General features: G+C 38.9%; 1 protein-coding gene across 2 annotated transcripts; it reads left to right on the top strand.

Annotated features, from left to right (window-relative positions):
• The first annotated feature begins 5,521 nt into the window (after positions 1 to 5,521).
• On the top strand, positions 5,522 to 55,464 carry unc-119 (unc-119 lipid binding chaperone). 2 transcript variants are annotated; one of them, XM_067159092.2, is made up of 6 exons: positions 5,522 to 5,988; positions 6,127 to 6,250; positions 13,477 to 13,590; positions 30,864 to 30,978; positions 36,876 to 37,048; positions 50,705 to 55,464. In XM_067159092.2, the coding sequence occupies exons 2-6, from the start codon at positions 6,145 to 6,147 to the stop codon at positions 50,821 to 50,823; spliced, it is 627 nt and encodes a 208-aa protein (XP_067015193.1). In that variant the 5' UTR covers positions 5,522 to 5,988; positions 6,127 to 6,144; the 3' UTR covers positions 50,824 to 55,464. The 2 variants fall into 2 exon arrangements, with proteins under 2 accessions (XP_067015193.1, XP_067015192.1); XM_067159091.2 differs by having other exon boundaries at positions 5,523 to 5,988; positions 6,170 to 6,250.
• Positions 55,465 to 60,948: the final 5,484 nt, after the last annotated feature.

Below are 60,948 nucleotides of genomic sequence, written 5' to 3'. Positions count from 1 at the left end.
TGAAGGCGCAGCCCACTAGTGTTTCGCTGCTGGAAATGCGAGAACCATCTGTGTATATTGAATGGCTGTGATCCCTGGTACATGGGTGATAAAATACAGAGCTCATATAATCTGCTGGATGTCCGGCGGCAGTATGATGTACAGGCAGTTCAAGTTCCACTCCTTCCAAATCCTGGGGATGAATTCTGTTCTTCTTAAAGTTGACATGCTGACTCCTGTGAGATGCAGAGATTCTGTACCAGAAATAATAATAATAACAAAAATTAAGGTTATGATCATAATTTTTGCTATTACATACATACATTATCATTATAGACCGTTATGCCTTTCAGCATTCAGTCTGTAAGCCTCTATGAATTTACTAAACGTCGCCACAATCCGCTATGGCTTCATTTAGTTCTATACCGGTACCTCTTATCTTTAAATCATTAGAAACTCAGCCTAACCATAGTCGTCTTGGTCTCCCTCTACTCCTCTTACCCTCCATAATAGAGTCCATTATTCTGCTAGGTAATCTAACCTCCTCCATTCGTCTCACACGACCCCACCCAAAGCCGGTTTATGCAGACAACTTCATCCATCAAGTTCATTCCTAACTTAGCCTTTATCTCCTCGTTCTGAGTACCCTCCTGCCATTGTTCCCGCCTGTTTGTACCAACAATCATTCTTGCTACTTTCATGTCTGTTACTTCTAATTTATGAATAAGATATCCTGAGTACACCCAGTCTTTGCTCCTGAAAAGCAAAGTTGGTCTGAAAACATACGATGTAAAGATAGTTTCGTCCGGGAGCTGACTTCCTTCTTACAGAATACTGTTGATCGCAACTGCGAGCTCACTGCATTAGCTTTACTACACCTTGATTCAATCTCACTTACTACATTACCATCCTGGAAGAACACACAACGTAAATACTTTAAATTATCTACCTGTTTCAGCTACGTATCACCAATCTGACATTCAATTCTGTTGAATTTCTTACCTACTTACATCAATTTAGTCTTTGAGAGGCTAATTTTCATACCATATTCATTGCACCTATTTTCAAGTTCCAAGATTTAGACTGCTGCTGCCATTAAGACCAAGTCGTCAGCATAGGCCAAACTGCTTACTACATTTCCACCTAACTGAATCCCTCCCTGACACTTTCTACCTTTCAGCAGATGATCCATGTAAACTACAAACAACAAAGGTGAAAGATTACAGCCTTGTCTATCCACTGTAAGTACCCTGAACCAAGAACTCATTCTACCATCAATGCTCACTGCACCCCAATTGTCAACATAAATGCCTTTGATTGATTTTAATAACCTACCCTTAATTCCATAGTCCCCCAGTATGGCGAACATCTTTTCCCTCGGTAATCTGCATATGCTTTCTCTAGATCTATGAAACATAAATACAATTGTCTATTCCTCTCGTAGCATATTTCAATTACCTGACACATACTGAAAATCTGATCCTGACAGCCTCTCTGTGGTCTGAAACCACACTGGTTTTCATCCAGCCTCCTCTCAACGACTGATCGTACCCTCCCTTCCAAGATGCCAGTGAATACTTTGCCTGGTGCACTAATCAATGAGATACCTCGATAGTTGTTGCAATCCTTCCTGTTCCCTTGCTTATAGATAGGCGCAATTACTGCTTTTGTCCAATCTGAAGTTACCTTACCAACACTCCAGGCTAATTTTACTACTCTATGAAGCCATTTCGTCCCTGCCTTCCCACTATACTTCACCATTTCAGGTCTAATTTCATCTATTCCTGCTGCTTTATGACAATGGAGTTTATTTACCATCCTTTCCACTTCCTCTTCCACTACCTCAAGCATAATTTCACTAACATAATTTTCTTCCTCCCCATGAGTTTGGTTGTTCGCGACACCACCAGGAAGATTTTCTTTTACATTGAGAAGATGTTCAAAATATTCCCTCCACCTCTCCAGTGATTCCCTGGGATCTATTATGAGTTCACCTTAATTACCCAAAACACTGTTCATTTCCTTTTTCCCTCCATTTGTAAGATTCTTTATTACTGCCCAGGAAGGTTTGCTTGCTGCTTGACCTAGTCTTTCCAGGTTATTACCAAACTCTTCCCACGACTTCTTTTTGGATTCAACGACTATTTGTTTCACTCTGTTTCTTTCATGTATCTACACTTCGCTGTCTGCATCGGCCCTTGTTTAGAGCCATTTCTGATAACCCTTCTTTTTATGTTTACAACCTGCTCTCACTTCTTGATTCCACTATGATGTTCGTTTTTTCCCATCCTGAACCTGCTTCCTGTCCACTGTTCAAAACTTCCCACTAATCATATCCATGTACTTCTGTCTAATTTCCTCGACCTGGAGATTTTCTCCCTTATTCGTTTGCAGTAACTGCAATCACTTTCAACGCTTATACGAACCTCAGATGCAAACAAAAAAGTCGGAGTATACAACAGCAGCCATGCCAGGTATGATGGCTTATAGCCTGATGATAGGCCAAGCCTTGCGTTTGCTTGGTGTGAAAATAGGAAACCACGGAAAACCATCTTCAGGGCTGCCGACAGTGGGATACAAACCCACTATCTTCCGGATGCAACTCACAGCTGCACGCCCAATAAAGAGTTAGATGGTATTTAAGGAGATCCACTACATCAATGAGGGGATTATAAAGGCACCAGTTCACCTTGGGAAAGAGAAGCTGACACTGGTGCAAGTGTATGCCCGTTAGATGGGTTGCAGTCAAGATGAAAAGAACAAGTTTCTCGAAGACCTAGAAGAGACCATCAGTGAAGAGAGGGCAGTCATCATCGGGGACCTCAACGCACAGCTCAGGACAGGCAGGAATGGCTGTGAGAAGGTGATGGGACCGCATGGCTATGGGAGAAGGAATTCAGAAGGGGAACATCTCCTAAACTTCTGCATAAGAAACTTTGGTAGTAAAAAACAGTTTATTCAACAAAAGAGTCAGTTAAAAGATTACCAGTTACAGCTGGAATGGAAAAAGCAGGATGGTCATTGACTACTTCATTACAGATAAAGAAAGAAGTAGACTTGTGACTGATGTCAAGTGAGAACCTCAATAGCGACCACCTGTTATTAGTAGCAGATCTGAAAGACATTAATGTACCAAAGATAACAACCAGCAAATTACCTAAGATTAAGGTGTGGGAACTTCAACAGATTGGAAAAGGACCAACTATCAGGACCGTATAAGAGGACAACTGCCTACAGAAGAAGTATAAAGTGATTCAATCCAATCTCCTATTTCCATCCTTACTATTTCCTCTAGCAAATCTTCTGAGCTTAATACTATGTCAATCACGCTTCCTCCCTGCTCTGAAACGTCATTTTCCCAGTACTATCGCCCTCCATCCATCCATCCATCCATCCATTTAGAATATATAAATTCCCCGCTGCACACATTTCTAGGAGTTTCTCACCATAACCTTATCTTCACTTCTACTTTTCGTCATTAACGTTCCTTCTTCTCTACTATAAACTAGGCTCTGTTCCCCTATTCTCGCATTCCAGTCTCCAAAATAACAACATATCATCTTCTCTCTTATCAAGCTAATATCCACCAATAACTCTTCAAAATATAGAAAAACCCTAGATGTCCTCTGATGCTGCCTTTATTGTAAAGGTCACTGATACTTTCACAACAGGGAAAACTGATGGATGGATTTAGTGTATAAGACAATTTATGTTAAGTGTTGCAATGTTTTAAATACAATCGTTATTTTAACATTGTTATTTGTTGATTTCATTGTCTACTTTAAACTTAAATTACAGGAGCAACATTTGATAAAATTCACAGTTGTCCACCTCCACATTTTATTTCTAGCACTACCGTATAATATTCTCTTTTTTAAATTTCACTGAAATACGAACGAACTCCAGCCTTGGTGGGCCCGAAAACCTGCATATTACGAGGTGTCGCGTGGTCAGCGAGACGAATCCTATCAGCCACTATCTCACCGTCAGATAGCTCCTCTATTACAAGTACGACCTGGCCGGGAATTGAACTTGGGGCCTCTGGGTTAGAGGCAGGCAAGCTACTCCTAGACCACGGGCATTAATTCCCCCTGTTCTTTCAGAAATTTCGTAATAACTTACGGTACTAGTTTCAGCAAATTTTGATTGCAATTTTTTCAGAATAACAATAGCATGCTTTCAAGAGTAACTATGGGACTAAAGTTCTATAATTCAGACACACATAACACGGAACTTCACAGTAGCTTATCATTATCATCATCCAGTTATCAACCCGAAGACTGATTTGTAGAAACAAAAGTAGTCGCAGGAATGTCATCCTACATGCATTTCTGTCTTGAGCAAGACGTTTCATGCAGTGTAGCCTATAAGGCCTTACAAATCATTCAAAAGCGTCTCTAAATTGTTGAGTGCATTTACTTTGGTCAATATTTCCATGGCAACTGAGAAATATGTGAAGGCACACAATCTTTCCACGGCCGCTCTTTGAATTACTGTGACATTTTCTTCAGGCCCATCATACGGTATACGGTACTTGCAAACATTTCGAATACGTACCACTATGCAACGCACATTCTCTTTGACCCAATGTAGCTGGCAGTCGATGCATGCAAAAAAGACAAGTTGCATTCCAAAATCATTTTTGCAACTCTATGTATAATTGTAAAAATCATTAATATGATCCGTGTTTTCGATTCTAAGTTAGACCTTCAGAAATTAACTTTAAAATCCTAGGCCAGTTGTGTCACTGACTGAATAATTGAAACCATTATAGCAATATTGCTGAGATAACTTCCATCCTTCAGCGTTAAATAAACCGTAATATCGATATAAGATTACCTGCATATAATTCGCCGTCAAGCTAAGTACTGTAACGAAAGCATTATAGGTCTACCGAACGGAAAATTATTGTATCCGATGAGAAACCTCCTTTGAATGACAGTTGTTTTTGGCAAAAGGGGGCAGTATTACTGAATATAACGTCGTTCTACTACAACCTACGACTTATCAACCGCTTGTCAACTACAGCATTAGGCCCGTGTTCTTGTGTTGGTTCCGTGTCGGCTATTTGTCGCAGTATGTTGAAAATAATGTCATGGTACTCATTACCGGTACCATACTTTTCAATAATAACTCTAGGAATGCCCTTTCAGAATATTTTAGTCATATATTTGTTACTCCAAGCGCTTGTACGGGTAACCGAGAATATTTATTCTTTAGTTATAGCTTATTGATTTTATTACCCTCACCGCTTATGTCGTTGAACCGGTGACTATTCGGTACGGTACATACTGTACAGACTAGTACTGTAATCATGATTATTATGCCTAGGTTCAGAATACTACCACTGGGAAAAGACAGTGGTAGCCTCGAATTTATAATTACATTAAAAAGAAGATATTTGAAGATGTACCTTCCTTAAAAATAGCTCTTTCTTTGTAATTATGTTATACTTATTTTTCACATGAATACTCCTTGGTTGCTTTGCAATATGAGCCACTGCAATTTAAGGTAGGTATGACCAGGGATACGACTGGACATGCGTACATTTGTGAACGAGTTACCGAAACGTCACCAATGAAAACAAACGAATGTTTTGGAATTGTTATCGGTAGCTATTCTTCCAGCCCATTCTTGCGGAAATTTGCGCACACAGTAAAAACAACTGGAATTTAGGCATCAGTTGAAGTTCGGCTCATAAATTGCAAGTGATGGAAGGTGCAAAACATTTCGGCAGTTAAGAAGAGTGATTGATCTGCAGCGATAGTTCGGCCATTCTTGACATTTTTGTCGGTCAATTTATGTGTTCTTATCTATGGCATAGTGTAGTAAAGTGTCTTTTGGGAAATTAAAAATCTGAACTTTTGTAGGTATAGAATCTGTCGTAGATACTCCAGTGGAATATGAGTGTCGTTAGTAACCCACCGCACAAGAAAACTAGTAATGTAGTTACAAATGTTGGTGTTAGACAAGCCAAAATTCGGAAAGAACCCATTATTTTGGATCCAGGTAATACTTTGTGTTTTCTTCGAACATCATTAATGTTCTTGGGTAACTGGGTCATAGGCTGCACTATAGAATTGGGGTGTTATGTGACGTTATTTTAACAGTCTTAAATATTTATTTGAATGCAATGTTCTTTGGCAGAGTGTTTGATGCTGATTAATGCACCTAACAAATTTCCTGACAGATCCAGTTACAGAAGAAGCATTAATCAAGAAGGGCTTCATTTCACCAGAAGATGTTCTGAGATTACCGAAGATAACTGAAAGTGAGTTCACTTGATTCCACCTATATTTTGGCTAATATTTGTAACCAATTCTTTTAACAGGTTAAGTCACATTGCTATGAGTGAATGCTTAAAATGCTGAGAAAGAATGTAGAGGGACTGTGTATAAAGAGCAAAACGGTGAACTTTTGAATCCTGAAAAACAGATGGACATGATCCGTTATTGTAAAAAGTAAACAGAATATCTCAAAATTGCCCTTTTAAGCTATGCCAGGCAGAACCTAAATGGGTATTAAAGATATAACAAAGTATCTATAGGTGTCTGTGATATTAATCCAGCAATGTGAATGTATTATTATAAGCAGCAACATTGGGGGTTAGTGGTGGATTTATAGTATTTCTATAACCCGTAGAAGCTTGGTTTGCTCTCTCTACTGGTGGTGTCACGGCAAAGAAAGTAGAATTACCTTTTACCTAAATTTGAATTGGTTATTGAAGAACTTCACTCTTTTCCAAAATGATTTTGGCTTTGCTGCTTTCTTTGGTCCAAGCTAAACCGTTTTGCATTTATAGTATGCTGCTTGTTGCCATGTCTTGATGGATGCAATAGGCCTACTTTTGAATTTGTCTCTTGGCACAACCCAGAGCAAAGTGTACTTCCACCATAGTCCCAGTCTCGTCGAATTCTGTGACGGTATGGAAGCTGCTGGGGTATGGGTGGTGCTGAGTAACAACATTCGGAGCATGGCCAGTGTGTGTTGAGTGTTATGAAAGGTGTTTCTCATTGGGTCAGTTGTGCTGCAATAGCACTTTCGGTAAAACTTTACTTACCGAGCTCGATAGCTGCAGTCGCTTAATTGCGGCCAGTATCCAGTATTCGGGAGATAGTAGGTTCGAACCCCACTATCGGCAGCCCTGAAAATGGTTTTCTGTGGTTTCCCATTTTCACACCAGGCAAATGCTGGGGCTGTACCTTAATTAAGGCCACGGCCGATTCCTTCCCACTCCTAGCCCTATCCTGTCCCATCGTCGCCATAAGACCTATCTGAGTCGGTGCGACATAAAGCAACTAGCAAAAAAAAAAAAAAAAAAAAAAAAAACAACTTTACTTCCCGCAGCCCAACGTTTATAACATTATAGGGAAGTGAAAATAATGTAAATCTTACTTGGAATTCCTTTTAGAGGAGAGATGTGTTCATTGCCATGTCTAGGAACCCACCAGCCCGCCCCGAGAAATATATTTACTTTTATAACCTAATAAAGAGCGGTAGCCGTCATCGTCCATGGCTCAAGTAGTTTCTTGCATTCTCATTGGTCATGGTGAACGGAATGTGACGTCATTGCCATCAATGCTGATAAATACATTGCGTTACCAACCCCGGCTGAATAAAAGCACAAACAGAAAAACACCCTGTAAAATTACAATGTGGCTTTAACCGTCTGGACCAATGGTCTTGTCCAGGTCTTATCCTAACCGTCCGCACGGCAAGAACCAGTCCAGACCAATCGTGTTTCCACATGAAACTAGAGGCGTAGGGCCGCTTCGCGGCTTCTAACCGTCCAGACCAATGGCCTTGTCCACGGCAAGAATCCTAACCGCCCAGACCAATCGTCTTGTCCACGGCAAGAATCCTAACCGTCCAGACCAATCGTGTTTCCACATGAAACTAGGGGCCTAAGGCCGCTTCACGCCTTCTAACCGTCCAGACCAATGGTCTTGTCCACGGCAAGAATCCTAACCGTCCAGACCAATCGTGTTTTCACATGAAACTAGGGGCCTAAGGCCGCTTCGCGGCTTCTAACCGTCCAGACCAATGGTCTTGTCCACGGCAAGAATCCTAACCGTCCAGACCAATCGTCTTGTCCACGGCAAGAATCCTAACCGTCCAGACTAATCGTCTTGCCACCAGCTATCGAAGCACCTCACTCATTAGTTCCTCCGTACAGAGGTTGGCAGCTCTGAGCATAGCTTCACAACATCCTTCCCGAGAAGGCCGCGAGCGTGTAAACAAACGACAGTCGTTCCGCGCGCAGCTGAATGTAGTGAGTGCTGGGCTGCAAGAAGTAAAGCATTGATGCACTTTCTGGTCCATTGAGGAAAGTAATTGCAAACTACCTCACTCCTCATCTTGCCAAGTATGCCTACTTTTCCCACTGCCATTATTTTTTTTCCGTTTCCTTATAACTGCATAGCCTTTGGTGGTGCTATTTGAGGATCCAACCAGCCTCTGGGCTGGTGATGAAACAGATATCCCTCTCATTGTTATGTTAATTCTGCAGTTTCTCTCCTTGTGAATAGATTACAGCCTTATTTAAAAGTGACATCACGCCCTGTCCCTATTAGGGTTATCAGATTTTTCTAAATAAAGAATGAAGCAGCCTACATTACGTTTACTAATAGAGAATTTTAATGTAGAGTGAAAACTACATTTCTTAATTCTAAATTAACTCCACAGTCTAATACATACAGTTGCAGAGCTCCTCAGGGATGAAATGGGGTCCTGTTGACAGGCGGAACGGCACCAAAGCTCTACACAACACCTGATTGTACCTTCTCACGTAAATTATATATTGTAACCATGTGAACAGCTAAATTAATTGTAAACTTTAGAAAAATACGTTGATATACTAGACTACTTATTGCTACAGCATGGTAATAACATCAAAGGAAAATGACAATAGTTTACTTTCGAAGGAACAATGGATGGCATCACTGTAGGTAACATCGTAGCCATGTTCAGAGTCCTATTATTGAACTGAAAAATAGTTATGAAGTGCAAACAAATCAAATAATATCCAAGAGCTCGGCAACCTAAATGACTGAATTTTAGGTACCTTGTGTTTTTCTATCGCACTGAAAACTTTCATTGGAAATTTTGACAATGTAATGCAGACAGGGTGTACGGTCAGACTTTGAGGACACAATCCTCACACATAAAAGAAGAAAATATATTACAGTATATGGTTCGGTCCTACATAGTACGCACAGAAACAGAACGTAACCACATGAATTGTTCAAAATGCGTTGATACATGTCACGTTGAATCCTGGAATGTAATGGCTTATAGTGGTCCGTATTCACGACTTACTGGCCTTCTGATCCCAACTTGCTTCAGTCCGGTGCTCAAATACGTCAGCCTCGTGTCGGTAGATTTACTGGCATGTAAAAGAACTCCTGTGGGACTAAATTCCGCATCTCGGCGTCTCCAAAAAAAAACGTAAAAATAGTTTGTGAGACAGAAAGCAAATAGCATTGTTAATATCACTGCTTACAGTGATAATCTTACTGCACTGGAAAAACAGGAGATGATGAGTCCACCTTGTCAGTACTATTTAATATACATCATTTAATTGTACATGTTTCAAGAAGAGATAATTCTCTCCTTCAGCGAACTAATATTTCACAAATTCCAATGACTTGATTAAAACATTTGCAATTGATGAAAGAAGCTTATTTTTTTGACTTGATTAAAATTATAATTGAACACCTAATTATCTTATCGTGTCTCTTCCTCATAAGACACATTTATCCCCTCCGTGGGTGGTGGCAGTCTGCAGGGGCCGTTGCTTCCACATCAATACAGCTCTGCACGGAGTGTTTGTCTCTTGTTTACTTCTCCCTGCTTTCTTGCAGAGGATGTGGTTGACAAGTTTGCCAGCCTCTCCAGTTAAGAACTAAAACAAGCAGCGTTAGGCCTCTAGTTTCCTGTGTAAACACCCCTGGGCTGGATTGGTTAGGGTAGGAGTGAACAAAACCAGTGGTATGGGGACAAGCAAAGGGCTAGAACAGAGAGTACACTAATTCCTTATCACCGCTGCAGCGTTGTACCCTCCTCTGCGTTAAGGTAAGTGTGGTATAAAATCATTCCTATCCTGAATTCAGCATTGTGTCCTGTTTCTCTGCCGGGGTAGGTAATACAATATGAGTGACATTAGAATGCAAGTTTGGGGAGTGGCGAGTACTCCTCTTCCTTAGGTTATAAAAGTAAATGTAGTTTTTGGGGCGGGATGATGGGTTCCAGGACATTGCAATGAGCCCATCTTTCTTCTCAAAAGAATTCCAAGTAAGATTTGCTTAAATTCTACTTCCTAGTAACGCTACTATGGTCGGTGAACACGGGCAGTATTCCTACCACTTCCACTTTCTTTTGCCAGGCTCCTCGCTTTCATCAATCCTGTCCAACCTACCTTGGTCAACTCTCGTTCTTTTCCGACCCCAGTGGCATTAGGTTGCAAGGCCTAAGAAGTTTTTCATTGTCACGTCCTTAGTGGCCCTTGTCTTTCATTGTCAGATACCTTCATTTTTTGAAGTTTTGGAATTTTTCAATTTTTCTCAGCTGATCAGTGTTTATAGAGGATGGTCGACCTGTACTTCCTCTTAAACCAATTATCACCACCACCAACTCGCACATTTATTATGGAGTCTATAATCCTTTGAACTTCGCTATTTTACCCCGTCTGCGTCCAGGTCGACGTGAAGGATTCCCAGCCAGCTGCTTGGGGAAAATCATAATTTGGTTCAATTCAACGTGGGATCCGAAAAGGAACGACTTTCTGACGTATAGAATATCTCAGTCTTGCCGATGGACATCTCCATCCGACAAACATTGGCAATGATATCGAAAACCTTATTTCTAGCTATCTTATTCTACTCATAGTTAATCATTACTTCTACTTATTTATTAATGATTCAAGAAAAAATTTAGGAAGAGATAAATGTAGTTGTGTACCGGTACTAATAATTTTCTTTGATCAAATAAGCTACCACTGAAACGCTGACTCTTCATTTGCACAACTATCCTATGTATTTTACATTCCACTTGCTTCACCTTCATAATTGAAATAGGTTCATTTTGTCTTCAATGTGTGTTCCTATGAGTTAAACTGGTTAGTTATCGTCTAAACCTGACAATTTTCAACATTCTAAACCTACTTTCCTTATTCAATCTTGGTCTAGTCCTCTAACTGTAAATCGGAGTTTAGTATCATATTGAACTAGTATTATGTCCTTTAACATCATCAATACGTCCTACCTAAGGTATCACCTACTTAGATCGACTAATCTGAACCTAATCTCATCTACATTATTTTGATCTGAAGTTTCTGTCTGAATTTTTATTATTTGACATCTTTATTATGTGGAATTTTATCATCTGGAATCGCATCATTTGGAATCTTATTATGACCTCCGTTGATTTCTTGGGTTTCGGAATGCTCAACAAGTTTCTCATATACAGCCACTATTTGCTGTTATCAAGTTATCATTGCCAAATGAAATATATTTACACCTATCATTTATGTGTTAAATTTATGTCACATTAGCAAATTTCAACATGCCAAATCTATATTACATTAAGCATAAATTAGCCTTAGAATTCACATATGTGCCTATATGTATTGTGCTTTCTTCCTTGGTAATATTATAAACTGACCTCTACATGTATTCCGTTGTGCCATTTTACTGAATTGCTTCATGACCTCTGTCTTAACTTGGCTTAGGAAAGAGAAACTCTAAATGTGTCGATTAAATCTATTACAATCCTTCATATCAACATCTATTTCAAGCATGGAGGCTGTGATACATTACTACGAGTTTTTATTTAAGATGGGAATACGCTGTGGTCATACTTGTATTCTTCAAAATTACCGATGCATGCACCTTCATATCTTTTACATTTCCATTCAGTTCAACTCTATCGCTTCCTAGTTACTGTTTTTCTCGTTTCAAATCTTCTTAATAACCTCTCATTCATCATAACATTAAACTTCCCTCGATATTGCTTCTGCATTTGCCCATAATTTGCATAGGATCTATTCCTTCTTTGCATTGTATAGCCATTATCATGTCTAGCAATATTATCATCTCCTAGAATCCATCTAAATTTCATACAGCATGTATTCTTCACAATACTCTTTGAATTACAACAACTTAGCCCTTCCGTATGATTTGGGATCTTATATCTATATGTAACACACTCTCTTGTGGCATAAGCAAAACTATGGCTAAGGTTAGAATTCACTTATAACGATGTCACTTCCTACATCGATAGACATATTGACTAGCACAAATATCATTTGTCAGTTTACACGAAATAGGTTAGTTCTGTCGGTCATGTTTGGCACTTGGGTTATATGTGACTGGCAATTTAGCTAAAGTAATCATTCTCTACGGTGGGAATTTTGAAAACAAGGAACTTATCTTGCTTCCATCACCCCTCTGAGTTGGCCTCTTCTCAGCTGCTACGTGCGATTCTTGCGCCTGGTAACTGGTCCTCTCTACATCATCTCTGGTCACGATGAATCATCTTGAGCCAAATTATGCAATCTCAGGCAATCCACTCCCACGTCTTAGAAAGACTCCATGGTGTCAAGCTCGCTTGCAATTTACACGTTCCCTTTTTGTATTGTTAGTAATTTTTCGGCCTAATTCATTAATTTTTTGTTTTATTTTATACTGCATTTCCAAATTCCTTTGTTGAATAAATTATTTTATTTTAAATTTCTTTTCCACTAATTTGTACAGAAAGGATGATTACTTAGTTGTACTTACTCTTAAAACAAAAATCACCATCACCAGCCACTCCTAGTCCTTTCCTGTCCCATAGTCGCCATAAGACCTACCTGTGTTGATGCAACGTAAAACCAATTGTAAAAAGAAAAAGCTTTATTGGAAGATATAACAGTTATGAAATGACCCTCTTAGAATGGTCATGAAAATATACAATAGATCTTTCCAAGAAAGTATGTGTGTTACAGAAAAGAAACTTATTGAAAATGCTTGGATAAAACTTCCATTGGTGCAGGGTAGAAAAATATATTTTGTTTTCTACTCTTGTCATCAGATGGTACAAATTTTGTAGACTGGTTTTATTTTCAAGTGGCATTGTGTGTACCAGTTCAGTTGCAGATAACAGTACGAGCACATGCTGCACTCTTTCATCACTAGACTCTTGTTATCTCCTTTAACGCTATTTTACACATGGTATATTAGGGCTGTAGATAACAAAACTAGATTAACACATAAAATAAGAAGCAAAACTTAAAACTCCTTTATTATTTGCTATGTCAAAGAAGTATTTAGAAGGGAATGTTTTGAAATATACCTTACTTAAACTGATAATGATATGGTGAAACCAAAGCTAATGGTAAGTTGAAATTGTAATCTGCTATAAAGCTAATTGGCATGGCATAAGAATTGAGAAAGTGTTCAACTTGTATTGGCTTGGAGTTCTTGGTGTTCACTGACATCTGTGTATTCTGGTTTCAAGATTATCTCTGCTCTCCTGAAGCCAACGTGTACGACATAGACTTCACTCGTTTCAAGATCCGCGATCTGGAGACGGGAACGATTCTCTTCGAGATTGCCAAGCCGCCCCCTGCAGGTAATGTTAACCCTCATTTTCCTTATCTGGGCTACAGTGTTTTGTTTTTTATTTTCCGTCTTCACTCCCGATTTTGATAGTAAATCTTTTGAGCGACTGGCTCATTACAGACAATGTAGCCTACTGAAAATGGCACATGACAAGCTTATGCGGGATGAACTGTTTTCTGTCGTGATATCTTGAAACCTGTTCAGTCAAAAGCCTTTTCGTTGTCCTTAACTGAGCGTGAAGGAATCGTCCCATAAGAACCGAGGTCTTGATTTGTAACGCTAACCACGAGGTCCGGTCGGTGAGACCGTCGAAAGTGTTTTACATTTTAATACATGTATAAATTCCAACATTGTCTAAAAACGTTTCTGGTACTCAATTGTGGCCTTTCCTAATGGAATAATCTACCACTTGATGGCAAATCTTTTTAATTATGGCAAAAGGTAGCAACACAGAAAAATATTACAATGATAAAGGAACTAAAGACTAATACGATATATCACTAAGTAATATGCAAAATTATACTGCATTCGCTTACAACACAGTCATGACTAATCAGAAAGGGTGGAAATGAATGAAAAATGGAAAACTTCTACAAGGCAGAAACTTAGTCTTCATTTCTACTCGTGGTGAATGCATCGAGTACATACTTTACTAGAGTACCCCAAACAGATTGTTTTTTTGCACCCGTGGCATGAGTACGAGGTTTTCCTTTTCTTCTTTGCGTCACACAGGTAACACGTTTTCCTTTTTTTGCAAGTTTTCATTTGAGGGTTGTGGTTCTTCTGGCATTCATATAACTGTGCGGATGGGAGCTCTCAGCTCGAACGTGAAATGAAAATCGTTCACTCTTCTTTCCATCTGAGATTTCACAAGAGAGGAGGCGAGATCCAACACGAATTCTAACCTAGTTCTTGCAGGATTATCCTGGAAGGCATTGATAACATTCATGTCCAGGACCCTGTAGAAAATCGCCATGGGCCACCACCGTGTGTGCCATCCATTGCAATAAACCACACAGTTTTCATCCAAGACACCTTTGTTGCCGTTATAGTACATTGTAATTTCAGACTTATTAGTCTCATCACCAATTGCACTGTCATGGTGAATAGAAGATGCGAGAATCACAGCTTGCCTCTTCTTTGGGACTTATGATACCAAAGTAATGTCTCTGGTAAATCCAAATTGACATGATCCTACTTCTCTCGTCTTTGATGGCAAAAATGCCAGTGGAATTTCCAGTTTATTCTTTTTGAAAGTTCCTACGTATGTAAGTCTTTCAGACACTTCACAACTTCTATTGTACTAAACCAGTTGTCTGTAATAATACTTCTGTTAGATCCGTATAGGGGAGTACTGAGTCGAAGAACTGTTTGAGTAGGTTTTGAAAGATTATGTTTCTACACTAAGTGTTAACCCGTTCAAGTTCTTACCGCAGTAGATCTACCCATTGTAGAAATAATTGTTCCTAGCGTCAGTAAGGCACATCAGTTTTAGACCATACTTGCACGGGTTACTGGGCAGATACATCTTGAATCTACACCTCCCCCTGAAGCTGACCAGCATCTCATCAGTACACGCAGAGGATCCAACAGTTCCTGACAAATGTGTCAAATACCTGTCGTCAGGGTTGTCAAATCTAAGGTTTGAGAGAAGAGTTTCAAATCTGTTTTTACTCATCTATCAGCGGAATATTTTCCTCCTGGTACCATCTGTCGCGTTATGCTTTCATTATTGGATTTGAAAGCTGCAGAGTAAAATAACAAACCTATGAAGGCTTTCAACTCCATCATATCTACATTTCTCAAGTCTGTTTGTGATTTGCACTTGCTTTATTCTCTGGCGAGTTTTACATTCAACCCGAATGATACTTCCTCTTTGCTTATGCAATTCTACGATCTATTCCTAATAAACTAAGAGGTGTTATTGCATTAGTAATATCTATTGCAATTCTTCTTATCCTCCCTTTTACTGCAAATAATAAATTCCGTGGAATCCAATTTTACCCGAATCGTACAAAGAATATCATCCGTTATAAGAAGATTCCATACAGATACGGGATCATCTTCATTACCAATTTGAGTTGCACATCGTAAATCTGGGAGTCTCAAAATATTGTGTTTCAGTGTCCGAGAATGCTTAGGTGCTCAGGGTTTTGATGAACATTTATATTGATTTTACCCGTAATAATAACGAGGTTGAACTGCGTCACTACTACTTTCGTCGGAAGATTCACTGACACTATTTTCTTCTGTCCCATCGTTCACTGCACTATCACTTCCTCATGATTTTCACTATTTTCCAAGTCCGAATTATGATCACTATAAATAGCGATATTGTCTTCACACTGTGTCCATCACTAGAGTCCTCTTCAAGCCACTTCTGCACAACTTTAGTAAAGCCTTCACTTGTAACACATGTCCTGGAGGTATCCATAGCATTATTATTTGTGACACTAGTTCCTTCAGAAACCTTTTTCATGAAGTATCACTGAGATTGATCACTTCACACTCACTGATAAATAAAACGGCAAGATCCGCTTGCACGCGATGAACGATGACTGATCGCTGAGACAGTTAACATCCACTGATAACGTAAATACTGAGGTCCGTCTCACAAGCCGCACCCTGAACATCAATCACGACTGCGTGTAACCTTGAACTTGTTATGGTCATACTGCAGGGGAAGTTATTTTCAGAACCCAATGATAAGGTAGCTAGCAGCACAAGTTATGGCAACAGCGGAGTTTCCAGATATTTAAAGTCAACCATGCCGCAGCGGTCTTGGTACTTGAGGGTTGAGGAAGAGTTGGTCGTTTGACAGCTGTTTTCCTCTTTTCCTTACGTACTTCACAATGAATCGGCAGTAACAATGCGTTGTTTCTTCATCATGTGATTGTATTCGATGCCTTGCTGATAAAAAAAAGATGATATCCATGACTTTTCCAGCATTTGATTCAACCTTGGCCTTGCCTGGGTCGTAATGATGCAGCCACGTTTTGTCACATGTGATGACTTTAGTCAAGATACAGTGAGCTTTCTTTTCTTCTTTCATCACACGAAGCACCCACTGTGCAATAGATATTCATAATTGCTGCAGCCTCTGCAATCAATACAAGATGGTCTTTGAAGTTGAGGGCCAACCGGGTCAGTTTTGCGCTTCCTACAGTACAGTGGAACCTCGATTCTCCATTTTTCGAAGGACCATGAAAATAAAACATACAACACGGGAAAACAGAAAATCCGGGAATGAATGAAAACCAACAATTTGGTTAAACACCACAAAAATGAAATATGTATAATTGTAATCTTACAAATCTCCTAAACCAAACCAAACCAGACTATAGCCGCAATGGGACTTTGCCTGCCAAGCGACTGCTGCTCATCCCGAAGGCCTGCAGATTACGAGGTGACGCATGGTCAGTGTGACGAATCCTCTCGGCCGATATTCCTGGCTCTCTAGATCGGGGTGCCATCTCACCATTAGATAGCTCCTCAATTAAAGATAATCACGTAGGCTGAGTGGACCTGGAATAAAACTTATATCCAGGCCAAACTGCCTGACCTGGTTGGAATCGAACCCGGGCCCTCTGGATAAGAGGCAGGCATGTTAGATCGCGAAACCGCATTAATTACCGGTACGCGAGTTCAAAATCTCGATAATTTATATACAGTTTTACAGGGGAATCTTCGTCAGTTTCCCGTGAAAACTTCTTTCAGTTCAGTAACTTTGATTAGCCAAACTCTTTGAAAAATCTAATACCATGATGCCAAGTCAAACGACAATCGACCGCAAGTAGTTTTTAATTCTCTCATCTAATAAAAAGCACATTAGATACAAAAGCGCCCAACATGATGGCAAAATGCCTTCTTTTCCTAATCTTTCATTGTAATTTGGTCTCCGGTATACTGTTTGTAGGCAGTTTTTTGAAATCTTGTGCCTGTACCGCCGCCCCGTACATTAGGCCTACATCGACTTTGAAAGGTTATGTTGAACTCGAAAACATTGTTTCGAATGTAAGTATCGATTCTCAAAAGTTCTCAAATGCATTATATTCAATTCTGCCCGTCACTAATCCAATCAAATTGGAAAGATAAAAGAAATATCATCAAAACTTCAGAAATTACGGTTATTCGTGACCTTGAGATCATCTGGAAAGCGCGCTTGCTGCACATGTCAGTACGAGTTGGAAGTGATATAAACAATTTAAATGTAACGTGCGCAAATAAAAGGACTGTGGTTTTTGGTATTTTAACACGTTCAGTACCTGCTTCTTAGCGGGACACTTGAATGCATGGACCAGCCCTTTTCATGCCTGGCCCTCTTGATGTGCATCACTTAATACAATTTACAATTACTCGTAAACTATAAATGTTAGAAAAATGATACTTTGTGCTTACCTCTAGCAAATATTTAGGGTGTGATATCTGGTGTCACAGGTTTCAAAATACGTCTAATTTTATACAGCCTATCTTGTATTTTCGGCATAATGATTACTGTCACCGAAGTGAAGAAATGAAAGAATATGAAGGAAGTGTGTTCGGAACATTGTTTTAGAAAATATCGGAGTATTAAAAAACGGTCTTCAGTCCAGTACATTTTTATATCAGGATTTTGGACTAATCAGTTTCCACGATTGCATGATCGAATTCTTTGTGAAAGGCCGGGGCGCCGCACTTATCACTTGACTCGCGTATAGATTGGTCTGCTCTCACACATACTGATAAAATTCGTCATTCATGAAAATACTCACGTAACTCAAAATATCCTGCTTATTTTCTATTTGAACGTTTATACTTGAATTCTCTGTAAATGGTGGAGCGGGTGGACAATAACTAGGATGATATGTATCAGGCATTTCACTTTTCTCTATAGGCCTATCGGAATTTCCTCGTCACTCTCACTATCTGAGTCTATTTCATGAATAAGTTCATCACCAGAATAATCATTGTGAACAACATCTAATAATTAATCTTCCGTAAGAAACTTTGTTTTCTAATCCATTATACTACATTCGCTAAGAACAACACGCACTGCATTGGAATCTCAAGTACCGACTTGACGCACGAGGAAGTGCTGAGATATTCCCGCTAAAACAGCTAAGATAAACATGAGCCCACTCAACGCGAGGGTCAACCAACTTCCTGCTACAACCAGTAATGCTGACTAAGGTATAAGAATGCATAGATGACGAATATAAACAGCATTTCTTCCCGCGGACCATTAAACGTCTTACGCCGTCCACGGTCCGCAATGAGTTAACACGTAAACGTAAAATTCCCAGTCTTACATTAGGACTTTGACTTTCAAGCAACATCTTTCAAATGTAGCTGCTAAAGTAAAAACTAGAAATAATATTCTTCAGAAACTTGCTGGTACATCATGGGGAGCCAATACTCATGTTCTAAGATCAACAGCATTAGCCTTGTCATATTCTGTTGCTGAATACTGCTGCCCCTCTTGGATCAATAGTGTTCACACATAGAAGATCGATGTACAACTCAATCAGGCAATGCGCATAATCTCGGGTTGCATTCGGAGCACGAACACACTATGGCTTCCTGTTCTCAGCAATATTGCACCTCCAGCCCTAAGGCAATCAGAAGCTCTACTAAAGGTTTGGAAGAACATTAAGCAGAACCCCCAACTACCCATCCATCAAGATATTACGCACACTGAACATCAACGACTGAAATCTAGGAAACCACCCTGGCGTACAGCAATAGATCTTGAAAGAACCTCTTTTCATGTTAACAGTTCATGGAAAGCCCAGTGGGATCAGTCTTCGGTAGTGAACAAACATCTGGTTGAGAATCCTTCTAAAGGAGTACAAGAATTTGATCTTCCAAGACAACAGTAGAGAATCATCAATCAGATAAGAACTGGACAAAGCAGATGTGGTTATCTGTTGTGCAAATGGGGTTGGAATAGGTCTGCAGATTGTGATTGTGGTGTTTCTTCTCAGTCAATCCACCACATTGTTTCTGACTGCCCAATTCCAGCTTTCAAAGGAACGCTGATGGACATTCACCGCACATCAGATGAAGCAGTTGATTGGGTCAAAATGCTAGACCTAGAGTTATAGTATTGTACGGACTTGTGACTACGCACATTTACCCTGAACTATATACGTGTGTGTACATAGATTCATCATACGATAAATAAATAAATAAATATATAAATAATTAGGACCTAAACAGTAATAGGCAATCCCAAGACCTCCCGTAGCTTTCCTTTTTAATGTAAGGTGCAACATCTGTTCTGGTCTCGCTAACATAATCCATAATATTAAAATACTAAATTTGTGTTAAGAAGGAGCAGTTTCGATTCCTGCCTGAAAGCCAAGTTACTCTACAGTGTCCGGAGGAAAGTGCCAAAAACCTGTTCGGCAGTACGATCGGAAAAATGTAAACATATAAACATCTAACCCAGGACATAATGTGGACATTTTAACACATTGCGGACCGGTCCCGAGAAAACTCGTGTTTGCCTAGCCGAGCGTTGCGGACCGGTCCCGAGTTATCTCGTATTAGCAGCAGACTGAACTTTAGTGCTATCTTTTGAGATATACGGGAACTATTTGGAGGTCAGGGGTGATAGAACTCTGTTATGTATGGTTCTACACAATCAATAGTCGCATTTCTTTTCGAGTATTCTTCATATCATAGATTTTCTTTGCATTTCCTGACAACATGTTTACAAAGTTCGTAGAGCCATGCAAGATGGCAGCGCCCAGGGATCGCACGTGTTTAGACAAAGATTAAATTATTCGCGAATTATGTGCTGATACAGGCTCCGAATATCTAAGTGATGCTGAATATTTAGAGTTCGATGATGAAATATCTTCTAACGGAAATGTTTCAAGTGATGACGATGATATAGTCTTATCTTCAAGGTGTGAAACATTCGTAGCGCAGAACGAGTCTGATAATTGTGTTCCGGGTGTAAATATTCTAAATATTGGAAAGAATGTAGTGTTTTCTGACAACTGGGTTATGGGCAACAGTGAACCTAGGCTATAGGATTTTGAAGGTGCTGCTGGTATAAAGGTATGGTCTAATGAATCTGGAAACATAGGACAAGTAGCAGGACTTATGATTGGTGAGGAATATTTTCAGTATGTAGCTGAAAAGACAAACTTATACTATGAGCAGAATTCACATTCTTATAACGTATCCCCTAAAACACTAAAGTGGACTAATGTCACTAGCAGGGAAATTAAAAAAATTTTGCTCTGTGTATATTGATAGGGCAGGTGAAGAAATCATGTCTGGAAGATAACTGGCCAACCGATCCCCTAATTGAAAAACCCATATTTCCGAAAACTATGAGTTGAAATAGATTTCAAAAAATACCCTGCATTTCAACATCTATTCAGGAAGGCCACTAGAAACATCCGCAGTAGTCCTTCAAAAGCTAGTGAAGTTCTGCATGCACTCCAGCTTAGAGGTAGTTAGAAAGTGGCCGGGAACAGGGCTGTGCATGGGGTGAAGTGCACCCGGTCCGCAATGTGTTAAAAGTGCGAACATTTGACGAAACTCGTTCCGTCTCCAAACAGAGCTGTCGAAATGCGCCGTGTCTCCTTACACTTGTTGTGGCCACTCTCTGCTTTATGATTTTCCGAGATTCTCTAAACAATACCACCTGAATGCGATGCTAAGATAGTCCCTTATGCTTGTTCACCGCCGACCGCTTTTCCAGTACCGGTACAGTACTTGCTCTAATATTGCAATATGGGGCGTTGACACCAAGATCCATAAGTACTGGTATGCCATAGCCGTCCTTTCGTAAGATACAGTTTATTAAGAAACTATTGATCGAGGATTTAGCGTTGATGGGACTGGAATTTCTGGACGGTTGATCCGGGAAATCGTTCCTTCGAGGAACGGTTAATGCAGGATTTTTACAACGTGATTTAATTATGATGCTCGTGGGACCACGTAATTTGAACGCATATTCCAGGAATACGTAGTTTCCGGGAACGGATAATCAAGGTTCCACTGTATATTGTTTATGCCTCTCAAAGACCAGTGTTTTTCCCATGGCTTGCTGCAACATTTCCACTGTAATTGAAATGTGCTGCTGCAACTCAAGGTCCATGCCGGATGCAGTCAACACTTTGATGACATTACCACCATCATCATCATCATCATCAATGTCCCACTCCAGTCGCCCGGGTGTGGTTGATGACATTACCATTGGGCATAAAATTGCTTCTTTCAGTACTATCATTTTGCCCTAGTTTAAGAACTTACACCAGGCGAGTTGGCCGTGCGGTTAGGGATGCGAACCTATGAGCCTGCATCCAAGAGACTTGGGTTCGAACTCCACTGTCGGCAGCCCTGAAGATGGTTTTTCATGGTTTCCCATTTTCATACCAACAAATGCTGGGGCTGTACCTTAATTAAGGCCACAGCCACTTCTTTCCCATTCCTAGGCCTTTCCTATCTCATCGTCGCTATAAGGCCTATCTGTGTCAGTGCGACGTAAAACAAATAGAAAAAAAAAATTAAAGAACTTATTTCCAAACTGGCGTAAATCCAAAATTGATCATTTTTCATTTTTTGCTTTCATAAAATAAGTTTTGTCATCGTACAGCGAAGGTTTGTCTCAATATGCCATATATTCCATGTTAATAGAGATCTGAAAACTACGTGACGTAACTCCAACGTGTATTTATTTCCAGTTAGGGCCGGTTCTACCATGTGCTGGTAAAGTGGCTGGCAGCTGCCCGGGAGGTAAACTACCTGGGGGTGTAAATCGGCTGGTACTTTGGCTTGCGTGCAACCACCTCCGCGCAAGCGCTAGGTAGCTACCCGGAGCTAGACACCGATATAGGAAGTTGGCTAGACTGATTATCAGCGACTTCTCGCTTGCGAGTGTGGTGCTATCTATTGTCAGGTGTATGAAAGTCGTTTCGATTGTCTTATTTTCCTGTGCTTGCATCTACTGATTATCACCAAAAAGCCTAATAAGGGGAGTCTTAATAGTTATGGACAACAATTTATATCAAGCTTTCGTGATTTTAATCTATGAGCTTCAGTATCAATACCTAATTGGGATTAAAATCTCGAGATTACATTTTCTTACCCTAGTTATAACCTGTTATGTAAAGCAGCGTTTTTGAAAAGTATTCTTGTAGTAGATTGGTCAAGTTGCTCGCTCCATAATAGAAGTTACTCAGGTTTTCATCGTATTTCTAATTTACATTTAAAAATTTATTTTCGTTCCCTGCCGTTGTTCTTAACTCTCTTTTACGCGCTTCCATATACGTATGTACACATACATCTTCCTTACGGACTCATTGCCTTTGAGCATTCTATCTGCAGGCTTCTGTGAATTGATTAAGTATCTCCACAATGCTCTATTTGCAACTAGCTCTGTGACCTTGTTAAGTTCCACATGCTTCCATTTATTGATAATGCATTTCATTCTAATCTTTAACTTTATGAAGATAAAGTTGGAAGGTACTGTAAATGTAAAGAACAGGAGACAAGAGCTTGATATAGCATCAAATAAAAGTGAATTCGAGAGGTGTGTAAATAGTATCTTAAAGATAAGTTGATGTGAAGGGATTATACCGCCATCTTGACCCACGATGACTTGGCTATGAACATGGACATTCTATGGTTTTCGATTTGGACAGTTATTAGTAGGATGTGTACCTGATCTTGTTATATTTTGTTATGTTTATTATATTTTATTATGAAAGTTTACGTTTGTTAAATAGTCTGTTGACAGTGCAAGTGAAATTTGCTCAGTGCAGCTGTATCTTGTGCTTCGTGAATAAATAAATAAATAAATAAATAAATAAATAAATAAATATATTATTAACAAAAGAACGTATGAAAATAGGCATACAGATTAACACAACGCTAATAATGGAAAAAAAAAAAAGAATCGTCGTAATGAAGACTCAAACCTGCATACCTCGTATTACGAAGCAATCGTGGTAGCCATTACGCTACGACAACACTTATGACATCTGGGATACATACACTAAGTTATACCTCGTGTCTGAAAACTGAAAAAGTAGAAAATTAAAGTCCATATGAAATGATTTCCAAATAGATTAGATTTTATATCCTTTTAAAGTTTCTTTACGAAAGCTTGACGTATAAAATGCGTTCCCTACGCTACCGATGCGAGAGGCTGGTGTGACCGTTACAACTCAAGGGAAGCATTAATTTTCAAAATCCTGCAATACAATATCGATCACTGTTACAGTATCATGGTTTTTTTCAGTATACTAAGATAATTTATTTATTTATTTTATTATTTATTTATTTATTTAATACATGTGCCACCAACAGAGACACGCTCCAATTATAGGTGGCTTTTACAAATTATTTAAACAAATAACATAGAAATACCAAAAAGAAGAAAATGTGAAAACGCTATGTAAATGAGATGACAATGCTCTGTATGAAACAATATATCATATACAGAAGCCTGATAATAAATCAAACAAAAAAATTGTAACAAAATCATGTAAATATTATACATATAAACAAATCACTTCGACGAGAAAAATTCTTTTAATATATTTACATATGTGTCATATTCATAAGCAAAGTCAAGATCTATATGATACTTATTAATTAAGTTATTGTATGTTTCACACATATTGATAAACGGAGAGTTCTTAAAAAATACAGTTTTGGAGACTGGAAATTGCCGAAATCTTAAATTTCCTTTTCTAACATTAGAGCATAACTCGTGAAGCGAACTGTTATCGTCAGTTAATGCATTAACCATCTTATAGAGATAAATTTGTTGAGCTATTACACGCCTACTGGCTAGCGATACATATTTAAATTCATTCAACAAAAATCCATATGAAACATAATTTCTAAAGGGGAATTATATTTTTTATAATAAATATATCTTAAAAAGCGTTTCTGCACCCTTCCAATTTGATTTTGATAAGATTTATAACATGGATACCAAATTACATATGAATACTCAAGTTCTGACCGGACAATACTATTGAATAATAAGGTTAGTGCATACGTGTTAGAAAAATCTCTTGAATTTCTAATTATAAAACCCAATTTCTTAGAGGAATCATTAACCATTGTATTAATATGCTCCTTGAAAGATAAATTTCTTGTAACAATTACTCCTAAGTCATTAACAGAGTGAACAACTTTGAGTTCTTCATTATTAATTTTTATTTATAATTCAATGTATTTTTCTTATTTGAAATCTGAAGGAAACAGCATTTATTTATATTAAGTTGCAAACAGTTTTCAATACTCCATGTGTGTAAGTAATCCAAATCATATTGTAATTTCAACATATCATCAACATATTTTATCTCTTTATAAAGTTTGACATCATCAGCATATAATAAACACTGAGAAAACCTAATTCTAGTGGGCATATCATTAATATATAAAATAAAGAATAAAGGGCCAAGGTTAGACCCTTGTGGTACACCAGAAGTAACATTGTATGCGAAAGACTCATGTTGATGATAGTAAACATATTGTTTCCGTGCACTAAGATAAGATGCAAGCAGTTTTAACCAAGGAGGGGTCAGACCAAAGCATGACAATTTTTTCATTAAAATGCCGTGATCTAATTTGTCGAAGGCTTTGGAAAAATCTGTGTATATTACATCGACCTGTCCTTGATTATTCAAAACGGCATACGCATATTGTATAAATTTTAATAGATTAGTCGTAGTTGATCTACCTGGCATAAAACCATGCTGATTGATATGTATACCGACCCTCACATGATTAAATATACGCGTGGACATTATTTGCTCAAATACTTTAGCCGGTGCACACAAAATACAAACAGGGCGATAGTTTTCAATATTTTTACTGTCCCCACATTTAAAAACTGGACACACTTTCGCTATCTTCCATACTTTTGGAAAGGTTTGCGTTTTTACCACAATGTTATATAAGGCTCGTAAGGGAAAATCCAACACATTAGAACATGCTTTCAGTACGTACGGCGGTATTCCATCAACACCACATGACCTTTTAGGTTTTAATTTTTTAATAGCTAACAAATATTCCTTTTCATCCACTAATTCTAAAGATAATGGATAATTAACATATACATCAGATGAATCAGGAATATCATAGGTTGGTGGAGGTTTCGAATATACCGATCCAAAAAAGGTTGCAAAGCCATCAGCTATACTTTTATTATTATTAAGTAAGATATTGTTAAACTTCATGCCCTGTTGCAGACCCTCCTTGGTATTTCTTTTGCATTTCATATAGCTCCAGAACTGATTAACATTACTTTTGATATTCTCTTCAAGTCTAGAAATATAATTCTTATACGCTTTACTGATCATATGTTTCGTTTCTCTCCTTAACTGGTTAAATATTACCCTACTATACTCTGAATGTTTTCTTCAGTTTCATGTTATTTATTATGTCTTTAGTAAACCATGGAGGATACTTTTTCTTTGTGTGAAAATTCTTCATTGGTACCGTTTCACAAAATACAGAGTGTACCTGAGCATAAAAATACTCAACAGCCTGGTCAGCGTCTGTAAATTCTACAATCCTAGACCAATCCATTCGCTTGAACATTTTATACATTTGAAAGAAATTAGCCCTTCTAAAGTCAAATAACTGCTTAGGTTGTTCAGGTTGTTGTGAAACATGGCTACACTCTCTGTTTAATAGTAGCGTGACTGCAATTGCAGGATGATAACTATCCTCCTTAATTAAGGGGCACTCATCTCTATATACTGTTAATGTGTTAACATTCGTAATAATAAGATCAAGTGTATTTCCATTTGCATTAAGAATATTATTGACCAAGTGCAACTGATAGAGTGATGTAAACTCAGCTAAGGATCTATATGCAGGTCCAAAATTTACAAGATTACTTTGCTCACCAGTAATTAATGGCAAATTAAAGTCACCAGCTATAATAAGATCTAAATTGGAGAGGTCCTTATTAACTTCAAACAATCTATAGAAGTCTAAATATGCTTCCAATTTGGTTGCAGGTGGAAAATACACTGACATTATTACATAACTGTGACCATTAACTATAATTTTTACACAAACTGCTTCAGTATCACCAAAATCTAACGTTATTTGTCTTGATACTATAGAACCTTTAACAGCTATTAATGCGCCTCCTCCTTTCCTTGTACCTCCACGATCTTTTCTATACACATTAAAATCCCTACTAAACAGTTCGCTGTTAGCAACATGAGATTGTAACCATGTTTCCGTAATCGACAGAATATCGTATTCTGATTCACTATTGTGTTAACATAAAACTCCGAAATTTTAGTGTTTAACCCTCTTACATTCTGGTAGTAAATATTAATTGCATTAATTGCATTAAAAATCATTTTTCTCAAAACACAAAAGTTTCACAGTCTCATTTAATCCATTCACATCGTCCAGGGGTTTTAGATTAAACACCTGCCGATCACCCTCTCTTTTTCGGAGTTTAATGTTACCTCCATGATCTACCCATAGAAAAGCATAATTTCTCTCCTCCTTAATTTTTCGAGCTTGGCCAAGGACCTTTCTTCGTAGGGACGTCAAACTGTGGTTTATATACACCGTCTCATACTCAGAAAATCCGAGATGAGACGCATTTAAATCCCTTTTAACCTTGCGTTTTTGAATGAGTTAATTCTTGACACTACGGTGTACAAACTTCACTACAATGGCACCTGAAGCTTGATGCAATTGCCTCTTCAACCTATGACATGCATCAATCGATTCATTCTTGATCTCCACATTTAATACTCGACCTACATGCTTAACAATTTCATAAACATCCTCATTAACTCGTTCAGGTATGCCTAAAATTTCAACTGTGTTACGACGACCATACTGATCAAGTTCATCTAACTGTATTTGTGTGTCTTTTAGTTGCTTCTTAAGATTTAAATTTTCTTCTCAATTTTTCCATTTTCTCCATGCACTGATTTATTACTTCCGACTGCTTTTTAATGAATGTTGCATTCTCATCCAATTTTACGTGAGCTAACTCCAAACTTTTGCTTAACTCTCGCTCAGCCTCTATACTTGATTTCTAACCTCTGCAATTTCCTTCTTCAACTCAAGTAAGAGCTGATAGAAGTCCGCCAATAGATGGTGCTGTTGCTAGTTCCAAGCCATGTACACTATTTCGTCTTTCCTTTTCACAATGAGCACACCTCCAAACTTGATTTTCAGATTTCAAGAAATTTAATTCAACGTCTCCTACATTAACACATTTGCAATGGAACCAACCTTGACAGTTACTGCACTGAATCTTAGAATTTATATCTTGCCTAGAAACAGCCTTCTGACATGCTACACAAGAGCTCATGGTGGCGAAGAATGGTATCACGGTCGATATAAGAATCGATTGTGTAAGTTGACGGTAACTGCTCTTCACTACTCTTTGGAAATATGTTCAAGTTGGTAGCACTTCACCTCAATGTTTACATTAACAGATTCTTCCTCAAATAACTTAAACTTGGCTCGTAATACATCACTAATTAAGATCTAATCAATTCTTCAAACCTTAGTAATCCAGAGGCACACGGTTTCACTTCGTTATTCAAGCTACGTACAACCAAAATCACAAGATATTGAGGAGCACTACCGTCCTCAGCCATGTTGAATAATAAGTTGTATGTCACCAGAAATACAGCTAATAATCTTCAACTCTCAAAACTTGCCCGGCAGGTAAAGTCTTATCGGGCCCTCGAAGTGGCCGATAAATTACGCGCCGGGTAACTACGGTTTATGCTGCCGATAGCGCTACCTGGAAGGGGTCGAACGGAAACATCCTTTTACGCGGAGGGCAAGTTACGCGCTACTTTACCAGTAGGTGGTAGAACCGGCCCTTAGTCTTACGTGTTTTGACCAATCCGCAGACTCTGAGTATTACATTATTTTCGGAGAAGTTGACACTGTACATGTTCTCAACAGGGAAAACCCCAGCTAGGGAACATATTAAATCAAAACTTGATTTTATACCTCAGAGTTGAAATTTATTCAAGTAAGTGCAAACCAAATGTTCTGCAATCCACATTTTCACATTTGTTGAAGAGGGGTAAATAGGGTCATCTGTCAAGTCCTGACAAGAATAGCTAGACCACCCAGTGAAACAGGAGAAGATAAAATAAATAAATTTGACAGAACAGAGGACCTATAAACATGTGATTGCACTCTAGTTGGCAGTATTCATAATGATGGCGATGATTGAAGACAATCTAATTTACTCGTGTTTTGAACATTATTTTAAGATGTATTTTGTTCATGTAAGGTTAACATTGTTGTCTTTAAACCATTTAAATATTCATAAATGTCACTCGAAACATATTTCAAAATGACCTGACTCCAACTTTCATGAGATAATTACCAGCATTTCCATCGATAAGAGATTTTTAAAACACAGTGTCAGGGTGTGTTTAGAAGTAATTATATTCATAATCATATTTGAATTTAATTATAAGAAAATAAAAAATAATGATTTATTTAGTTTTGCTTTTCATTTATTTATGTCTTCAGTCTCAAATGCTAAATTGAGAAGTCGTTCAACGTTTGAAATTCTTCTTTAGTTCAATAATACTTTTGACTGAAAAGTAGAATATTTGAAACTTGACTGAGCAGAACTCAGGCACAGCCTACGTATAAACTAATACTGTTTCTGATGTTTGACAAGTGTTACGGTACTTTTGGGAGAATTCCACCTTTACGGTTGTCCTCAAAGTACCGTAACACTTGTTAAGATCGATAGTTCGGGCATAATAGTGAAATTCATTTCTGATGTTTGAACTCTTTTGTAGTGGTTCAAAACTCATGCAAAAAATTTGACTTTCAGTTTGCTGTCACTTATATGTACATTTCTGATTATGTATCCCTTTATTTTTGCTTCAGCTCATTTTAACTTCTCAGTAAACTCAAATCATAATGCCGGGCTGAGTGGCTCAGATGGTTGAGGCGCTGGTCTTCTGACCCCACCTTGGAAGATTTGATCCCGGCTCAGTCTGGTGGTATTTGAAGGTGCTCAAATACATCAGCCTCGTGTCGGTAGATTTACTGGCACGTAAAAATACTCCTGCAGGACTAAATTCCGGCACCTTGGCGTCTTCGAAATAGGGGGACGTAAAACAAATAACATTATTATCAAATCATAATGTAGATTTCTTGTGTTTACTTCAAATTTCACAGCCACCAGTCCCAGATGTTCCAAATTGTATCCCTCCCAGAACTTTCACAGAAGAGGAGCTGGAGCATAAAGGGAAAAAAATTATAATTGTGGATTTCCATCTCGCAAAATAATGTTAATAAATTCACTAATTAAATTCTTGTATTACTTGTTATGAGGAGCCCCGGTGGTGTAGGGGTTGCGTGCCTGCCTCTTACCATCCAAGCTACCGGACAGCTGTTAAAAAACACGTACACCATGGCTGTTGTCCCAAATCCACTAACTCACGGTGGCTGTAAAACTTTGGAGATCCGTACATTGGCTGAGATCAAATGTGCTGAAATGTTGTGTTTAGCCTATCCTGTGCTGGGAGGTCTGACAATTGTTCATCCGTATATCTTGAATTACCAAGCTGTTGGTATTATTGGCCCACTACAATCTTATTTCACATTAACTGAAATAGCTTCGCTCATTTCATAAACATACTCGTGTCTTAATTATTGCCATTATAGGCGAGTTGCATACGACTGTTTATACTCGACGATAATTATAACTCTATTTTCTTAATATTCATAAATTTCTTTTGAGATGTCACTTGGCAGTTGAGTTTACTGAACAGAGCTGAAACTTGAACTACTGTATAATGAGCCTCATTAAGATTCAGTTTTCCGGCATATAATATTTATATTTTGGCATCGTCGAGCATAAATACAGTTTTAACATTGGCTAGAAAACAATTGTAAAAATAGTAGAATCCAAGACTGCAAACATTCTTCTGTTGTTAGTTGTGTGCTTTTCATGATGACTACGAGGGGCACAGCAAACAGAAAAAGTCATGTGGAAGGGTTTTTTCACAGAGAATTGTCATTCATTCCGTAGGGAAAACGGTAAACAAGGGGCTGTATGAGTACAGGTCAGAGCTGTGCTGTGTTACTGGCCTGACAGTTCAACATTCCACCTAGACATGTGATTTGTACTTCTTTCCAAGGAAGCACACACATCTGAAGGGATGTAAAATGAGGCAGAAACAGTATTATGGGAGATTGAATGATACGGCTGGCAGAGGTTTATCCATCAATGTTTGAAGTTAATTCTTAATGCATAAAGTTGTATAAGAACACTAAATAATTATTTTGCAGATCCAGAAGAGTGTGATCCTGAACCAGAACAAGAGGAGTCGGACCCAAACGCTGGCCGTTTTGTGAGATACCAGTTCACTCCACAGTTTCTGAAGCTGAAGACTGTTGGTGCTACGTAAGACCTACTCTAAACAGCTACAGTAGAAGTCCGTTATAGCGAGAATTCATAACAGCGAAAAATTTACTCGCTAGTGCGGATTGTCGTTATATCCGATTTTTAAAGTTAAAGTCGGGAAAACCCCCATACACATTAAAATGGATATGAAACAGCAGTCGGTTTGTTCAAAACTTGAGTTTCCGTGGATGATGCCCACACTACAGTTTACTTGTTTGTTATTTTTCGAAATCCGATACTATGTGAAAGTGTATGTTTAATTTCATTCTGCAAAAAATATAATACCATATTTCTCCAAATCCAAGGCAACCCCCACTTTTTCCTTCAAAAAATTTAAATAATTAAGCTTAAAATGTGCTTTGTAAAATCATATGATGCCTTTGTTGTACAGTAAGCATTTTTAGACGCCGAATATTAGCTTTCGTTATGCCGTATTTTTTTGCAGCTGCACAATTATTCTGTATTTCCGCGGGTTTAATGACCGTTAACTTAAAATTGGCATCATAATACCAAAGAGAACCCGTTGAAAATATGCCGGCACTACCTATTCCATTTATAATTTTATAATTCCACCAATACAATACAATCTAAATTTTCACAAGTTGATACTGTGACAATACGGGATCTAATATGAAATTTATAACGTGCAATCTCTTTAATACGACGATCCATCAGGAAAATATTCTTGCTGTGTATAAAATTGTTACTTTTACTCAGCGTCAGATATAATCGGCTACCACTGCACGCACGTCTCGCTTGCCGGGTTCGACCAACTTCAGCGGCTAGCGATATGTAGGCCTAATTGCGGACGTTGGAGGTCAATGAACGAGTTTATTGCACCGTGGTATGCCCATTCCGCCCTTGCATTTTTCGTGCACAAAACTCACAATTTCATCTTTGACTTCTTTAAAGTGTCCTTGTTGTGGACCACTGAATGCATTTTTTGTACAGTACGCATATTTTCTAGTTATCTCTGTCTTAATAATACCGATATAAATGGTCTGTCATTGGACAGATGTTTCAGGTTCCCTATGGAAATCAACATCTGTATTATCTTTGTCTTCACGGTAACATCGAATATTGGCTTTAGTTAGGCCTATACCATATTTTCTTGCGGCTGCACAATTATTCTACGTATTCGAATGTTTAATAACCATTAACTTAAAAGTGGCATCATAATATGGACAAGAACCTGTTGAAAATTTGCTGGCTATACCTGCCACGTATCAAATCAAATCAAAATCTCATTTGCAAATGAGGTGTCTACCTCGGTGGCAAATGGTACACTAAAATACATTATTGTCAAGCACTAAATATTAAATTAACAAAAGAAAAAAATTTTCCTATAATACAATATTATACAATTTACGCTAACATTTTTTCTATTAAACACACAGCTCATCCTTAATAAATTTACATTGTTTACAAAATTCTACTTATAATATATCCTGTACTACTTACAAATATAGTCAACTCATATACAGTATGTGGAATTACTTCAAATGATACTGTACAACTGGTATAAGATTAAACTTTACATTGCATTTATTTACTTTTTTTTTTTTTTACCCATTCTGGAACCTAAGTAGCATATCGACCTGCTGCGTCTTAACCAGATCCCCTTTTGCCACTACTTTTCAGAGTTTCTGAAGGGTCTTCATAGCTACCGTAGCGGTCCCAAGGCCCTCAAAGTCCCCACTGTACTTCACCCCTACAGGCAGTCCCCTACTTTGGCTGTCCAAATTCCTTAGACCTGGGGATGGAATTAATTTAATCACACACATTTTTTATTTACATTAACCTGCACTGGTCGAATGCCCTCTAACACTTCATTATTTTCTCTGTTGCTGTTTATTCTCTTCTTGAATATCTGTACAGATTTTGGGAAAGGATCAAACACTACCCCTGGTAAACTGTTCCACTCCTTTACACCCTTCCCAATGAATGAAAATTTACCCCAATTGCTTCGGCTAAAATTCCTTCTAATTTTATATTTGTGGTCAGTCCTGCCGATATAATTATTTTCCAATTGAAGCCTCTCACGGATTTCTCCCCATGCTTCTTCTCTTGTATAGGCTCTATCTTCACAATACGGACTATCCATCACGAAAGTATTGCTGTCTATTAAAATTTTCCTAAGTGTCATGTACAATAGAACTCTGCCACCGAGTAGGTAACCATGGCATTTCTAAGAATTTGAAGGCTGGCATTTTAGGGTGACATTCTGCAGTTTTGAGAAATATTTTTGTAGAGGCTAATAGAATGTCCTCTCTTCATTATTTCTCGAGATCCAGTGACGTTACACGGAGGCACTGTACAACCGGTTGCTGCGGCTGGCGATGTATAATAAAGACTACTATCAATTGTCAATACGGACCGTAATGAAATTCATAACTTATGTACAATAAAGAGGCGGTTTGTTATTGTCATCGAGGTTTGTGTGTGGCCGTGCGAGGGAGGGTGAATAGAAGCAGCATGATTAACGTAGTTGCCAGTGGTGTTTGGTACTGTTAGGCCGCAAATGCAAGACAACCCTTGATTTTTTGCGTGAGATTATGAGAAAAAATGTCTTATTGGATTCGGAGAAATACAGTATCACTCCCGAAGCTTCTGTGGTAAACATTTGAGTTTTTTTTCTTCAAACGGCGTTACCTAACCTAACCTATACTGTATGTATCATGAAAACATATTTCAAACGCATGTAGAGAAATTATAACTTCCTCACTGAAACTTTACATGGGAATAGCCTTTCCGAAATTTAACTAGACGCGATAAAGTATGAACTATTTTCAGTGTCCGACTCGTTAGCTGAATGGTCAGCATACTGGCCTTTGGTTCAGAGGGTTCCGGGTTTGATTCCCGGTCAGGTTGGGGATTTTAACCTTCATTGGTTACTTCCATTGGCCCGGGGGCTGGGTGTTTGTGCTGTCCCCAACTGCTATCGGCCTCATTATTTACGCATTTATTACAAAATCATGTTATTCTCTTTCATTTCGAATTTTCTTTAGAGAACACCAGTCGACAGATATTACTAATAGACTCCAGCATCGCCTTCGAATGTCGACGAGAGTGTTCGCAAATGCACATAGCGAGTAAACTATACCGTGCTGAATTTTGTGGCAAACGTTTCAGTTTTCTTATTCAAACAGTGACACCTATCCGAACTTAACCGTACTATATGTATGATGAAAACATACTTCATGCGCCAGTAGAGGAATGATAACCTTCTCGTTATAAATTTACATGATAATAGCCTTTCCATAATTTAACCAGGCGTGAGAAAATATGAACTAACCTCTGAAATCAATTATGCACTCTACCATATCTTGAGATGTATCCCATTTTTACTAAATTGCAGTATTTAGCATTAAAATTAAGCGAGCGTTTAGTCAGCCTTTACTTTTAACGAATTAACAACTGTTATCAGACACGTTATTTACGCATACGAAAAGATATTCTTTCATTTCGAATTTTCTTTATGGAACAGCAGTCGACGGGTATTACTAATTGACTCCGACGTCGCCTTCGAATGTCGATGGGAGAACTGGCTAGTGGACATAGTGAGGAAACTATACCGAAGGTGATCGATCGCATGCAACATAATCGCTGGGGTGCATAAATATTGGCAACTGAAACAATCGTGCGCACTTAAGCACTTGTAATAACATATGCGTCAGTGATAGGACTCTCGCTGTAAGCGAAGGATGATACATGGTTTAATATAGGAATTTTGAAGGGACAGACAAAAATTGTCATTACAGCGGGGTTTTCATAAAATGCCATACTCGCTATAGCGCACTTCTACTGTAGTTTAATTTTTAAATTAAGAGCTAGTCAGTGAGCTGTCATACTGTGGTATGTTTGATTACGACGAGGACCTTCTTGTTAATTTGCTTCATCATTCAACTTATTTACTAGTATCATCTTTACTCCTCAGAACTTGTAAGATATAACAGGTCAGTACTGATGTCCCTCGTCACAGTTTCAGTCTGTAAACATGTAAACACAAGCCTGTAAATGTGTAGTGTGTACGTTTACTTCTTGAGATTGGCTTGAACTTCGCTCTTACATTATTATCTTCACTTTTACTTCCTCTGTACAGTTTATTCCACAAGATTTTCTGGTTCATCTGCACATTTCTATTTTTACAATTTGATAAGCCACTTGTAACACATGCCTTTGCTGGCAGGACCTAGTGTTTACAGTGCACTATGTCTTCTGGTATAGGCTAGAGCAATTTTGTTACTTTCATTGATCTGTCTCTGTCTTATCCTTGGCTTTGACAATATGAAAGTGACTGAGGTATGAACGATGCTAGTAATGCCAATCCTTATGCAGCCAGTCCCTGCTATGAATGGTGTGAAAATGTTGCTCATAGGGTCAGTTGGTGTATGCATTTCGGTGGGCTTGGCAGACTGATATGTAATAGCAACTCTGGCTCGGTGAGGAAAGCAACGGGAAACTACCTCTCTCCTTATTTCCCTAGTACGCCTCTTCAGTGATGCCTAGGCCATCTATGACAGCTGATGGCAGAGCTGTTGAGGATCCCACCAGCGGTATCGCTGACGGACTGAACATACATACGTGTAACGAGGCGGTCATCAGCAACCCCCTCTCATTTTAAAACATACATAATCTAATTTACGTATTTTCTTCAAGTAGTTTTACGGTGCTGGGTGATAGCAGGAAAATCACCCTTTTCAAGTGTTTAACTCTGCTAGACTCTCATCTGAGAGATATTGAACCAACCAACACTGGAATGGTTTTACATCATTGCAAGGATAACTATAGTTCCAATGTCTTCACATTTTGTAGTATGAAAAGGATAAGAAAGGAAAAAGTACTACATAATAATTTAATAAGAATCTATGTTATAATAAATATAATGATAGTTATGTCTTCACTTTTTTGTAAGTAGATCCATATAATCTAAAATGATCAGCCCTCAATATAGGTCTTGTTTTAGAACATTCTGTCATGTTTGGGGATATGTCATAGAAAGAAAGAGATCCACGTTATCAATACTAAATTTATTAATGTTTTTAAAACAGGACCGGTTTCAACTCTTCACAAGTCATCCTCAGCTGTCATATACATACACATTAGAATACATGTTTTAACAGTTGTATCTTACAAATAAATATGTCATATTTGATAGACATTAAGTGGTATGTCTAGAAGTGAAATTCTGCTTCTTACGTCTAAGTTTAGAGGATCAAGAATATATTAAAAAGATATCTATCTTTAACACATTAAAAGAATTACAACACATGATAAATTTGTTGTTTACACCTGACCTAGCATTAACGTTCAAGTTTTACCAGTAAAAGTTCTTTAAAAAGACTTTCATATTGCGTTGTTTTTAGTCGACTAAATATGCTTAAATGTAGCTGCATGTGCTTATACAGTATACTTTTTATTAGGCTTAAACTTTGTCAAAATGAGTAATGTGAATCTGAATTTGAAATTACGATAACAAAGTGAAATGCGTTTGAAATAACAGTAATCTAGGTAATTGAAACCTGTGTTGAATGACTCCTTCAATTATATGCTATTTAAAATACATTACATGCAAATAAGACAATAGCACACTTCAATATGTAAAAGTTAAAAGGTATAAGACAATCATGTAAGTTTTGTGAAATTCATATGAAGTATTGTTCTTTCTTCATGCGTATGTGTCAAGTTTTTAAAAACATTAATAAATTTAGTATTGATAAGGTGGATCTCTTTCTTTCTATGACATACTATAGATATCAATACGGAACATCATGAAATTTATTAATCAAGATGTTTGGGGATAGTCGTAATGCTTCTTGTGTCAGGGCTTCTACTTATTTGATCTTCAGAGATGTTATGCTGGTTAATGATGCACTGTATGTATTTTTCTGTTTTAGTGTCGAATTCACAGTTGGTAACAAATCGGTGAGCAAGTTTCGCATGATAGAGCGCCATTTCTTCAGGGATAAACTGCTGAAAAGTTTTGACTTTGAATTTGGTTTCTGTATACCCAACAGCAAGAACACGTGCGAACACATCTACGAGTTTCCGACGCTCGCTCCAGACCTCGGTAAGTGGAACTAATACATTCTGCTCCATATTCTCTACTGCTTGCTGCTTTAAACCAATTCAATGGAAGCTCAATTCATTGTTTATGGACGGACCCTGAGAAAAAGAAGCTTGGGATACGGGAAAATGGAAAATACGAGAATGAATTAAAACCATCAAAAATTTGGCCAATAATGCAATATTGTATATATACTGTGATTATAATCTTACAAAACCACCTGCATAAATTACACAAGTTAAAAATCTCAAGACTTTAAATTCAGTTTTACCGCAGAAAGTGTGTTATGTTCATGTGAAAACTTCTTTTAGGTCGGCAGCTTTGATCAGCGAAGTTTGTCAGAAAATGTGCTACTAAATTATGCCAAACTAAGCAACAACCGATCACAAGTAGGCCTAGTTTTATAGTTCTCTAATCTAATTTAAAAAGCCAGGCTGAATGGCTCGGACAGTTGAGGTGCTGGCCTTCTGACCCCAACTTGGCGGGTTCAATCCTGGCTCAGTCCGGTGGTGTTTGAAGGTGCTCAAGTACGTCACCCTTGTGTCGGTAGATTTGCTAGTGTGATAAAGAATTGCTGCGAGACTAAATTCTGGCACCTCGACGTCTCAGAAAACCATAGAAGTAGTTAGTGGGACGTAAAGCCAATAGCATTATGAATTCTAATTTTAAAAAGGAGTCATGTATGAAACAATCTGGGAGGAGAAGAAAAGACAAACTAACGAGTTGTTTCCCGTGGTTCCAAGTAGGCCAAAATCAGACAAACAAGAAGGAGAAGAAGAAGAATATTAAGCACATTTGTTACAAAAATGCACAACATGTTGGGAAAAACCCTAGTCTTTTAAAAAAGTCACCCTTTGTTATTTGATCCCTGGAATATGTAGTAAGTTTTGTTGTGCATAAATTATTTTAAGACATACTCAACATTTAAAGGCTATGTTGTACTCGAGAATGTGGTTTCGAGTGCAAGTATCGATGGTCAAATTTCTCATATGCATTATGTTCTGTTCTGCCTTGATCGAGGATTTAGTGTTGATGGGATCGAAATTTCTGGACAGTTTATGTGGGAAATGATTCCTTCGAGGAAGGAATAATGTGGAATTTTTAAAACAAGATTCAGTTAGGATATTCGCGGGACCACGTAATTTGAACAAATAATTCAGGAAAGCATTGTTTTCAGGAAGAGTCCACTGTAGTTGTAGAAGACGGTCTGGTACCGTGAGGTGTAAAGTGGCACACCATGTTGAGTGCTCGCTCTGAGGACTGAGGTACTTTCCTCAGCAAGCACAAGCCACATTTTCACACCTTTCATAACATGCCTCATTCACTTTCATATCGTCAAAGCCAAAGACAGAAGACTACATCTCACTAGTGGAGGAAATGTAGGTTGCTCTGAATCTAAATCATCAATCAGATGTACCGTATGATGATGATGTCTAGACATCAGATCTTTAGGTTTTACCTATTTTTTTTACGCAAGACCCTATCCAGCCTACCTGCGACAATTATCCATTTTATATACCTAACATCAGAGTAGATGAGAATTTTAGTGCCTATACGCACCTAGTTCAACGTTGTGACCTATCTGAGCCTATACGAACCTTTTTTCTTTATAAATCTTACATATTTAATAAAATAATTAGAGTAAACCCTGCCGTAACAGACACCTCTCACCGGCGTACACCCCTCATTGGCGGACGATTTTCTAGGTCCGTAATTAAATACCATGTTGTGCATGAGTAATTTACCCCTCTTATACGGACGCGGACAAACCATAGCCACGAGAAACTCCAATTGAACCTCTCCAAACGGACACTTTCTTTTTAAAAAGATACTGATTTTGTGCCCTGTACAGTATGTATTTGCTTACTTTTTGCACAGAGGGTACTTCCAAGAATCGCAGACACTGCCCCCTCTAGGGACACCGTGACCTTGACGTCAGTGATGGGGCTTGTGTACTTGTTGATCCTGAGAGTTTTACCAGCTCGGAGTTTCCCATGCTGGATTGGCCTCGGTGTAGGGCCAGACTAACAAGGTTGCCTGAGAGGTGTCTGTGCTCTTTATTCTTCATCATTATTTATACCCTTCTATTCTCACCTTCTTAAATTTCATTCCTCTTCCTGTCTGGCCACCCTCTCTGCCTCGGGTAGAATAGGTTAGTACGGAGCTTTTATCCTCCCCCAGTCACAAGTTTCGGGTCGTGAAGAGGTGATGCATGGCTAGGGAGAGTAGTTGTTAGCGACCCCCTCCAGATACCGGGCGCCCTCTAGAGTATATAGCCTTGCCTTCGGTACTACTCCTGGGCTCTGCCGAAGGTTGACTTCGTATTTCCGAAGTACTCATGGGACCAAAAACGGAACTTCTCTCTTCTCTTCTCTTCCTTCCTTTTTAAAGGGTGGCACCCTTCAAAAAACGGTGTCCAAGATAGGTAAAACATGTAAGCGGCATACTTTAGTTCCAGTGGATTATATAAGTGACGAACGACTTCCTCGATTCCTGGTTGCTTCCAAGGTCGATGGTAAAAGTTTCCTTGACGAATGTCCTTTTATAATAAGCAATTCAATCAAAGAAATTGTTACTGGTGAAGTCGACGAGATGCGCAAGCTCTGCGATGGATCCGTATTTATTAAGACATCTACGGCTGAACAGTCCAGATGGCTACTTAAAGCCAAGATATTCAGAACTCCTGCCAAGGAGTTATATTCCACAGGGATTTGGTTAAGTCTTGTGATGATACTATGATCCGGTATCCAGCACGTCGGAGTGTAACCGACGTGAAGAGGTTGAAGAGGCATGTGGGTGATCAGCTACTCGATACGGGTGCTTTTATCGTTACCTTTGACGCAGACACCATACCTGAACGGATAAAACTGGCAATGTGTCGTCTGACTGTTCGACCATATATTCCGGCACCAATGAGGTGCTATAACTGTCAAAAGTTTGGCCACACCTCATTGCGATGTACAGGTTCGACGACCTGCAAAATGTGTGAGAAGTGCGAGCATGCTGGGATTGACTGCACACCACAACCTGTGTACGTTAACTGCCCGAGTGCGCATGCTCCAATCTCCAGGGAGTGCCCCACATTCAGGCAGGAGAAGAAGATTCTGGAGATTAAAAACGCTGGATAAGGTATCTTATCCAGACGCCCAGAGGAATTTCAAGTGCATGGCTGCTCCGGAGTTCTCCATCTCCTTCACTGAAAAGGTCGCAGATGTGCGGATCACTTCACAGAGTTTAGTACAGAACCCCACCCAATGGCACTACAGCTCTTGAAGGGCCTTGGTCTACCAAGTGACCGCTGCTCAGCCCCAAGGCCTGCAGGTTATGAGGTGTCGTGTGGTCAGCACGACAAATCCTCTCGGCCATTATTCTTGGCTTTCTAGACCGGGGCCGCCATCTCACCGTCAGATAGTTCCTCAATTCTAATCACGTAGGCTGAGTGGACCTCAAACCAACCCTCAGGTCCAGGTAAAAATCCCTGACTTGGCCGGGAATCGAACCCGGAGCCTCCAGCTAAGAGGCAGGCACGCTACCCCTACACCACGGGGCCGGCTTTGTACAGAACACCAGTACAGAAAATGCATCAAAAAATCAAAGCCAGCAACAAAATATAATAACTAAAGAAACTGGAGTTTCACTACGTGAAGCATCGAAAAGAGTGTTACTTTACATGTAACTAATCTCATTATTAGACCCGTATTGAACTATGCTATGATATACTAACAATTTGTTGGTTATTTTGATCCACCTTTTCAATACAAATTACAGTTTGTGTTGCTAAGTTGTAATGTTACAACACTAATTTACCGGGACATGTTTCGCTTTTATTCACAAGCATCATCAGCCTATACAATTGCCTCAAGGTTTGTCATATTTGGATTGTTGTTACAAATTTCATTACATTGAATGTATATCTAATTTCAGGGAATAACAATATTTAAAACACAAGAATAACATACACATTAAAAATTATGACAATATGATTTGCAATGTTAAAATGGAGTAACTCTTAATTCTAAAACACATTGACGTCCAAAACACAGTTTTTACCATTTGAAAATTTGGCTAAAAATTGTTTGCAATGTTAAAATAAAATTGAATCAACTATAATTTGGCATTAAAATTTGAGTCATAATTATAAATATTGGATGTTAATATATAGGAGCCATAATTTCTGAAGTGCGTTGGTTTCTAGAATACAGTAGCATTTCAGGATTGAGAATTTTAGTTAAGAATTGTGCTCTCTAAATAATGTTATTTTAAAAGACTGTAATTTTGCATTATGCGTGATTAGTCATGATCATCAAATCTAGAAGCCATTTTCCAACGAACCCAAGACTTCAATTCTAGATTAACATCAAATTGAGTCATAACAGATTCCACCTTACCCCCTCCCCATAATACAACTCCGCCGCCAGCTTCCAGCACTCTCATTGTTGCGCCTACCCCTCCCGTCCCAACTTACTCTCCGCCTAAGCAAGCTCACAGATACAACACATGCAGCAACGGGCATACGTTTAACAGACCCCCCTCGTATGGCTAATGTCTCTGGTCAATGCTCATCCAACGTAAGAGATAAGCTATCTTAGACTCCCATTTTGAACACCCTATTTTCAAGGCCCGAGTACTCCTTTTTCCATTTTTCAGATTTCAGTTCACGCACTTGGCATCTTATTTTTTCCGTTTCGATCTTGAACTCCCAGTGAAAATGAAGCAGCTTCAAGCGTGATCAATTCCTGTTTGAAGTGTTACTACTCCATGTCTGCTACAATATGTGATTTCTCTTGCCCGTTCTCACGTATCTGTACAAGAGTGTGATTTAATTTTAATTATTTCTTCATTCAAAAGAATATAATCATCATTTTTTGTTATGATGGACATTCTTATTAACTGACTGGCAGCTATGAGTTTGATATTTACACTGCCAGCTCTGTGTTGTACCCTATGTTTTTAACCTCTGGCAACACGATTACGTGTTTTTCTCACTCTTGTTTTATGTTTGAACATTCTGATTGACTGACTGGTACCAATGATACCTTAATGATTTTAATTATTTCACTACCAGCTCTGTATTGTACTTTCTGTTTTTATCCTCTGTTTCAACACGATTGTGTGTCTTTCTCTTAGCCATGTTGTAATATTTTATGTTTTTTTTCACACTAGTTTTAAGCCTATTTGATTTTCTAAATGTAAATGTTGTTTCATAGAGTACCATATATTTTAAGGACACTAGGTTCGGGGCCCTGACCTAACTTTAGGCTAAGATTTATTTTCGGCTGATGATGCTTACGACAGTTAAGCAAAACATGTCCCATCTTACAACGCCTGTTGTAATGTTTATTTCCTAAATATAAGTATTGGAAAGGTGGTGTTAACTATTATTCTTATTTTAATGTTCATAATTCCTTCATTGCCGACCACATCGCATTACATTTTGCTGATACGTCCAGCTCTGGGAGATACGACCCTGCATTTCTACCAATTAAGCGCAAACAGAGGCACATCATCTCTCTTTCGCCTCTAGTGCTTCACATCTCTGCCTTTCACGGTGTGGGAGTTGCGGAATGCACTTGCGCTATGCAGAGACACGGCTCCTGGACCGGACAAAATCCATGACAGATGTCTGAAGGATATCTTCACTCTATTCAACAGAATATGGAGTGAGGGAGTATTTCCATCTCAGTGACGTGAGGGAATTGTGATACCAATTCTCAAGCCAGGTAAAGATCCAAAACTCCTGGATAGTTACAGGCCAATATGCCTTACAAATGGCCTTTGTAAGGTATTTGAAAGGATGGTTTCACTGTCATCGGTCTGCCACTGATCATCTGGTCCGACTGGAGAGGCCATTCAGGAGGCCTTTCTCCGCAAGGAACACCTAGTCGCCATGTTTTATGACCTGAAGAAAGCTTACGATACTACCTGGCAATATGGAATTCTCTCCACTCTACACCAGTGGGGACTTCGGGGAAATTTGCCAACGTTTGTTGAGAACGTCATGTTCCTCCGGCTCTTTCGAGTCCGAGTAGGGAATGCATTTTCTTAGTATTACGTTCAGGAAAATGGAGTACCTCAGGGATCTGTACTGAGTGTCATGCTTTTCGCAAATGGCATAGTTGCCGCTGCTCGGCCCGCAGTCGTTCCATCACTGTATGTAGACGACTAAACTCTACATTACAGCACCGGAAGGGTGGCGTTTACTGAGAGAGTTACAGCAAACTATTAACCGAGTTGACAGATGGGCCCTGCAACATGGTTTTCGATTTTCAGCAGCGAAAACCTCAGTTGTACACTTCTGTCGACGTCGGCTTGTACATCCTGAACCAGAGCTCTGCTTGCAAAACAAGTGTCTTACAGTGGTTGACACCTGCAGATTCCTGGGTCTCCATTTTGATAAGAGACTTACGTGGCGGCCCCACAGTCGTCAGTTGAAGGTTGCCTGCATGAAGAGACTTGACATGCTTAAGTTTCTCACCAGCACTTCGTGGGGGGGCTGACCGTGCGGTGCTGCTACACTTTTATGTGGTGACGGTCCTCACCCGAATTGACTATGAAAGTGCGGCTTATGGCTCAGCATCATAATCTACGCTGAGCCTGTTAGACAGTATTCACCATAGAGGAGTTGGGCTCGCAACGGGAACTTTCCGTACTAGCCCCATTCCCAGCCTACTCGCTAAAGCGGGAGTTCCATGTTTACGGATAAGGAGGCAGCAGTTACTACTCACGTACGCTGCCAAAATTCATGAAATGCTGCTACATCAAGGCTATCAATGCAGGCCGAAAGCCACATGGCCGGTTGGGTTTCGAATTGATGTCTTTAACAAACTTTTAGCGAGGTACCTCCGTGGTTAGTTCCGCGACAGGATGTATGTCTAGATCTACTCCGTGGACCAAAGGTGAACACGGATTCCTCCGTTTATCGGAGGTATTTCCAAGACTTCGTTCACCAATGTTCGGTTGCAGAACATATCTTCATGGATGGTTCTAAAATTGGAGAAAATGTTGGTTGCACTTTCATCACCAAAGATATGACACGAAGATCTCGCTTCCTAGTGTTGGTAGTGTGTATACTGCGGAGCTTTACGCCATTTTAGAGGCTCTGCAGTTTGCACTGTGTGATGAAAGAAGCCACTTTCTTATCTGTACCGACTCATTAAGCTGTCTGCAGTCTATTGAAGCCTGTTTCTCGAAACACTCAGATTCATGACCTTCTAAGCAGGTTAAGTGATGCTGGCACCAGAGTCACTTTCACGTGGCTTCCAAGCCACGTTGGGATTGCGGGAAAGGAACTTGCGGTTGAAGCTGCAAAGGAAACTGTACTTTTACCTCCAAGACCAGACAATGTACCTGCTAAGGATATTTGTTCTCAGCTACGTCGAACCATCTTGGCGTCCTGGGAATCGGAGTGGCTAGATATCCGAACTCCCAACAAGCTGAGATCAATTAAAAAGACAATGACCGTGTGGCGGTCCTCTTTCCAACCTTCACGGAGAGAGGCCACAGTATTGTGTAGGCTAAGGATCTACGTTATAGGCACTCTTACCTCCTAAAGAGGGAAGACCCTCCAGTGTGTTCTTGTGCTGCCGACTTCACCGTGGGCCACATCCTCGCAGGGTGCGCCAATCTGTCTGGCCTAAGACGGAGCCTCGGCCTGCAGGAAGCACTCGAACGCATACTAGGCGATGATGTGACTACTGATGATCTCGTCATCCGCTTTATGTGCAACAGTGGATTAATCAAGGGGGTGTAAATTACAAGTGTACTGTTACTCAGGGAACGCACGTTCCCTTTTGATCCGTTAGTAATTTTTCGGCCTAATTAGATTATTTTTTGTTTTATTTTGTACTGCGTTTCCAAATTCCTTTGTTGAATAAATAATTTTGTTTTTATTTTTAATTTATTTTCCACTAATTTGTTAAGAGAGGATGATTACCTTGTTGTACTTCCTCTTAAAACAATAATTCACCACCATCGCAGACACCGTGACTTTTGGTCCAGGCTGTACACCTTCTTGGAAGGCAACACTAAGCTACGCTATCACTTCTGGAAGTTGTGTGATCTGACATGCTTGACAGCGCTGGAATTCGTACCTTCACTGTCAGGTTACTTTTCATTGACTCGTGGGCTTTTGATGTGTTCAGTTTTATGTTAGTAAGTTGGTGTAAACATGGCTCTAAGGAAGTTCTTAACTCTAAAAGAAAAGGTAGGCATAATAGACTATTATAAACGTGAGAAGTGTGGTGTGCGTAAACTGTCCGAAGTGTTCAAGATTGGAAAGACACAGGCAGCTGAAATTGTGAAAAAGCAAGAGGAACTTGTGAAAGAATGGCATTTAAATGACAACGAACAGAGCATTAAACTGTTTCAAAGTGGTAGTGGAGCTCTCAACGCTAGAGTGGTTCGCTAAAATAAGAAGTCAGAATGTCCCTGTGACAGAACCAATGACACAAGCAAAAGCGATAGAATTCGCGGCAGAATTAGGTATTGGAGATTTCAAAGCCTCGAATGGCTGACTAGAAAGATTCAGAAAGCGACATTGTATCAACCTCAGAGTGATTTGCGGAGAATCATCCATTGTTAATATGGAGATCGTTGAACTGGTAAGAAAAAATACCTTCAATCACAGACAGGTTATGCTGTAGAAAATGTTTTGAATGCCGATGAAACTGGATTATTTTTCCGTGCTTTACCCGACCAAACTTTGTGTTTCAAAGCAAATCGTTGTACTGCTGGAAAAGTCTTACCGGTACGGTCTTGTTATGTGCAAGTATGAGTGGAGAACGGGAGAAGCCCCTTGTGATAAGGAAAAGCTGCAAAACCAAGGTGTTGTAAGAATATGGACGTTACGAAGTTTGGCATTGAGTGGAAAGCGAATAGAAAAGCATGGATGACCAGAGAAATGATGACAGAGTGGCTAGGACAATTGGATAGAAAGATGATACGCCAGGAGCGAAAATTGTTATTATTCCTCGATAATGCAGCATCATATCCGGATACAATTAAGTTGCAAAATGTGAAGATCGTCTTTTTCCCACCAAATGTAACATGAGTTTCTCAGCCGCTTGACCAAGGAGTGATCCAGAACTTAAGGTTATCTACAAAAAGTTAGAGATTAAGCACATAGTATCAGAACATAACGGGAATGAAGTAACCCTTCAAACACTGACAGAGGGGCTGAATGTTCTCCAAGCAATTTCGTGGATAACCAGTGCATGGAAAAACGTTACAGCCTCAACAATTCGTAACTGCTTTCTGAAAGCCGACTTTCCCGCTAGTGGTGGACATCCCGAAATAGAATCGGATACCCTTCCTGACAGCATGGAAACAACACAACAGTTGATTAATGCAGCAGGTTACATTGTACAAGTGAACACCTATACTGAAACTGATTCAGATATTCCAACAGAGTTTGAGAGTGAAGACACAAGAACAATTCTTCAGTCAATCCAAGGGAAGAACGACAAAAATGAAGATTCTGACAAAAGCGGGAGTGAAAGTGATGCTAACGACAACTTTGAAGTAAATATGGAAATGAATGTCCTGCCAATAACCTCGTACAGTGAGGCTCTTGGCTTTGTTAAGCGACTGAAAGAATTCTATTACAAACAATACTATGAAAAAGGTGTAAATTTGACCCAGGATTTCACAGTGAAAATATCATTGCTAAACTGAAATGGAGAAAACAAACGAACATTAAGGAGTTTTTCAAGTACTGTACTGTGCTAGAGATTGCTACATCTACATATTGATTTAAAGTTTCAAAAACTCGTCTGTACTACTTTGTCTTAACATGGTGAACAGTAATAGTGCACAGTGTGCTCAATAGAGGTTTTTGTCTCTTTAATACAGTACATGGCAGTATATTGTATACACATACAATGCAAGTGTAGTGATCATTGGTATTGACTTTTCTTTACAGTTCAGGCTAGAAACTGAAATGAAGTGCTAGTGTTACAAAACATCTAAAAAGGCAAACTTGATTAATAAGGCAAGGGATTGCAATTTTCCTGTGCTTTACGAGAGGGAAAGTAATTTTCTGCCAGCTGTACAACAAAGATATAAATGTTTAAAATATAATTTCTTATTTCATAGATAAAGGAAATATGTTTGGTTTTCTTCTTTTCACAAACTCTAAGTTTCTGATGCAGTTTATAGACATGTTATTTTTTGACCCTAGAAGGGTGTTTACCGAGCTCGATAGCTGCAGTCGCTTAAGTGCGGCCAGTATCCAGTGTTCGGGAGATAGTAGGTTCGAACCCCACTGTCGGCAGCCCTGAACATGGTTTTCTGTGGTTTCCCATTTTCACACCAGGCAAATGCTGGGGCTGTACCTTAATTAAGGCCACGACCGCTTCCTTCCCACTACTAGCCCTTTCCTGTTCCATCGTCGCCGTAAGACCTATCTGTGTCGGTGCGACATAAAGCAACTAGCAAAAAAAAAATTTTTTTTAATAAAAATAGAAGGGTGTTTATCAGCTGCCAGACTCAGCAATCCACTACATTTAAATACACACTTTGCCGTGCCGTTTCACATAGCACAGTACATCTGAAGCAACATTCTCTAGAGCTATCATTTATTTAATTTTGCAATATTAAATTGCAGTTTCAGCCTATTTTTATATATATATTCATAAGGTATATTCTTCAAAAGATGTTAGTTGATTTAGTGTGCAAAAAATTCTGGTAGAAACGACACTAATGCTACATTGCATTCTCTGTTTAAATATATGTAAACATACTGTATTATTTCTGCTTGTACAGTATTCCTTCTGATGTATGTCATTAATTTCATTGCGTCTATTTTGAAACAATAAGAACCTATTTTATCCATTCCCTCCATGCCTATATTGATACCTAAAACTTATTTTTTGGCACCTGTGGTGAAAAGGAATAGTGTGTGGTATCAATAAATGATATATTCATAGAAATGACGAAAACGATGTATATCACAGCACAGGTAATGAACAATGATCGACCCACGGCACAAAGGATCAAACAGTATACATTTCGAGCTACTCAGCACCTAAGGCGGGCAGGTATCATTTCACTGGTGGGAACTTGTCAGACCACGGAAGGACATATGTCAGATATCCAAAACGATAAATCTCGTTAGGTTACGGCAACACAAAAACTAATGTGTACCGAGCTCGATAGCTGCAGTCGCTTAATTGCGGCCCGTATCCAGTATTCGGGAGATAGTAGGTTCGAACCCCACTATCGGCAGCCCTGAAAATGGTTTTCCGTGGTTTCTCATTTTCACACCAGGCAAATGGTGGGGCTGTACCTTAATTAAGGCAACGGCCGCTTCCTTCCCACTCCTAGCCATTTCCTGTCCCATCGTCGCCATAAGACCTATCTGTGTCGGTGCGACGTAAAGCAACTAGCAAAAAAAAAAAAACTAATGTGTTAGACATGACATTTATCATCAATTAGCAGAGTCGGTGGAACTTCGGCGGGCCGACCATGGTAAGTGCAGAATCTTTAAAAAAAAAAAAAAAAAGGGAGAACACAAACAAAAATTAAAGAAAAGGGAATCAATTCAAGTAAGTTATATTTCAACCATAAATGACTAGAACAGGCAGAGTGCAACAATCCAAGAATAGGAATCACAAAGATTTTAGTAAGGGCTCGGCCCTTTTAACAATAGAATGCAATCGAGACAGATCTTGATTAAAAATTCTTGCGAATAACACCAATAAGTTTCTGCAAAAAAACCAAGACCCGCAATCGGCAAAGAAATTACAATTAGTATGTTTTTTAAATTTTTGTTTTTGAAAATGACACTGATTAAGAAAGAAAGGGGGGGTATTAATGCAATTTGACAATAGTGATTAAAGGCCACACTTACAATCAAATATCAAACCCAAAAGGGGGTAAGAGAGTTAGAGGACATTACAAGACACAAATATATGAGTTAATACCGTGGGAAAAAAAAAAAAAAAAAAGAGACTAACTGAGAAGGGAAGGAAAGGAAGGGGGATTTTTCCAGGCTGCTTAAACCCTATAAGTTGGCAGTGTGAGCGACCGCTCCGGCCTCAAGAAAAGTTCAGGATGTGGCAACACTTCTAACATTTGTCCAGATGTAGTTTATCATATAAAGTAGAAGATATCAGTCTGACTCTGTTAGAATGAAAACCAGAGGGGTATAGAATAATTAATAGTTCAGTCTTCAAGTCTTGATGGAAACATGAAAAATGAAAAGGTTATAACATTTGCTCACCCAGTCTGTATGAAGATTTTCAATGCAGCTTTTCACAGAATAAAAATGTAAAACATCGCAACGGACCAGCCGCCTTCGAAATATTCTGCTCTCTCCACTCAGGGATAATTTCACTCGATGTCTAACCGGCGAAACTAAGTAATAGCACGCTTATATAGGTGCTGAAGTGAGTCCAGAAATTACTCGAAGAAAAATATGTAGCAGGACGTTACAGCGGAGCAGCAGCTGTGGAGTGGAACAGGCCAGTTAATGAACAGCAGAGTGAGCAAGAATATGGCAGCAGTAGAATGCGACGGTTGGCAGACGGTAAGAAGAAAAATCTAGATGTAGTAGAGAGGCCGTAACAGACCTAATCCTCTATTAACATTGATCAGAGTGGAAAAAGACGTGTTCCAACACTTCGAAGAATGAAGGTATCGTTAAAAGAAAGGGAAGGGCCACGTAGGGTGTGAAAGCGTCCCTAGGCCTCGTAAACCTGATGCCAAGAACAAGAGTTGAACGAGAGAGGTCGGATAGGAGGAGTCTGACCTAAGGAAGTGGAAGCAGTGTCAGATTTAGCTAGGGGCGGAAGAATACGCTCACCTTTGTGATGTTTGGTCTGATGAATCGCATATTAGTCCCGAAATAAGCTTTCCACATCAAATCGTAGTCGACAAGCTCGTGTTTTGGTGTGTGACAGCACGTGAAGATAAGACATAGGACAGTCCAGCGAGGAAGGTACAAAAGGTCTGTTGTTCAGTCAACAGAATTCTTGCTGAATGATCAGATCTACAGGGTGTAGCAATGTGGGGCCAGTCACTAGTTAAAATAATTTATTAATAAAGAATAAAGTGTGTACCTCAGATGTCGGTACAGCAAAAAGCTTTATCCAGGCTTGATAGGACTGTATACAAACCTTTATTTAGCACAAGAAACCGATATGGTCAAGTTTGCAAGTAATCAGCTTCATTTTCCGTATCAAATTCTAATCACAGAGATTTTCAATTATTGTAAATCTTGGTCGAGTTTGTCGACAAGAAATAAGGCACAAAAACTGAATACTGTTAGTGTGATTAGCTGCTGGCTTCCCACCTGGAAGACAATTGTGGGTGGTGATTTTCATTTCAAACGTGATGTGGTGTTTAAATCTAAGAATTTCATTTTTGTCCGTATTGAACTGAGAATGGAAGATAGGAAGGTGTCACAATGAGTCTGGGATAAGCTGAAGATGTAGCCACGGGACCGGGCTTTACACCCGAGCATCCAGGAAAGTTTGTAGATGTTTCGAGGAATTTGGGGGTTGACATTGGTGCGTTGAGGAGAAATGAAATATAGTCTGAAATAATGAGGGTTGTATAAATGTTCTTGTGTAAATACAGGTTTTTGTGTGTAATTCTTGATTTTAAAATGGGGTTGAAGAGAGCTTGACTGGTTTTAAAGAAAGTGACTTTGTGTTTCAGTGAAGGAGATGATATCACACCCCTTCGAGACCCGTTCGGACAGCTTCTACTTTGTCGACGACCGACTCATCATGCACAATAAAGCGGACTATGCTTACGACGGTGGACTACAGCAGTGATAATATTCTTCCCTTCTCCTTGAAGATGATGATAAAAAGATTGCAAATTGACAACAAAGATAATCCTCACTTCTCACATTCCATTTGTTGTATTTTATACATCTATGTATATATGCATTTAATTTTAATCTTTTTATACATTTTCACAAACTTAATTTATTAACAGCGCACCACATTGAGTTGGCAGTGTAGGGTTGTTTCTTCTGTTCTCTCTGTGATGGCAGTATCGAGCAGAAACATTGTTGTCTCGTAACTCTGAATCGACTTTTCTTTACGGAGAAAAGGCCTTCAACCTTCTAAGATTATTGGAAACTAGATGTTTTGGAGACTGGTTGATTGACGCTCCACACTTCTGTGCGTACACTGTATCTAGCAGGGAGAATTAAAATCCATATTATTGTGATTCTTATGATTAGTGACTGTCTTCCATGGCCTCCTGGTAGTTCGTCAGCTGGCCGTGGGATTACATGTGAACACAAAGGGAGTATTGCTTCATAACGTTGGCAAGGAAACTTCACGATATGAACCCTACTTTCTGTGGAAGGCGTCTTTGTAATGGATATAGCAGTGGAACCACTGAAAGAACTCCGGAGCTAGGAACGCATGTAAATAAATTCCTGGCGATTGATCTTGCTTGACCCACGGTGCGGCACCTCTTCTACACTACGGTACATGATCCAGGTGTTGTATATCGGGCTCAAAGGATAATAATTACGTCCTCTCAAGGCTTTGCCAAAGAACCTTGCACAGGCTGAAAATTATTTATGATTGATAATTTTGTTCTAATTAAATCGTCAGTTCTAGATTTTATTAGATTTCAAGTAGTTGCTGTCACCATCCCTGTGCTGCCATCTTTTGCAGGATTATTTTCTGCAGTAGTTCCCAAATCTCCAGGTTGAAGAGGAAGTACAACAGGGCAACCATCCCTTTTCTTTTTTTAATGGAAGTATCGGCAAAAGAAAAGGAAGGGCATGAAGATTTAAGATTCCCTAGGCTTCGCAAACCTAATGCCGTCGGGTTCGAAAGAGAAGAGATTGGCAAAATGAGGTGGAAGAAGTGGCAGACTTAGCTTGGGGCCCTGTGATCACCACTCACTGCTCTGAAATTGAGACTTGCCTCTTATAGCGGGCAGGGGATACTGCCCACATGAGGGATATATGCTATGTATTGTGAAGATCACATATTCTTGCTTGTTTATCATTTAAAAGTACAATGTGGGTATTTCACTCTTAGATCAAGGGTTGGGGTGTTGTGTTACAGGTAAGTCAACTTCCTTCAGAATTTGGAAAAACAAAATCCTAATTTCAAAAAGTTACTGGATAAACAAATGTAGTACAGTATATGTATATCACTGCTAACTCATTTAAGACAAAATATTGATTTGTCTGTTTTTTTCCCTGTGGCCCTTCAAATATGAATTTAAGCAGAATTATTTTCATCAAGAAACTAAGTTGCTTGTTACCTGAAGTACCAAAAGAGAACCTGACCTTACATGAGTAAATGCTCCCATTGCAAGACAATCATGTAAGCCTTTTAAAAGTCAAATGCATTAATCTTAGTGGAGACACTAAACCTAACTTCCTTAGCCGAATGTCTTCCCATGTCTCATGTCGGCATGTGAAAGAACTATGAGTTTGATCGTTGAAATTGGTGTGCGGCTACCTCAGGTGGTTCTTCCAGCAGGCCACTCGTGACCATCAACCTGCTGAAACTGTGGTCGACTTATGAACCCATTCTGTGGTACCTTGTAGGTTTACAAATAATCTAAATGACTTCTAACAGAAATCTGCCCTATGACTAAAGGATGAGAAGGAGATCTGATTCCTCGAAAACTTGAGCTCTGATCACCGACAGATATAGCTGCTTTTCCTGAACATGTACGAGATAACAAAAACAAATCATCCTCTACTAAATGAACCCTCCACGTACACAAGTTTTTTTTTACCTAGAGTGGTAACAGGACCGGCGGTGCTCTGTAAACACTTGAAATAGAATCATCGATGAACTCTGGTGTTAGTTTTGTGATATCAGCAATTATACGGTCAGGACACGTTTCCGTAAACTTGTTAACTGCATTTAACACAGTAGTATGTCAGCTGGAACCCCATCTGTGCATAGCAGTTGCAGAAAACTGAATCAAGGTTGTGCACTCGTACAGCTAGCAGATAAATAGGGAATTTCGGCAGATTTCCGCTTAGAACAATATTATTTTCAATCAATAAAACTCTTTCACATTCAATATTTGATACTTCAGACTCTCAGAAACAGCTTGTTTTGTTTTACTGGGCGTGTGCACAAAGAAGTAAGTGTGAAGTGGTCGAAGCCACGTGGTTTTGTTTACGCCTACTTTATTCTTAGACTGTAAAGAGTTTCGGCTCCCTTGGCCTCGGTAGCCTAGCAAGTGAAGGACTGCTCACACCTCACGAGTAAACCTAAATACTGTAATGACATGACTGATATTCATCGAGGGTTATTTTTGTGGGTATTATTTCTTTGACAGTAGAAATTTACTGATATAATGCTGAGAAAGCTGAGAATGGGTGTTGTTTGTGATCTAACGCAGAGAAGTGTGGATTTGTAGCACAATCAGATAGCACAGCACCTTACTGCCATCAGTTGTCTGTGATAGAACATTTGGTTTGTACTGCCATACTGCCCCCATAACTTGTTAAAATCTTGCTGTAGAATGTCAAGGGTTGGACTACAAGACTTCTCTAGTGTGCACCTGTCAGCTGATTGACATAAGGGTAGGAACTTTGCTAACTTCATTTAGTGTTTTCGGTGATTTCCGCAGTGGTGCATTACCTTCGCAAGAGTGCATTTCATAGAACGAGTGTACTTGCAAACATTGACCTTGTATGCAAAACATTCATTTTCACGTATTATTTATTTTCTGTCGATTGGAATAACATGTGTTAGAAGTACTCGGTCTTAATAATTTATAAGAATTTCTAGAAATTCTTTAAACGATCAGTTCAACCTTAAATCACAAAGTGAAACCAAACCCTTGCTCATTTATTAATTGGCTTTGCACTTAGTGCCATGCTAGCTGTCAGCTCTTTGAGGATCTGGAAATGCTGTTTTCGTAGTTAAAGGTACTGTAGTGTAACCTATAGGTAACGATACTGTCCTGTGATGTACCTGGAATTAAGTTCAAGTTTCACCTGTATTTCTTTGCCTTGGCGGATAAGTAACAATACTATTTGAAGTTTAGCAATTACACCGCCAGATGTCGCACGATTCTTTTGGTGTTAGAGGTTGCCAATCCTAATCACAAGGATAACCAAGACCTACTAATTCAGTGCTAGGGAACTAAAGTATCACTAAAAGTTTTGCAGATAGTATCTTGTTATATCAATTGTTGGCAGTTTAAAATTGTACCTACAGATCGGAGAGGACTAGTGGTTGACAGATCTCAGGAGAACTTACATTTGTGTTTTTCTTCTCTGACTTACCTTCCAAGGAGTAAAGTTTGATAGCAAAAAAAAAAGAAAAAAAAAAGGGCAAGGTGTACATATTGTAACATCTTGTACTTGCAGAGCAGGGACTATGGTGGGGAGGGGACAGCGTGTCAAGCTCTGTTCCACTTCGTGAACATGAAACATGTGTCAATACTGATTTATCTGAACCACTGTTTGTCTTAGTTGCTACCCCTTCTAGCAGGTCTAAGTAGCTTTTGTGGAAATCTATCTGGTTTCGTTTGAGTCCATTGCGTCCATTGTTGTCCGTCTGTGTCCATCACAACGCTTCTTTGTCCATTTGTTGTACAAGCGTGCACGTGTGTGTGTGTGTAACTGATAGCTTTATTTTATCATTTTTATTAGACTGTTTACACAGAATGAGTTCTGAATTTTGTTTTCCCCATAGTGAGTGGGAAATGAATACCCAGATTTTGGCCTGAGGTTAAGTGTGGTACGAACTGTTGATTTTACTGTCTGTTGTGTGGATTGTACTGCAGGAGCTTGGCTGATAGAGTTACCTGCTTCATCGACCGACGTCTCCAAACCGCAACAGACAACACCAAGCGACAACTTTCTCAGAATGTAGTGGTTTTTGTTGAATCTCCCTGGGATTTTTGGTGACCAATTTCAACAATTCTGAGCATTGATATTTCCAGTTAAGTAGAAATTTGCTTCATCTGGTCAGTTTGATTGTCTAGAGCATTCAAGGGAACTTTGCAGCAGCATGTCCTGTTCATTTACAACGTTTGCCTTTTTGTACGAGCAAAAATTCAAATCTTTACGTATCAACATTTTATTTCCTGGTCGTTGTGGTCTTCTGGCTAACGCTTGACGCACATGTTCAATGATTTTGGGATCTGTCAGTTTTTATTGCAAAGGCTGTTTATCAAAAGTTCATAACCCATAGCATTGCAGCTCGGAACACTGTTGAAGTGCCTGCAAAATATTTGGTGAATCAGAACAACAGATTCTGTTTTTGAAATAAGTTTTCACAATGAACACTCGATGTTCTGAGGTCATTGTTTCCACCCCCCCAGTGGGTCGTCTCGCAACAGCATTGCAAAATCATGAGTTATTTCGGCTGGACCCTGTAGAACTTGGCCCATGATTGGTTTATCAAAGTCTTTCCTTTCTTTTAATGATCAGTAATCAAAGCTTATAATAAAGGGTTGTGTCTCTTCTAGAGTGTCTAAGAAGAGACTGTCTGTCGTTTCCCATTTTTACACCTTAATTAAGGCCACGGTCGCTTCCTTCCCACTCCTAGCCCTTTCCTATCCCATCGTTGCCAAAAAGTCAGTGCGACATTAGAAAAGATACCTTCTGCCATTCACAACACGCTGAATGAGCAGGAACTTTATTGGCCGCTGTCGAGATGATTGTTTCCATCGGATGTGAGGCACGATGTTTCTAGGCTTGGCACAACACCTCCTGTAGTACTAAGGTTATAATTGAGGCTCCGACAAATACGACTGTGATGTTGGTTTGTTTACTCTAGTTTAATTTTGTTTGCTGTATGAATGACAGAGAATTACTTGTTGAATCCATCCACTGTTGACTTGTCCATTGGTTGTGGTGGACTAGCTCAGTTAAACTTCGTGTGCACGCGTATTGAAGCCGAGGCTAGTCCAACCCTGGATTCTCGTACATGTTCTTACTCAGTTGAATGTCCATTGTTAATTTGGAAAATAACAACTAGGTATATAGAAAAGTTTTGATTTCCTAACATCTCTAGTGGGTGGGAGAGTAACTTAATTTCTCGGTGTCCAGTAGATATTAAATGGACGAGATATTAGTTTAGATGTAGAATGAATTGTGTAGTGAAATTCTCTCTGCCAACCTTCTACTATAGTTAAGTGGGCATTTCAAAGACTGGAATTAGAGAGCATATTGAATGTTGATTATAGCAGGTACTAGTCTAATAAATGTCTCTGAAAGTATACGTTTAACAATCAGAGCTTCATCACATATGTGCTGTGTTACAAAAATGGGAAAAATTTTATTGAAATGGAAAAAAAGGAAATCTGAATTGAAAAATAAACTTTGTGCCTTAAACCGAGACGTCAGTGTACATTGAGAGGAAGAAAATCTGAGGAAAATGCACGACTGACATAAAACAAGGTTATTGTCATTACTATTGTTTATATTATATGTTGCCTCAATTTTTTAAAATGTTTATTTTATAAAGAATGAAATTCTTCATTGCTCTATATTGCACATGGTGTGGAACTTGGTGCCAGAAACTGATGAGTCTGGATTGATCTGCCTTGGTTCTAAATCTTCCTTCTTTCTACTGAATAGGCTTTAGCTGTGTGCGAGTAACTTGCACGAATCCTTCATACGGGGCAAATCTTTGGAGCAAGGTTCCACAGCGCTAATGTTGTTATTCCATGTCATTCATGTTGGTGTGAGAAATAACTGTGTATTAGTGTGCTGGTTGCTATCCCGGGTGGGTTGCTCCTTCTGGCGGCTGCTAAAAGTGTGCTGTGGTTCCTCCTTAGGTTTTCAGATATTCAGACTAACTTATAACTGAAGTCTTTTTCAATATCACTTTTGATTGAGTCGCCCATAAGGAAAGGTTGCAGTGCCTGTCAGTTTGAAGTTTTGTGACGTGTGGTAGTGGTATTTGGAGATTTAACACCAAGGTTGGATGTGTTCAGAGCTATCACGAGCATGGCCCATTTTCTCTTCAGGCTCACTTTACACGCATGAAAGGTACAGCTGAAAATATTGTTCTCTCATTTTACTTTATAAATGTGCACTGTCAAAGGATGTCAAAGGTATTGTATTACAAGAAAACCCATTAAAGCTGTACCTTTTAACAAGTGTTATTCTCATTCTTTTTGCATCTTGGATGAAGAGTTTGTGTGTTTATTTCAGGAAATTTGGGATGAACAAGCAACTGATTTTAACTCTGTTCCTGTACATTTAAATATATATATATATATATATATATATATAGGCATAATATGAGTATTTTGCGAGTTAGCATTAAAAAAACTCTCTCTCTTAAGTTGATCGCTCCGAAACTATCATACCCCATGTTTTTATTCCATTCTATGAGGAATTGATTTTCCACGCTCAAAAGTGTATGGAAAATGACACTTAAACATTTCAATAGCTACTTTTCGTACATTTTTAACACGTTCGCTGCTATGCAAAGTATACATTCCCACCCCCAAAAAAAGAAAATGAAAAAATGATATAAAACTGACCAAATGTTGTCAAAAATTCAAACATGTGCCTATAAGCATGATACATGCTTAAATTAAAATTTCTGAAGACATCTAAGTCTGTGGGTTGGATTTGGCCCCTAAGCAACATGCGCTACACCACTGATCACTTTTTGGTTGAAAATCTTATGTTTAGAGTTCGTGGTTTATAGCATTTAAAAATGAGATTTAGCATTTTGATTTTCAAATTTAGCGTTTTGTAGCAAATTGGTTAAAAATAGGCATAATTTGCTAAATTGCACACACAAAAGTTGGGAGTAAAATCATACTGTTTAATCACACATTGCTCGTCATGCAGTTTTGAATTCGCTATGGAAAATAAGACAAACATCAACATAAGACTGCAAGAAGTATTAACGAACACACAGGAATATGCTTATTTTCAAATTTACAAACACAATTTCAAAGTGAAAAATACTATTCTGAACGTATTTATTTATCACAGTACAACACACCTACAAGGAAGAGGAATTTCAATGATGATTTAACTACAACATGCCAATTGTTTACAAGGTATTCTCCTTCATTTGAGACCACCTATCAGTTACAATTATGTTTTACTTGCTAAAACAACTCTACATCGACACTGTTCGTAGAGGCCCAAATGGACAGAAGTGCTGCCAAGGCAAAGGAAGGCCTGCAAACCATTTTTTTTTTTTCTTCAAGTTTTTGATTGCAGAGTCGGCACATCAATATAGGCCATCTGTATCCTTACATAAAAATGTCCCAATTTGTGACTTTCGGCATGCTGTTTGATCGTCACTTCGCTTCTACCCATGGCTACCAGACAATAAAATAAATCGCTACCGTACTTTTAAACAGAACTACTACTCAACATCAATGTCAAGAATAACCGACTAAGATCAAGGGTCAACACACAAAGAGAATGAACGTGGTGCTTGAAAGTGTATTTGCTGTTTGATTGACTGGTCTTTGCAGTGCTCTTTAGCCAGTTAAAGAAATTCCACACATTGAATGATTTAACCCTTTGGCATGCCATTACTTGTGAAAGGAAATATTCCCTTACATACTATTTATTTTTTTGTCACTTTAACATAAATTTGATTAATCACATAGGCTACATAAGAATACACAAAACAAAGTGAGCTTTTAGCTCGTCTATAGTAACAGGAAACCAATGTCTTTGTTCGTAAGTATTACTGGTTTCAAGGCAAGCAGATAAATTAGCAAGAAATGTAGAGGCATAGGCATTGGTTTCCTTAGTAACGTGGTCCCAGAACTGTGGGGTTAGATATTCATTCCCTAAGTCCATTTCTTTCGGATTATTACCCAACCCCCTCCTCACTATAGAGTGAATTTCAAAAACTGGTTTACATGTTACAGAAAGAGGCTTATTGTCAACAAGATCGTAATTCCAAGTATAATTTTACTAGACTTCTCAACGGGCGAGTTGGCCGTGCGGTTAGGAGCGAGCAGCTGTGAGCTCGCATCCGGGAGATAGTGGGTTCGAACCCCACTGTCGGCAGCCCTAAAGATGATTTTCCGTGGTTTCCCATTTTCACACCAGGCAAGTGCTGGGACTGTACCATAATTAAGGCCACGGCCGCTTCCTTCCAACCCCTAGGCCTTTCCTGTCCCATCGTCGCCGTAAGATCTATCTGTAATAATATAAGAGAATTTATTGGACTCCAACCTATTCAATACATTACAGGATGTTAACATTTTTAGTTAAACATCGTTAAAATGGAGACATGTTTCACCCCCCATGTGGGGCATCATCAGTCATATCAAAGCACCTCAAAATTAAACCAGACGTCTGGTTGGAAATTATGAACATAATATGTAAGAAAGAATACATTAAAAAACATGTACAAGGTCCTATCTTAAACGAAATAACAATAGACTAGTTACACATAGTAAAATACGCTTTGATATGACTGATGATGACCCACATGGGCGGCGAAACATGTCTCCATTTTAACGATGTTTAACTAAAAATGTTAACATCCTGTAATGTATTGAATAGGTTGGAGTCCAGTAAATTCTCTTATATTATTATTGAGATTCTTTCAATACGGAAAATAAAATGATTTTCATTACTTGTAAAGATCTATCTGTGTCGGTGCGACGTAAAGCAACTAGCAAAAAAAAAAAAAGGAAAACTAGGCTCACTCGCTCTTGTTGCATTCTGGTTTTGTCACGTAGTTTCAATTGGCACTATCATCTCGGAACTGAAATCGGAATCACTTTCATCACTGTCGTTTGACGAAGAAGAAGAAGTATTTTCACTCTCCAGAGAATCATTTCCACTTTCAACATCGCTATTTTCAAACCAGTTACGAATAAACTCATCCATGCCGCGCTTGGATGCCGCCATGATTGTTTACAACGAGTGGCATAATGAGGTGCTTTCAATTTTCTGTATTTCAGCTCAGAGTTACTGTTTACACAGAGAAAATAGCTTCAGTTAGCATCTGACATCAATCGGTTAGGCTGCAAAACAAAGAGAATAAATCTCTCCGACCAGCTAACTGCGATAATGAACTTATAGATGTTCCGTGCACCAAGACGGAAGTGTCCGCTTTACGATCGCAATGGGCGCCGTAATAATTATTTCTTCTGAAATAAATAACATTTATATCTTATTTTTAAGAAAAATGCATCGTTTTTAAAAATATATATGTTTATTTCGTATGAAACTGAGAGTTTTGCATAAATTGTATAATTTTGCATTATGAACCAATTTCGCATTTTATCGCGAATTCGAAACCGCTAAAAACTACCCGTACGGGTCATATAAGATGAAGGCACATACACTGACAAAGTTTTGGCATATTTCGCATTTATTGCAAATGCTCAAAATCACAAACTCTACTTATGTTGAAATATATTACAATAATTACTCTATGACATGTTATAAATTGGGAAATTGGAGAAACCATATTTAGCTTTATTAATGTTGTATTTTCACTCTGTACAATAATTTACAGCCCCACCCACCATCCACTGTTTGGTCCACTTACATGTTTTTGTGGTACTTGTCAGACCAACCAACCGGGCAAAGCCCCGGCAAATCTGGATAGCCAGAACAGACAAACGTTGATTGTTTTTTACTTCCTGCTTTATAGGAGACCCTGCACTTTTTGCGTTTGGTTCCTCCTTTGGAGTCTCGGTCATCATTTTTCACCTACCGATGTAAGTTGTTCTTTCTCAGAGGAGTGCGCACTAGCTCTGCTTGACGGGGTGGCAGAAGTGATTCCACTATTTGTAGGCGAAAGTCGTATAAAACCATTATCGGATTTGCAATCCTGGTATTGTGCATATTGTATAAGTGGAAAGCATTGATCATCATCAGTTGAATGATGTGGACAAAAAATTTTTTTGTACCAGCGAAGGGTTTTCCTTTCGAAAGGATAGTGCGCCTTGAGTTGGTCACACCGATCCGTCCCTTTGATGTGTGTATTATATTGCAC

Source organism: Anabrus simplex, chromosome X, assembly GCF_040414725.1.
Source record: "Anabrus simplex isolate iqAnaSimp1 chromosome X, ASM4041472v1, whole genome shotgun sequence".
NCBI lineage: Eukaryota > Metazoa > Arthropoda > Insecta > Orthoptera > Tettigoniidae > Anabrus > Anabrus simplex.
The sequence above is the reverse complement of the archived record's forward strand: the minus strand, read 5'-3'. Positions and strand labels throughout refer to the sequence as shown.

Excerpts from the sequence above, each read along its gene's own strand:
- unc-119 (XM_067159091.2), top strand. The coding sequence starts at position 5,883 with ATGAGTGTCGTTAGTAACCCACCGCACAAGAAAACTAGTAATGTAGTT. Across the intron at positions 5,989-6,169 it reads ACCCATTATTTTGGATCCAG|ATCCAGTTACAGAAGAAGCA; the intron begins GTAATACTTTGT and ends ATTTCCTGACAG. Across the intron at positions 37,049-50,704 it reads GACGCTCGCTCCAGACCTCG|TGAAGGAGATGATATCACAC; the intron begins GTAAGTGGAACT and ends TTTGTGTTTCAG.